General features: G+C 46.8%; 2 protein-coding genes across 4 annotated transcripts; one reads left to right on the forward strand and one right to left on the reverse strand.

The window, feature by feature from the left end:
- Positions 1-4731: 4731 nt before the first annotated feature.
- Positions 4732-20630, forward strand: LOC146186814 (uncharacterized). Of its 3 annotated transcripts, none has more exons than XM_084607447.1 (8): positions 4732-5064; positions 5131-5320; positions 5924-5998; positions 6087-6179; positions 6416-6505; positions 9126-9182; positions 9290-9361; positions 19245-20630. In XM_084607447.1, exons 1-8 carry the CDS (start codon positions 4994-4996, stop codon positions 19458-19460), a joined length of 864 nt encoding a protein of 287 aa, XP_084463573.1. In that variant the 5' UTR covers positions 4732-4993; the 3' UTR covers positions 19461-20630. The 3 variants fall into 3 exon arrangements, with proteins under 3 accessions (XP_084463573.1, XP_084463571.1, XP_084463572.1); XM_084607445.1 differs by lacking the exon at positions 19245-20630 and adding an exon at positions 9863-10120 and having other exon boundaries at positions 4745-5064; XM_084607446.1 differs by lacking the exon at positions 19245-20630 and adding an exon at positions 9863-10120 and having other exon boundaries at positions 4747-5064; positions 5131-5308.
- Positions 20631-20754: 124 nt separating this feature from the next.
- Positions 20755-33887, reverse strand: LOC146186815 (aurora kinase A-B-like). The gene is made up of 7 exons (XM_084607448.1): positions 33671-33887; positions 31436-31553; positions 30045-30124; positions 28425-28563; positions 26654-26802; positions 25320-25551; positions 20755-21006 (listed from the first exon to the last, which is right to left on the reverse strand). The coding sequence occupies exons 1-7, from the start codon at positions 33676-33678 to the stop codon at positions 20902-20904; spliced, it is 831 nt and encodes a 276-aa protein (XP_084463574.1). The 5' UTR covers positions 33679-33887; the 3' UTR covers positions 20755-20901.
- Positions 33888-71879: the final 37992 nt, after the last annotated feature.

Below are 71879 nucleotides of genomic sequence, written 5' to 3' on the forward strand. Positions count from 1 at the left end.
ACCAAAGCTGCACTTTTTGGAGTTTAGTTGCAGACCCGCGCGGCGAAAAAGCGCTAGGATTGTAGAAAGGCGACGGAGATGGCTTTCAAATGTAGACGAGAAAAATATCGTCAAGATAACACAAACAAGTGGTCCACTTGAAGCCTCGGAGCAAAGAGTCCATCATATGTTCGAAGGTTGCTGGGGCATTGCAAAGGCCAAAAGGCATGACTTTGAATTGATAAAGGTCGTCAGGGGTGATGAACGCTGTTTTTTCACGGTCTCTCTCGTCGACAGAGATCTGCCAGTAGCCGGAACGAAGGGCGATGGACGAAAAGTAGCTGGCTCCGTGCAAAGTATCAAGCGCGTGTCGTCTATACGCGGAAGAGGATACACATCTTTTCTGGTTATCTTATTTAAATGACGATAGTCAACGCAGAATCTCCAACTGTTATCTTTCTTTTTGACCAACACAATAGGGGATGCCCAGGAGGCTCAATTATGTCGTTCGCCAACATTTTGTCGACCTCTGTTTGGATGACGCGTCGCTCGGCAAGCGAAACACGATAGGGCCGCCTGTGAATAGGACTGGCGTCACCGGTGTCCGGTGACTGACAACTGTGGTTTGACCCAATGGGCGGGTACCGAAGTCAAAAAGGTGAGCAAAAGCTGTTTTAACTCTGCGGCGAATTCAGGCTGCAGATCAGCTGCAATCATGCTTTTAACAGGATCAGGGCGCGATGTAGAGGACGAGGGAGGTGTTGGACGGCATTTGGATTATCGGTAGTCAGAGCTGAAACGGTACAATCGGTCATCGGCGACAGCTCTGCTAGTGAAATTCCCTCGGGCAGAACTTGATAAGCTGAAGTTAAGGACCGGGAGAGTGGTACGGTTCTGGGAGATATGCACAATCAGATGAGGAAGGGTGACGTGCCGCTGCAAGATGACATCAGTAATGGGACACGCGAGTGAGTGAGTGAGTGAACTTTATTAACGGCTCTGGGATCTTTTTCTTCGCCTCTTCAACCGAGGCTGACGAGTGGTTGGCGCCCCCAGTCCAGGGCACCACTGGCTTTCGCCAGTTTGCGAGCTCTTGTGACCAGGTAGAGCTGAGCCTCCGGGTCAGAGCTGGCCAGCAAAGCCTCCCACTGTCTTTCATTTGGGTTTTCAATTTTTTGTAGTTGATGTGAGCTGCATTCCCATGTTATGTGGTACAGGGTAGGGGTCTTCCCGCACCACGGGCACTCGTCTCTGAATGTCGTGGGACGCATCATGTGTAATATGTGTAAATTAATGAAGGTGCCAGTCTGTAGCCGCCTCAAATCTGTGGCCTCCTCGTTGCTGAGCTTTTTATGCGGCTCCGGATATACTTTCCGCAAGCCTCTGTAGTGTTGTAGTATTGTGGTGTAGTCAGGGTCAAGCGGAATCAGGTCCTCTGTCGCGAGACTGTTGGGCGCACGGTAGGTTGCATGTCCTCGTGCTACCCTGTCTGCGTACGAATTCCCTGTGATCCCTGCATGCCCCAGAATCCACACTAGTGTTTGAGTGTATTGTTTTGTTGGCTCGCTTGTGGAAAAAAGGATTTGGTGCGCTACCTTAGATAATTTACCCCGCTGAAAATTTCTGCACGCGGATTGAGAGTCTGACAGTATCGTCAGACTCTCTCCCGTTTCTCTTCCTTGCCTAATGGCCAGTGCAATAGCCACTTCCTCTGCCTCCGTGACTGTACAGTTTTGGATCGAGGCGCTAACTACCTCCCGGCATTCGCAGTCTGTGACCGTGGCTATCGCCCTCTTTGCGTTGGTTTCGTATAAGGCTGCGTCGGTGAACCTTGACGTGTCTTGTTGACCGAAATTTTTTTCATAATACTCTGCCCTTGCCTGCCTCCTTCCCGGGTGTAGGCGGGGGTCCATGTTTCTTGGTATGGGCCGAACTCGGTACCAATTTCTGACTTCCCGCGATACCTCTCTTGTCTTGTTATAAGCCTGCAGGTGTGTGCTATATCCCAGTCTTTCCAACACCCGTCTTCCCGTCCTCGTTTGTAGAAGTCTGTTTAGCTGTGACTTGATTTGGGCTTCTGCTAATTCTTGTATTGTATTGTGCAGACCCAGAGGTGCTAGCTTGTGGTTCGGTGTGTTCTTGGGGAGCTTGAGTGCGGTCTTGACAGCCATTTTGATGATGGCGTCCGCTCTCTCTTCCTCTCTTTTGGTCATATTGAAGTAGGGTAGAGCATACGCTACTCTGCTAATAACGAGGCTCCGGACAAGTTTGAGTGTGTCGGGCTCTTTCATCCCCATCTTTTTGCTGGTCACCCGTGCTATCATTCGGGCGACCTGCTGGGTCGAGGTCTTGAGCAGATTAAGTGTGTGTTGACACCTTTGATTCGATTGGAGCCACATCCCCAGGATCCTCACGGTTGTCTTTTCGGGTACTGTCTCTCCTTGCAGCCGGATCTCGAGCTTGTGGCCTTGATCTGTGGGAGCAGAGCGGTTGTCCTTCCCTCGCCAGAATCTGATCAGTTCTGATTTTCTTGATGAGCACTCCAAGCCCCTCTGTTTTAGATATTCTTCGATGACAGATGCTGCTTCTTGCAATTTCGCTTCCTTCTCCCCGAGTGATCCTGTGGTCGTCCAGATGGTGACGTCATCAGCATACATAGCGTGCTGTATGCCCTCCACCTTCTCGAGGCGCCTGGCCAGGCCAATCATTGCCACGTTGAACAGTGTGGGCGAAATGACTGCTCCTTGAGGTGTCCCTTTGTTGGGCGGGGAGAAGGTCTCTGTTTCTATATTGCCAATCTTGATTTCGGCCGTCCGGTTACTTAGAAAGCTCCTAACGTACTCGTGAGATAGTCGCCGTCTGGGACGGGTGAGAATGGTGACATAGGGATGTAGACGGCAGCTTCAGGAGGAAGGCGGCAGAACTGTGCTGATCGAAGGCGGGGTGAGCAAGAGGGGTCTTCAGAGCAGAGCGGAAGGTCCAAGCGAAGTAGGCCGGTAGAGCAGTCAATGAGGGCAGAGTGGGCTGTTAAAAAGTCAATGCCAAGGATAACGTCGTGGGGGATTCTTGGAGGACGGTGAACAACACTGGAGCATGACGACCACCAATGGTAACTCGCGCTGTGCACATGCCAACCACGGCAGCAGGGCTTCCATTGGCGACGCGAACTGTGGGCGAGACGGCTGGAGTAAGGACTTTTTTGAGGTGACGGCGAAATGAGGAGCTGAGAACGGACAGTTGGGCGCCGGTATCAATGCATGAGAGCAGAAACGGGAACATGCATCCACAAGGACGTCGATGCGATTATTTTGTAGGGCAGGGGTCAGCAGGTCAGCAGAGGTTTTTCAGTCCGGCCGGGTCACAAATGCAGCGTCACCTCCGGGAGCTGCATTGGCTAGTTTTCCGGTATGTGGCTGGAATAGGACGGGAACAAACGGCGGCGAGGAAGAGGAGAACGCGAGCGTCGGGTCTGCGGGGATGGTGAACGGTTGGCAGCACGAGCAGAGACACCGGGGTCAACAGTGGTCTGGTCGGGGCGAGGTGAGGTATAGCGAGGGGCATAGTCGCCGCGGCGGTCGACGTAGGTGAATTGACGAGATGGCGTGTACCAACGGCTACGGCAGTGACTGGAAATGTGGCCAACGCGGGAACAGGTAAAGCAGATGGGACGATTGTCATGGGTACGCCACTCATTCGAATTGCGGTACCGATATCGGGGCGTGAAACCGGTGGTGGGTGAGGCAGCTGTTATCACTGGAGGGGCAGGTCCTGAATCCACGATGTCGGTGCGAAAGGTAGAAGGGAGACCCATATTCGCTACTTCTTGGCGAACAACAGCCTGAATGAGTGATATGTAGCCAAGGTGTTGTCGGGGGTATGCGAGAGTGAAGCTGCAGGAGTCATTGCCTCGAGCTCTTGGCGAACGATGCGGGTCAAAGTAGTGCAATTAGTTGGCGGTCGAGGAGTCGGAAGATCGACACAGGAGGAGCTGGCAGCCGTAAAGACGCAGCAAAGAGAACGAATGTGGTACTCGAATCGCGGGAACAGCTAGCAGCACGCATGAGCGGTACACGAGTTGCACGATGTCACGAAGGAAAACGGCTGATAGTGTAACCGGGGAAAGCAATGCTGCGGTGGTGTTCAAGGATGAGAGGCCGATAAAGGCAGCATAACGGAAGTCGACTGTTTTCTCTACCGCAAAGAAAACTTGCTGAGGCAATCAGTAGGGGAGCTGCTCCCTGAATTCCAAAGCAAGGAGGTATACCTCATGAATCGGACTGGGAGGCCACCTTTAGTTCAGCAAAACCAAGGCGCAAAGCAAGCAAGTTTTATGCCAGCAAGTGTTAACGGTCGGTTTCGCGTACACTCGTGCATCACGCAGATGCCGCATGGAGGTCGTAAGACGATGAGTACCAGCAAGCTACGGACGTATCAAAGGGGTGCGACAACGGTAGAAGGGTAGAAGTGGTCTTTGATGCGGACGGAGCGCACGGTGAGTTCATGGAGGAAGGAAGCAAGGAGAGGCCCTGACGTCACTTTTTTGAAGCCGGCGCGGCCGCGCCGCGACCGGACGCTGCAGACGCTGAAAAAAATAAAAATAAAAATAAAATAAAATACTTTTTTTTTCTTTGTCTTTACCCTCCGCATTTTCTATATTCGCGACGCTCACGTACCTCGGGCCCTTAGCAACGCTGTTGCTTGTGGCCCGAGTTCTCATAGCAACAGCATAGACTGCGTCATCTATGCCATGCCATGGAGGAAGGAAAATACTTGGGTGGCTATCGCAACGTCTCTCCTCGTCTTTTACCCTCCGCATTTTCTCTCTCCGCGACGCTCTTTTGTGCCACTTGTACTCCTCCGCGCCACGCTCGCGATCAGCGGGCTCTGTTTACAACGCGCCGGGTGAAGGCGAAACCAGTGAAATTTCTCGCGGTAGCATCGCGAACGTAGGGCCCGTGGTAGGGCCTTTGTTCGCCCGTCGAAAGCTGTTGCTAACTTTTTAGGGCTGGGTATCATGCCGAGCTGCTGCGTCCCGGGATGCAAGTCGCGTACGCGACTCAAGGAGTCGGGCATCACTTTCCACGAGTGAGTATTTCGTCTGCTTTCTAAATCCGAAGCAAAATTAAGTAGCGCTCTTTCTCTTTTTTAAAGGTTTCCCAAAACAAAACGTCGTTGGAAGGAGTGGGTTGATGCCGTAAAGTGTCATCGGATGAACTGGGTACCTCCAAAGCGAGCGTGCGTGTGCTCAAAGCATTTTCTGCCGGAGCACTTCAGTCAAACATCGCTGCGTCTCGTTCGGCTAACAGTCGATGCTGTTCCTACACTCTTGGTGAGAAACGAGGTGACAGAATTTGCGTTGACGTGCACGCATATTCATGCATGCACTGTCTGGAGTTATGAGCAAATAATTGCAAGATGCCAGCTCACAAGCTTCAGCATGCAGATGATCAAAGTCGACTATTTCGAGAGCTTTCAATTCCTTGCATGGTGTAACACAGAGAGACAGAGAGAGAGAGAGAGAGAGAGAGAGAGAGAGGGGGATTGTCACCTCCACCACTTGGTAGTAGAGCGCCTTGCACAGGGCGCTACGTCGTGGACAGTCAAGGGAACGTTCGGCGATCAGTCGTAGAGCTTATATCAGCACACGCTCGAGCGTCGGAGCGAGCGTTGTCGTCGTCTTTTATGACTGTCGGGCGGTGAACACGTTTGTCGTCCTCTTCAGCATCAGGTGCTGAACATTTCAGAGCCGAATAATTGTCTTACAATATATATATATATATATATATATACGAATGCCCCATAGAATATGAGGCAGACGAGAAAAAGCATTGAACTTAGAATAATGTGTTCAGTTACCATATATAAATTAATGATCCAATTAATACATATATTTTCTGCAACAATTTTCCGGTACTATGACCACATTTGATGTGTACCACCTTAGGTCCCCGAAATGTCACAGCAGTCAGCTGAAGCTAGTGGCTGGACAAGGAATGTGGACATGAGCTGCGATATAGAGGTGAGCAAATTGTACATCTGGCACTCAGATTTGATTTCTAAGCGTTGAAATGCCATTGCTTTTTATTTTATTTTCATGCCATTTTTAGGAACCTCTTCTTACGGAGGAATGCGTGCCACAGGTGGCAGCCTACTTGGTTCTTCCTGAATTGACAGTTCTTCAAGATCCTGAGCTTGCACAGGTACCTATATTTGCTTACTACTTGTGTGCAGCCTGTGGTAGATATTCAACAGTTGCTGTCTTTATGAGGCAAAAAGAAAAAAGCTAATTAAGTTTTAAGCAGATCCATCACTTCTAGGAGTCTATGGTTTTGGGGGGCGAGTCTGACCCAGGGATCATCTTGGCATGCCTTGTGCAGTGTGAATTATCCAAGGAGCTCTATAATTCGCTAATTATACAAGGATCTTGTTTTAACAGGCAATTAGACATCGAGATGACACCAGCCCGGAGACCTTGCCATCGACGTCTGGACTTCATAGTGATCCTGATCCTTTAGCACTTGCAGAGGTAACTGGCTATACAAGCAGAAACTCTTTAGTGAAATACATTTTTCTGAGGTGCTAATTGATAAATCCGTTCAAAGTACCTGACATTACTATGCATTGAAAATTTTTTCTTACAATTTATTGACTTTTTTTTTACTCTAAAATCATGCCCAGTTGTTGCCTTCATGCCTTGTTTGGAGAGTGCTAACTTCCATGTAGAATTTTACAAAGACTTAGAACTGGCAATGGGGAAAGTAAAGACGCAGTATACTATAATAATGGGTGACTTTACTACCAAGGTAGGGAAAAGGCAGGCTGGAGACCAGGCAGTGGGTGACTATGGTATTGGTTCTAGGAATATCAGGGGGGAGTTACTAGTTGAGTTTGCAGAGTGCAATAACTTAAGAATCATGAATACCTTCTTCAGCAAACGGAAGAACCGGAAGTGGACATGGAAAAGCCCTAACAGGGAGACTAAGAATGAAATTGATTTTATACTGTTTTCAAACCCTAGCATTATGAATGATGTAAAGGCAGTTGGAAAGGTGCAATGCGGTGACCACAGGATGGTAAGATCTCGAATTAGTCTAGATCTGAAGAGAGAATGAAATCGATTAGTAAGAAAGAAGTTCATCAATGAATTAGCGGTGAGGGGGAAGGCATAAGAATTTAGGATCTTGCTACAGAATAGATATTCAGCATTAACCGAGGATGACGACCTTAGCCTAGAAGCAATGAACAATAATTTCAGAGATGTCATTACTGAGTGCGCTGTAGAAGTAGGCGGTAGGATAGTTAGAGAGGGTACCGGTAAGCTGTCTAGGGAGACGAAGGACTTGATTAAGAAACGCCAAAGTATGAAAGTTTCTAATCCAACAGACCAAACAGAAATGGCAGATATGTCAAAGCTAATCAATAAGCGCAAAGTGGCCGATATAAGGAAGTACAACATGGAGAAAATTGAGCATGCTGTAAAGAACGGAGGAAGCCTTAAAGCGACGAAGAAGAAATTGGGCCAAGTCAAAAATCAGATGTATGCGCTAAAGGACAAGGCGGGCAATGTCATCACGAATATGGACAAAATAGTCAAAGTAGCCGAGGAGTTCTATACTGATCTCTACAGCAGCCAATGAAGTCACCGACAATAACGAGATTGTTGGTAGGGAAATGCAGTCAGACGTTCTACCAGTGATGAAACTATGAAAAGGGGGAAAGCAACTGAAGGGGATCAGGTAAGGATAGATTTGTTGAAGGACGGGGGTGATATCGTGCTAGAAAAACTGGCCACCCTGTATGCACAATGTCTGGTCTCATCGATGATTCCGGAACCATGGAAGAACTCAAACATCCTAATTCATGAGAAAGGGGACGCTAAGGACTTGAAAAATTACAGACCAATCAGCTTACTGTCTGTTACGTACAAGGCTTTTACCAAAGTAATCTCTAACGGTGATAGAAAAATGCTCGGAATATAACCAGCCCTTATACATAGCACTCATTGATTACGAAAAAGCATTTGACTCAGTAGAAACCTCAGCGGTGATGCAGGCATTGCAAAATCAGGGTGTAGACGAGCCGTATGTGAAAGTACTGGAAGATATCTACAGTGGTTGAATAGCAACCATAGTTTTGCATAAAGAAAGTAACAAAATTCCCATAAAGAATACTGTTAGGCAAGGAGACACAATCTCCCCAGAATTATTCACTTGCATAGAGGAAGTATTGAGAGTCTTGGAATGGGAACAGTTAGGGATAAGGGTTGATGGAAAATACCTCAGTAATCTGCAATTCACGGTCCAGGGAATGAACTGCAAAGAATGATTGATGACTTGTACAGGAATAGCAGAAAGGTAGGCTCGAAAATCAATATGCAGAAGACAAAGGTAATGTTCAACAGCCTTGGGAAGGAACAACAGTTCACAATAGGTAGCGAAGCGCTGGAAGTGGCAGATGAATATGTGTACTTAGGACAGGTAGTAATTGCAGATCTGGATCACGAAGGAGAAATAACTAGGAGAATAAGATTGGGATGGAGCACATTTGGCAATTACTCACAGATTATGACTACCAGCTTACCGGTATCGCTGAAGAGAAAAGTATATAACAGTTGCATCTTACCAGTGCTCACTTATGGAGGCTGAAACGTAGAGGCTAACGAAAAGGATTCTACTTAAGTGTAGGACAATGCGGAGGGCTATGGAATGAAAAATGGTAGGTGTAACGTTAAGGGATAGGAAGCATGCAGAATGGATCAGAGAAATAACTCGAGTTAATGGCATTCTAGTGAAAATCAAGAAGAAGAAATGGGCATGGGTAGGGCATGTGGTGCAAAGAGGGGATTACCGATGGTCGCTTAGGGCAACAAATTGGATTCCAAGTGAAGAAAAGCATAGCAGGGGGCAGCAGAAAGTTAGGTGGGCAGATGAGGTTAAGAAGTTGGCAAAGGTCATGTGGATACAGCTAGCACAGGACCAGGCTAATTGGAGCAATATGGGAGAGGCCTTGGCCCTGCAGTGGATATAGTCCGGTTGATGATGAACTTCCATTCTCAAAATCGCATGCAAGCTCAGTACATAGCATGAATTGCAAAGCCTTGGCCTGCCGAGTATGGTTTACATGCTGTGACAATATCTGTTTTCTAGGTCAGCTTTAGTGCCTCATCGTCGGAGGAAAGCGAGTTTTCAGATAATGGATGTCATGTGAGTAAAATAGCATGCTGATGAAGTTATCATTGCAGATTGCATCTATTTAAGCAGTATTCTCCTCACAATATGGTAAAATGTTCTGCAAACAACAATTTTTGCAGGTAACGGCACCTCCACAACTCCCTCAAACCTCAAGCGCTGTTACAACGCCAAGAAAGAGAAAGCTAGTAGCGGTAAGTTAGCCAGACAGAAAACACCCAGAAAGAATGAGATAGTTACCTAGGTAGTAAAAGTTAATCTAGAAATACTATTCAATAGCAAAGTCTGCATGTGTGTGCATGTGTGTTTGAGTGGCCTATTTTTGGCATGCGCTTATTACTTATAATCCAATGACACTGCGTAATAAGGGATTGTGAGTGACTGTTTCTAGCTTGGTTTTGCACCCATGATTCTGCCTAACACATCTAACGTGTATGTATGCTGCTTTTTGATCAACAAACCAATGAATTTTTGAGTTTGTGAGTGTCCTCCACATCGAGCTGAGGTAGCTGCTGTAAGATCACCTGGTTTGGAACTATGATGCAAGAAACAGAAGAGCCGATGAATGCAGAAAATTTTGATTTTACGTAAACCACAGTCCAAATGTGCATATTGCTATTGATGAAATTACATGTGGCTGCACTCCAGCTGCCTGCAGTTGTCAAAGGAGGCTAAATTTCAGTTCCACTTTATAGGTTGACACTTCAGAAAAAGCCTTCTTGAGAGCACGGGCCAAGAAGTTTGCTGAAGACCACGCAAAGGCTAAAAAAAAAATCAAGATGCTGCAGCAGTGTAAGAGAAGACTGCAGAAGCAGAATGCCGAGCTGAAGGCAGTTCTGCAAACACATGCGGCAAAACATCCTACTGAAGGAGCAGGTGGCCATTGTCGACACTCTTGGTGCTGCCAATCAACATCTCCTTAAAAGGCAGTTATTAAAGCGATCTGGAAAAGACGTACCTAGGCAGTTCTCACCTGAGCTCAGGGCATTTGCCCTTACTCTAAATTTCTATTTGCCACGAGCATATAATTATGTACGGCAAGTCTTCGACACTTGCTTGCCTTACCCTAGGACACTAAGGAAGTGGTATCGAACAGTAGACGGTAATGCTGGGTTTTCCACCGAGGCATTTAAAGCACTAAAAATGAATTGTGATGCCAAGAGCCAAGGCCACCAAACTGTGTGCAGTTTGATGGTTGATGAGATGGCAATCAGGCAGCAGGTCCAGTGGAACAGGGGTCATTTTTAAGGATTTTCTGACATCGGCACAGGAGTTGATAGTGATTGCCTGACACAGGCAAAAATCAGCTTTTGTTCTCATGGCAGTGACCATCAATGGACAATGGAAGTTGCCTCTAGGATACTTTTTTGTCGATAGTCTCGATGGGCTCGAAGTTCATCTATTTACTGCTGGAAACAGACGGCTCAGAAGAGTCTCCGGCATACACAACCATATCGCAGTGGTCTGATTTACATTCCCAAGCAATATAAAGTTCGTTCGTGAAAGCACTTTAAAAAAAAAAAAAAACATTATGCACCGCCAACTAGGCCGCCCACCTGATTGACGGCCGTGCTAAATGCCATCCGCGGGGCCGGACTCTCACTAAAACCAGAAAATGCCACTTTACATTCCAACAGCTCAAGTTCCTGGGTCACGTCGTGAGTGCTGAGGGAATTAGCCCTGATCCAGAGAAGACGGCTGCCGTAGCTGCTTTCCCGACCCACACTGATAAAAGTTCCGTGCGTCGGTGTTTGTACTGGCAGATCGAAGTCGATGAACGTGATCGAGAGAAAACCGCATTCATTACTCCTGATGGACTGTACGAATTTAAGGTGCTTCCCTTCGGTTTGTGTTCCGCTGCCGCAACCTTTCAAAGAATGATGGACACTGTCCTAGCCGGCCTGAAATGGCAGACGTGCCTCATCTACCTTGACGACGTTGTCATTTTCTCTGCGACCTACGAAGAGCACCTCAAACGATTGACGGCCGTGCTAAATGCCATCCGCGGGGCCGGACTCTCACTAAAACCAGAAAAATGCCACTTTGCATTCCAACAGCTCAAGTTCCTGGGTCACGTCGTGAGTGCTGAGGGAATTAGCCCTGATCCAGAGAAGACGGCTGCCGTAGCTGCTTTCCCGACCCACACAGGAGTTGATAGTGATTGCCTGACACAGGCAAAAATCAGCTTTTGTTCTCATGGCAATGGCCATCAATGGACAATGGAAGTTGCCTCTAGGATACTTTTTTGTCGATAGTCTCGTTGGAGAGCAGCGTACAAATTTAGTCACACAAAGCCTATTGCTTGCTCATGATGCCGGGGCAATGATTGTAGCACTTACATGTGATGGCACTCCAGCTTATTTGGCCATGCTGCAAGAGCTCGGGTGCAGCTTCAGGAATGTGGATTACTTAAAAACAACATTCCCTCATCCTGCCACCCAGGAACCTGTGGCTGCATTCCTCGACCCTTGCCACATGCTATAACTTGTGCGCAATGCTTTAGCACATAAAAGAACTTTAATTGACAATAATGGGAGAACAGTAGCTTGGCAGCATGTAGAATGGTTGCACAATTCGCAGCAAAAAGAAGGGCTCCACTTGGCAAACAAATTGTGCAGAGTTCATATTGAATGGCACAGACAGCCAATGAAAGTTAAACTGGCAGTGCAGGTAATAAGCACCTCTGTTGCAACAGCGCTTGCTGAATGCCAAGAGCTGAAACTAGAAGGTTTTGTCAACTCTGAACCTACCGAAAAGTTTTTTAATGTGTATAAACAGCACATTTGATGCACTAAATTCAAAGAGCATGCACAAAAAGGGTTCAGAAAACCATTAAATGAGAGAAATCTGAACAGCACTGAAGCCATGTTTAAAACCTCAATCATTTACCTTTCATCTCTGAAAGAATCCATAAATGGTCGAAGACTGGCAGAGACAGCTCGGAAAACAGGATTTCTTGGTTTCATTATGTGCATGAAAAGCCTAACTGCTCTTTACAATTTCACTGTTGTGGAAAAGAAAGCCTTGAAATAACTTCCAGCCCACAAAATTTGTCTAGACCATCTGGTACTTTTTCTTGGCCTCATTAGGTCACAATGACAACCCCAACTACACAGCAGTTTCGTGCTGCATTAAAGAAAGTAATTGTTAAAAATGATTTGAGTGATGCTGCCACTGGGAGGCAGTCGCAATCTTATCTTGCAGCAGTGTGCCCAGTGCTTCCACAAGCGAGAGGTTAAATGCATGACAGAAAGAAGACTGATTTTGGACAATTACACAGCTGCGCAACACCAACAAGTAGCCAGTGACCATGGTTACATCTCTCATCCAGGACACATCACTGAATAAGGAGCAAGGATAGTTACCTACATGGCTGGCTATGTAGCACACAAGTTGAATACAAAGCTGCTGTGTGAACGTTGCACGGCAGCACTGTTCACAACTCAGCCTGATGCACATAGCTACTCTTTCATCCAGAGGAAAAGCAGGGGAGGACTACGCTACCCCTCACAAAGTGTAATTGAAATTTGCAAAAAATGTGAGTCACTTGTGCAATGGGCAATACATATTAGGAGCATAACATCGAAAAATTTGCTCAGGGATCTTTGCATGTGGTTTTAGACTCCATTCAGCAACAAGAGCTTTTTCCAGAGCTTCATGAGCACATGTTTGACACTGCTCCACTTGAAAATCACTACATTTTACTTGTACAAAGCATCACAGAGTACTTCTTGAATATGAGGCTAAAATGGTCACAGAAGGCTTCCAATTTACTCATATGCGACAAGTGTGCGGGAAGCTTACTCAGTTTAAGGGGCAGTAGTATGTAAATAGGCACTGTTTGTTTTCTGAAATCCAGAAACAGATTTAGATGAAGCTAGCTCAGTTTGATGCTCAGTGACACATATCGAGTATTTTTTTCTTTTCTGAATCCTTAGTCAGGTTGCACCCCTCACCCCTAGAAGTTCATTTTCGCTTTCTGGAACTTGGGCTATGTATTGTGTACAGTAGTCATAACTTGTGGCCACAAGATCATTTCTTGAGTACAAAGAAAAGAACTACCTTGGCGTCACAACAGCAGTCTGAACTTGTACTATTACAAATCTCCAAGGTAACACTAACTACATACACATTCTCTGTTAGAAGAGCAGAAGATTGTATTAAAAGTTGTTTAAACACTGCCCTTTTTTTCAGTCAGTGGGGTACAATTAACATTACGTGAAATAAAAATGAAAGGAAATAGCTACGAGCAACACACAAGTAAGCTTATGCCATTGTGAAGTTTTTTTCCCCTGAACTACACTGCAGCTCTAAGAGAAGCCACAATGTAAGGCCTCCACATATATTTCATCCATGGTGATGGATTTTGAATTTTTTGTAGCTTTGAAAAACCCCTACAGTTCTTAAAAGGTCCTGATGCGGGTGCTTTCACTTCCATCTCCTGCTGCCTCACATCGATGTAGAGAAGAGCGCACGAGTGGATGTTTTAACAAATGACCAAATTCAGTTCGTACTGACTGGCTGTGTATGGAAAAGAGTCTGCTAAAGACAGCTGCAACATGATTATCACGAAATAGAGCAGGCACATGAAGAATCTCCCATCTCCCAGTCTGAGAACTTCTTGATCTACGTTTTTAACGTGCACTGGCATCGTACGGCACATTGTTGTTTTTGCATTTTATAGCAACAGAATTGCACTCAGTGTAACAGAGGACATGCGCAGCATAGCCTCTGTGCTATATTTAGCCAGTTAATGAACATCAAGCTTTATTCAACCTGTCCTTAAGGTACCAGGTGACTATGCAAAGCCTCTGGAAAGGGGTTCACAGAACATCAACCTCCAAAAGTCTTTGGCAAGCATTGAAATTGTTACTGAAACATTGTTGCAGTGCCTACAAGCTACCCTGCAACCACCGGCTGTACATATGTAAACAGTTTTATAACAGAACTGTCATTGTTTCAACAGCATGTCTCGCACATTTTCATGTTTTATAACAGTGCTCATCTGTGAACTAGCTATGCCATATGCTTAACCATGGTTTTCATGTTACAGCAAAATAGGACATACATTAATTCCAGATGTTAGAAAGCTTTTCTGCATATTCATAAATTATGCAGACCTACTTTATACTCTCTTTCATTACAGTTGTCTAAATGTCCTCTGTAAATATGCCATGAAAATTAAGCATTTGCTACTGAATAAAAATACTACTGAATATTGTCTTCTGTGCATATATCTCATTCAACACATGCAGAAATTGTTTAAATGTGTGCATTAATTGCTAATACTCCATGTGTCTGTTCACTCGTATGCAATGGTCAAGCGACCCCGAATAAATGTTTTGGTTATGAAGCATAGTATTCCACTGTATATTTTCATTGTTCAAGCGTTAAAACGCTATAACAGGACAAAATTTATACAAGGTTTCTCAATAGAGAATGCAAAACCGGTCAGGATACACATGATTTTGTTTATGAAGACCTTGCTGGCCTTTAGGAGAAAATATATGTTTGCATAACTAAGGAGATAAAAAGTAGGTCACCTTGCATGTACGACTGGTGCAAGAGCCACTTAACTGCAGTATATAAAACAGCTATTACAAATGGTATATATAATTAGGCTGAGAAAAGTAAAGTGTACTGCTAAAAGTGCATGCGCACAGAATTGGTTTCATGTTTGCCCAAAAAAATACTCGTAGGCGATGAGCCCAAGTTTAAATTACCCAGTGAAACTATTTTGAAGTTTTGTTCTAAAAAAACTCGTATGGATGAAAAATTTTGACACTATATAGCAGCTTAGTTAGCTAATTCTAATTTGCATAGGTGCACATTAATCTTTTAATTGGTTTCCCGGGCAGACAGTTTTAACCTTTTCGTACATGCATTGATAGTGTTTGTCAATCAAACCAAAACATTAAGCCTACATTATTAGTTTTTTTTTTTCGTTACGAATACGGCGAGCTCTATATGACTGAAGCAGCCGATGCTCATGCGCCCGTTTCGCTCGGGTACAGAGTTCCAGCTCAGGCCCTTAGCAACGCTGTTGCTAGTGGCCAGAGTTTTCATAGCAACAGCGATGCCGTTGCGAATGGCCAGACTTGGCTCCCTAAATTTTGATGTCACTTCCGCCACACTTTCTCCAATGCATTGGGAATAGCAAGGGCCTCTCCCAAATTGTTTCTTTCCTCCATGATCTATATGCCAAAGTGGCAGCGCCGCTGACGGGACAGACAGGGAAAAATGTCCCTAACAAAACCCCCTGGCCAGCCGAAAGCATGTTTCAGCGACTCAAAGCGGCACCCCGTGTCATGTGCTGAGGATGGCTTCGAGCGACTGACCACGTAAAAACAAACATATGCAGCTATCTGGGGGGATGAGGAAGAGCCCCTGGCTGGTTGGCGAGGATATATCCCCCTCTCCTGTCTTACCCTGACCGCACCTGAGAGCATGCGCGGTGGGCGCTTGCCCTGTAGGTGTGCAATGTGGTGTTAAATTACCAGAAGGGTACGCTCGACGTGAACGCTGACGTGCTGACCGGGTTACCGAACCACAGCTGGCAGATAGCAGTGGTTGTGCTGGCGGGTAGAGAAGAGAGGACCTGCTCACCATAGGACCAATGCAGTGAAGTGTGTTGTGCCAGTGACGCGAACTGCGGTGAACACTGCACGAACATGCTGCGCGTCTGATTGTGCGGGTGTGTAATTGTCTGCAAGAATACAAAGCTTCAGTGATCATGTGTCGTGTTTCCATGTCATGTATGCTAGCTGGTGTGTGTAATGTTGTAATGTTCGCTCACTAGAAGTTTCCAATACTAGATTGCACTCAGGATGCAAGGTTTAGTGGCTGATGTCATTACTCTAAACCGCTAAAAAATCAATGGGTACAATTGGGAATTTCCCAACTGGAATGAATTGGTGAAAAACCAATTGTTTTTGCCACCCATTGGGCCTGACCATTTGATATGAATTGGTGCTTCCAATTGTAAATAACTGGTCACCCATTAAGACCAAGTGGTTCACCAATTGAACTCAAATGGCATACCCATTGAGCCCAAATGGTTTGAATTCACATAGGTGAAAAAAAAAAAAGGAATGGATGCAATTTCAATGTTTTCTGTCAAGAAGTTAGAGGGGAGCCGGTGCTACAAGTGGAATGAAATTGCAAGTTTTTACAGAAATCATGAGACAAGCATGCATCACCCGCACGTCGGAACACAGATTCAATGTATATATCCATAGGATACTTTGCAGACATATATACTCCATTCATTGAACTGTGCTGCTGGGACCAGTGACACATCTGTTATGCACAGCTAACTTATTTAATTATGCCTGCACTTACAGCGGACATGATAAAGTCAATAAGATTAAGTGGCATATACTTTTTATAAAAACTTAAAATTTTCACTGTTGTCTATTTATAGAGGTATGTATATATATGTACACATCTGAGTCAAGGATATCACTGACTTTACTTTCCCAATTGGGAATGTTTCCTTTGGACCAATTAGAACCAATGGGAAGCCCAGTTGGAAGTCCAATTGGTTTCGTGACTCCCAATTGGGAGTGAAGGCATCCCAATTAGCCCAATGGGTTCATTTAATTCCAAATGGGATGCCCCTGCCGTTGGTTTCTTCACTTCCAATTGGGAGTCACGAAACCAACTGGGCGTCCCAATTGGTAATGGAGAAACCCATTAGGCATCCCAATTGGGAGTGAAGCAGTTTGGTTGGGCAGGACCCATTGGACAAACCATTTGGGATTGGCAGAACCAATTCAATCCGACTGGTCGTCCCAATTGGACCCATTGATTTGTTTTTACTGGGAAGGTGCCATTTGGGCCCCTTGTAGAGTTTTTGGAAGGGGATCGGTGGATATGTTAGGCGCCATTAAGACCTTCCGCTCTTTTTTGGTCACTTGTTCAACGCCCAGCTGCACAGTCTTCCCCACTTGCCCTCATGCAGGAGTCTGGAAGAAGCGAACAGGTGGTGGTGGAAAGCATTTATTGCAAAAGGAGAGGTTGCTTGGAGAGCCACCCATAGAGAGGCCGCTGGGTCCAGCTCAACGGAAGCGTAGGCAGAGGGAAAGCAGTCCTGAGGACTTTGCGGTCGCGCTCGAAGACACGGGGACATGCAGTTTGTTCTCTCCGCTGCCTCGCGCTCTTTTTTTTTCTTAAAAAGAGCGTTACGAACTGTAAACACCGCCAACCCCGTAGTACGCCGATGGCACCCATCGCCCAGAGGCAGCGCAGCTTTGAAACGAGCATCTCTTTTGGAAGGGCGGCACATTGTTCAAAGAACAAACGCTGCCAGGCTGAACAGTGCAAGGCCCTCGTCCTTGACAGGGAGCCCATAAAAATGACAATTGGTGCTGGCGTGCTCAGTGGGTTTCTAACGATTCCAACCCTGGATGCCAACAAGTGACGGGTAAGATGCAGAGCGGGAAGACGCGGTTTGGTTCTTCTGATGTGGTCTGCAATGGTACGGACCCTGACACCAATAATTGCCCTGTGAAAGGAGCCGCCAAGGGCACAACCTTTGGGTGACTGTTGCACACGTGGGACTACGTTTTGATGTGCTTTACTGTGTTTTCTTTCCTAGGGGAGAGAGCGTTTGTGCAACAACGTGAAAGCACGAGGCGTGGCATGTAACCTAGTGAACCAATCATGCATGTGTGAGATCGGTGTGATTGGGTGATGAAAAATGTGGGCCGGGCTCCGAGGTTGGTAAAACTGGGCCTGTGGCATGGAGGACTTTTTCTGAATTAGATTTTGATCCCTTAATTGCCTCTTCGGCTATACCGAAGAGTTTAGCCATTTCCATGTTATCATGCTCGTTGTTTCACCTGTTGTAAATATGTATACTAGTGCCCTCAAAATAAAACAGAGCACGGACTTGTGCTAAAACCGGGCCTGTGGCCTGGAGAACTTGTTCTGCGCTATATTTTCATCACTTGCCTCTTCGGCATAGCCGAAGAGTTTAGCCAGTTCCATGTTATGCTTGTTGTTTCACCTGTTGTAAATATGTACATTCCTGTATAAAGTTTTCAGATCATCTCTCAGAGCGCAAGTTGTTGCCAGATGCAGTAAATTCACTGCTACAGTTGAGTTATTTCCCTGAAAGTGTAGGCCGGTGTGAATTTCTCTTCTTCTGAGGAGGGGACGAGGCATGCCCGGCGGCATCTGCTGTTACGACCATCATCATTGAGATGTTCACTACCGGCCTGGCTCCCTCGTTCTCCTCTGGCTCTCGGATCGCCTTGTGAGCCTGTGCAAGAAACTCGTGCCTCGTTACATTGGCCCTTACCGCTTCTTGCAGCAAAAGAGTAGTGTGACCTATGTCTCTCATGCCAGATTCCCTTGCACCGCCCATGCAAATTTTCCGAGTCAGTCGTTTTAAACCCTTTTAAATTTTAGGTTTAGCAAGCACTGGTAGCGTGCTTGTCCCGGGGGGGGGGGGGGGGGGGGGGGGGGGAGGGGGGGCGGCAATGTTACGGTGTTTAGCCGAGATGTCGCTAGACGACGAGGATGTTTGGGCGCTCAGTGGCATGACGACGATGAATTGGAGATGGTGTGTGGGTGTGTGCACTGGTCTTCCGGAGACTGCCGCTCAGGAACGCCCCGTAACGATATGCGTAAGACATTTCATGTACCATTACATGCTATTTGCCAGCTGCGACCGCTAAATTATTTGTACCTGAATTTTTTCAACATTTTTGGTTTTAACAGCTGTGCAATGATTGTGATGTCAATTTACATCTGTGTCACGCGAGATAATTCTTGCGGGTACTTTGGGCCACTAAAGTGTAGGGTGCCTCGATGTCAGCGCCGCGAACGGCGGCGCTGCATCGAGGTACCCTACTAAAGTGCGATGAGGTGAAAGCCTCTATTGCGCGGTGGTCCGAAGCCCTCCACTACGGCACCTAGCTCTCTCTTTTTCACTCCCATCTTCCCCCTTTTCCTTAGGACTCTGTGAAGGTGTTCGCGGAGAATTGTGACAGATACAGTGCCTTTTCTTTTCTGTAATCCACTTTGAATGCCTGCTGTACTGCGTCTGCTTCTGTATGTTGTGTGGTGCAGCGTTCGAGGTATGGGACCGACCGCCGCTTCACTAGGACCTTATCATTGACCCACTACGAAGCAACCGAGCTAAGCCTAATGCTCGGCGTCACACCGCTTCATCCGCAGCGCATAGCTGCGTCTCATGCCGCCCCTGCAGCCACAGCCATCGTCTTGAAGCCGTCGACATATAGAGCACCAAGTCGACAGTACGCTTATCACGAAAGAAGAATTTGACAACTATCCCCGCTGGACCAGTCATTAAGGCTCACCGTGCGCGTACCGACGGAAGACGTTATTTCTCAAAGCGTCCCCCTCGAGTCCGCCATGGCACCCCGGCCATCGCCGAAGACTCCCCGATTACGTCGCCACGTTCCCCTACCTCAACTCCCACCAGAAGACTACAAGACTGTGTTCCGCCCTGGTGGCGGCCTCGACCTCCGCACCACTACCAATGCGGCCTTCCTGACCTCACTTTGTGCCCCGCCAAAGTTGACTATGCCACCGCCCGTGTCACACCGCGTACGTATAAACCCATACAACTCATTCACTGTCAGTTCACCCTCGGACCAAAGCAGTCAATTATATGTACGAACCACTGAGTTGCATCTCGGAACCAATTCGTACACCATGCGCACTTATGTTGCTGCTCCTGATAATGCCCTCCATTGCTGCTACATCCACCGTGGCAGTTTCTTTTAAGATCATTATGCAGCCACAATGTTTAACTGATTAATGATGACATTGACAAGTGCAAAATTGCCAGTTAATGTGCCACTTAAGAGTTCTCACATGCTGAAATGCTTTTGTACTTTTTCGCTTTCTCAAAAAGCACATTTTCCTGTCATCTGTTTGTAACCTCATGTTTACTAGCTTCATTCACCAACTGCCAGGTATGGCCAGACATACCTGCAAATACCCCACTGGGTATTTGCTCTCTTTTATTACTAATGCGATGAAACCTCGTTACGAGAGCCGCTCAAGGAACCCTAAAAAGGTGTCTTTTGTAACCGAAAATTCTTATCAACTTGTATGTGTGGCAGTTTAGATTTCCTTGTCTAAATTCTGTTCCATATCGATGTCCTGTTTTGTTGCAATATGTCAGGAACCAAGGAGGAGTGCCTCTTTTTGACTGGGAAGTCAAAATGTCCTTATTGTTTCAGCCACTGTCATCACATTCCTGTGTGTCTGAAACAGAGACATTTTGACTTCTCAGTAAAGAGGAGGCGCTCCTTCTCTGTTCCTGACATATTGCAACAAAACAGGACACTGATATGAAACAGAATTTAATTAAGGGTATCTAAACTGCCACACTCAAGAGTTTCTATGAGTCAGCTGCGTTGCATGAGAGTACCCAGGTTGTCTCTTATAGTGAAGAAATTGCTTTAGGGACCTGCAAAAGTTGCCCTTAGTAACAGAGTCTCTTGTAACCATGTCTCTTGTATGCAATGTTGTTAACATAGCAAACGTAGGAAAACCAACCAAACCATTTTCAAGTGTCTCTTATAACCGAGTCTCTTGTAACCATGTCTCTTGCAACTAGATTTTATTGTATTACAGAAAGAAAAAAAAAGGATTACTTAAAAAAATTTGCACCTCTGCAGTGGTTGTCATGAAATAAAAATGTACGCTGCAGGCTGCCTGTACAATTGTCCCATTCACTCACACACCATACTCTTCACAGAGTCTTGCACTGCACAGTCGTGTCTGCATTGTTGACTATCCAGGGGTGAAGCAGGACCTCATCAAGGGAGATGCGGTCAGCAGGCCGCCTCCTCACCAGCTGTCGCAAGAAAGAGGAAGAAACCGCTCAGTACAGCCACTCTCATATGCTCAAATAAATGTGATCCAGTATTTACAAGAAAAAAAAAAAAAAAAAAAAAAAAAAGCTCACAGATGATGAAACTTTCGAAAGCATGCAACTTCCTGTCAACACGGCCATGCAGCTGAGAATTCACCTTTTCTCACATGTGGCGACCTCTAGGAGGTGGGAAAAATTTCCTATTGTGGGAACTGGCTCAAAACGTGTGTAAGCACTACTGTGCATGCTGCTGCTGGCATAACCCATTTAAGCAAGGCGGCAACTGTATGCCCAAAGTGGCTGACGTGCACCTATGGCCACCGCTTGAGTCAGTCATCAAAATTCGTGCTGCAAGGTCACGGTTTGTTTCCAGCCAGACTGTACAGGAGAAAATTTGGGGGCATTCAGGCTCTGCTTTTAAAATTACCACACAGCAGTTTTAATGACTCCAGTCAGCGGCTCCTTGTTCATGTACACTCAACCCCTCTCTGGCATGCACTCACGCCTCGCTTTCCCCGAAGTGCCAGCGATAATTTCTCTGCAGCACCCAAGCAATACATAATGTTCTTGGTTCAAAATTGCCTCAATTTAGTGTTGCGAGAGATGAAGTTTAATCTCTCGATTGTTGCCTCTTCAATTTCACACACAATTAGTATAATTTAAAGCAAAATGAATATACCAATTATGGTAGCACCTGCCACCATTTAGCTTCAAAAAGAAGATTCTTAATATCCGTCGATCTATTCAGCCATCAATCAATGCCAACTGCACTGGCAGTATGATTCATTAACAATGTCATGACTTATGTCAGTGGGCCATTAAAATCAAACTGCCAAATTATGTGAAAGACCACTTAACGAAGGGAAAAAGCCTATAAATTTCTTTTTCAGTGCAGCTACTTTACATTTCTATCTGCTCCACATGAGACATTAACCCTTTTTATCATTCTAGATTTTTTTGGCACGCTGCTGCCGCCAGGTTTCCAGCTGAAAGAGCTTTAATGTTGGCTCATCAAAAAGGGTATTTGTTTAATGGCCATGTGAAATAGCACAATTCCCTTTACGATCGCAGCTTCCACTGCCGCCCAACAAAAAGTAAGGTACATTTCTATCTGGGTGGCTAAACCAGTCACTATTACAGTAGAATCTCAATTACGCCAACACAGATACCAATTCATAATAAACTGGCCAGTCACTGTGCGCGGTGCGCAGAATTTCGAATGCTCCAAGCATTGTCCCGTACCACAAGGCTGATACCAACGCACATGCCACAACCGCATACTTGATCACCGCGCTACCTGTACATCACTGCTGCAGGGATCACTAGCCACACTGTACACACAAGGAGCAGGGAGCAAAGATGCACGGCTCGCTCATTGCAGTCCACGATCACTAGTAGTGGTGCCCCCCCACATGGGATCAATGAACGGCAGCAAGTGTTCCGCACATTGCCAAAGTTGCGATGACTAGTCGTGCTGTTTATTTATTTATTTATTTCAGAAATACTACCAGCCTTCACAGAAGGCCTTAGGCAGGAGTGGGATTACATGCATTGTTAAAACACACAGCAGAAAAGAAAAACCAGCTTAACAAGAGGAAAAACCTAAGAAATAAAAAATCATCCCGGTGTCGACCTGCCATCAAAAAATGAATTAAAATACTCGCACATCAACACGCTGTTCCTACAGTGAAATTGACCAACGCCAACAGTAACAAAGAAGCACTACATGTGAATATATCAAGAACAATTTTTCAATTTTGTACACAACTCCACAACTGTACACAAGAATCCTTTCATTTTGGACGATGTGGAGTTGCGGATGACAATGATTTTTCTGCGAAGATGTTCATCGGAGAGATTCTAGTACTGTATTTTGCCAACAATGCACATAACTACACTCGTTCCTTTGCAGGGCTCAACTTAATACTTGAGAGAGGGCACAAGGACTGCAATTTGGCTACAAGAATTAAGTGGAAATCTTTGCGTTGCTTTGGGCATTTCTGAGTGCGGGTCTACTTTTTGTTTCTGTAAACTGCTCATTCTCGCCTGCTTTTTCAAACCCAAGGCATTGTGGTGCCATTATTTGTGGCTTGTCACAGAAAACAAAGCTAGTGTCACCCAAATGATTAGACCAGAAGTTTGAAAGCCACTTTTCTAGCACTGTATTTCTTTAGGCAGAGTTTCCATTGCCTCTTTGCCATTCTAAGTGCTGGGGAAGAAGGTGCATGGGAAAAAAAATATTCGGTTATTGTAGCAAAAGCTACATTGGCTACGAACTTGAGATTTCACTGTAGCGGAGCTCCGACAAGGCACAGAAAGACCTTGAGCCGTTGCCTAACAGCCGGCGTAGCTGGCAGACACCGCGCTCGCCGTGGAGCCACCGCCGCTGCTTGGTATTACGCCACACCGCTTGACTCATCTTTGTACTCTCCTTCGCTCGTTTTGCCAGCTGCGTCGCATGCCTGACAGCATGTCTGAGCATTGAATAGGAAAGCTCGCATGCGCCGTAACCACAGGTGCGGCAGCAGTATGGACGGCGACAAGTCTGCTAAGCAGAAGGAGGCCTGGAATCGACATTGGAATGAGATGAAGAGGAAATGAATCACCCAGGAAACAAAGGAACAGCGCGCTGAACGACTGGCTAAACGTCGTGAATATGCTGCCACAAGACTGGCACATTTAATGTCCGCTGTCTCGACCGCTAGGAGCAGAAACAACAGCTGAAGGAGAGACTCGAGTCCTGCTTCACTGAAGACTGCCAGTGATGAACGATGAAATGCGACCAAGACACTTCAGCAGGCTCAAGAAATCCAAGAACAACAAGCCTTTCGCCTAGATAGGCGTAAGAGTGATGCGGCCCGAGAGGCACGTCAGACCGCCAGTGCATTGGACGAGGAAGAAGTTGCTCGATGTAGAACAGACAATGCGATTAGACTAGCCTTAGCCTTCGCAACATATATCCTGGCATAGCCGAACTAAGCCACTGCCAATTTCTTCAGTAGGCTAAACCATGGTCCACTGGGGTTATTTGCAACACTTTCAAGCATTTTGTATCAACATGAAAGGTACGTGGACTGCCCCGAGAGTGTGCTTTCGAGCGCTCTTAACAGGACAGCACCTCCAGATTTTCTGCAGCTTTAATCTGCAGAACTACTGGCTGTGCGGGCAATCAGCTTCAGACACTGACAAAGTCAAATTCATTGCAGCCATGCCTCTGCCATCAAACAAGGACTGCAAAGATCGTTAGGAATAATACCTTATTTGATGAACTATCTCTTTTTGGCAACTATGAGCGCTGTGTGTCAGCACCTCAACATAGATGTAGAGTGGCAATGTACAAGCCAGCATACAAAGACTTTCAAACTCACCAAACCAAAGCTCACAACAGCATCTGCACTGCGTTACTTTGACCACTCTATGCTGATCGCAACTTGGACAGATGCCAGCTTGTAAAGCTGACCAATCCTCTGACCACAGTGCCACCCCACAACCAACGAGTTGTTGATGAGCTTCCTAGGAAATTATCACAAAGCTCAAAACTATACTACTCCAATGAAGCACCAGAAACTTCTTTGACAGCACAGCACAAGTATGCAGATAGCTGCATTCACGCATTGTAGAGTCTTGAGAAGCATCAACCTATTTGGGCTAAACATAGGAATACCTGGCAAAAGGCAGGTGTCATTCAGGTTGGTCCTCAACCGAGGCATTACACAATGTTCATCTTAAGCCACATGCTCAGCAGATGACTACATAGTGGATGGACTTGGGCCAATCACATGTGCTGATATGCTACAGATCACAGCAATCCGGAAGAATCAAGACACGCTTTGGCAAATACGACATGTGATGGAAGAATCATCCATCCACATGCCAGGCACCAGCAATGTACTACATCAGAAGGGGTTTTGTGCTTGCCATGACTACATTCATTACTTAAAATGGTGGCGTGTCACATATTGTTATTAGTGTTCTCTACACATCCTCTCAAAAATAAAGGCTAAGCCAGTCGAGGCTGGCAGAGCCTTTCTTTGCACAGTGTGCATCTCGTGAATTAGGCAGCACATAATGGCCACAAATAACACAAACACTGCGACACCTGTCACTCTGGGCCTTGCTTTGACCTACATATTTTACTACTAGGCACGTTCCCACTGGCATGCCATTGGGATATTCTGCCCGGTTAGATGTGGTTATGTGCTAGCTTGGTTTTACCAAAAGGCCCTGTCATCATGTCTGTGCACTACCAATTTTTTGCATAACTAGCCATCTGGCAGAGTGGAATTGTTCCTCACCTTTCCAATAATGTCGCGGGCATCGGCGCTGACATATGGTGGAAATTGGACATTGCAGTCACGAATACGCCGGTATGTCTCCTGGGTGGTGGGTGACTCAAAGGGTGGCTTGCCTACCAGGAACTCGTAGATGAGGATGCCCAAGGCCCAGTGGTCGACCTTCTCATCGTACACTGTGCCCTCGATCATTTCTGGTGGCAGGTAGTCCAGTGTGCCACACATGGTCGCCCGCCTGCAGCCGCAGGAACCCACACTTGAGCACTGGCTTACCACACAAGGTTACACTGGGGCAGACTGCTTGCTATCAGATTCAGAAGACGCACTTTTTGACAGGAAGCAGGTTTAGGCATGAAGGAAAATGTAGCTGAAAGAATGAAAAGAAACTGACAGCCTATATTGCCAACTTTCAGCAAGCATGATAAAAATACTAGAAAAAAAGTACTGGGCATCTAGATGGCTGACACAGACTGACAGAAAGTTTTCAAGTGGGTGCACCATACATACAACATCTTGTGGGAAAAAAAAAAAAAAAGCCTTGCAGGAGGAGCCTTTTGTAAATGCTGTTTACAACAGTTCAAAGTGTCATTCTTCGATTCCAAATCAAACAATGCACACCAAAAGCCATTAGAAATATTTTAAAGATGCAATAAAATTCGTTCCGAGCTTGTCCTTTTATCTCAAAAAGTCTGTCTACGTGCTCGGAGCATTCTTGTTAGCTTCAAATAGAATGTCTTGAGTGACCGATTTCCTTATTCAAACTGAATTTGCATTTGCAGTCCGAGCAGTCCTCGACAATTTTTCAGGATCATATAATTTGAACTTTCATGTACAAATTCAAACGGTCTGCTGAAGTTTGAATTGACAAGCTTTTACTGCAATGACTCAATCTTTAGGCACCTCATGCCATTAGGGGATGTGTGCAAATGAGCTACCACAGTACATTGAAAATTAAAGCAATGACGTGTGCACCTCACCAATCGGGCAAGGCTTGATTCACGACTTAAAGCTCTGACGTGCAAAACAAATGTTATAGGCTATGACAAAGGCCGCACGGAAGACCTCCAGGCTTATTTCAACCCCCTCGATTTCTATTAGGAACTGTGGGGGTAAGCAATCTTCCACTTTGCATAACTCAAAATGCAGCAGCCACGAGTGTGGATGAACCCACGAGTTAGTGTGCTCACAACAGCTTGACCACTGAGCTGCTGTGCCAGGTGCTCAACAGAGAAAGCAAATATTTACACAAAACAAGGCTGGAATGCATTTCCTTCTGCATTCACTGCTCCTGTAGGTATAAAGAGACTGGCAGAACAAAAAGCAGTTGGCCCACTTGCCTGGACGAAGGTGCATGCACAGACCAGCCAAAGTCTGCAATCTTGACATCACCATTGATTCCCAGGAGCAAGTTCTCAGGCTTGATGTCCCTATGGATGACCTTCTGGGCATGGCAGACCTTCAGGGCATTGCACAGCTGGTACACATACTGCAAAGGAGGGCAACAGGTCCACAGGCACAGAGTTATAAACAAGAGCAAGGCAAGCACCGTAGAAGTTGGAGTCAAAGAAAAATGCGCAAGCACTAATGATAACAATCCGGATTACTAGAATGCATTTTGTAATGACTAAGTAAAAAAGAAATTTATTGACAGTCCCTAAATCCATTTCATATCCTGGTCATGTGAGCTTGGTCAGCGTAAACTCTGGAACTAAACTTTCTCACCCTTACTTATCTTCTTGCATTGAACATTTCCCCAGCTCTAATTTTAAACAAAAGTGTTTGCACTCAACTACACATGGCTTATGAACCACAAACAAGAAGAAGAAGCAAGTGTATTGACCCGACTTCAGATATAACCACATTTATGACTCCGACGCCTCGGTGGACCTATGGTGCGCACCAAGGGCGCTTTCACGCAAGAATGGGATCACTGGCATCAAAAGGCTCTGCAATGTTGCCATATACTTAAAAGTCTCATTATGGAGAAACAAAATTGATTGCGACAGCAGTCACAGCTGCACAAACACTTCGTATTGTTAGTGCACAATTAACACAGCTGCACAATTAAGCCCAGTGCCTGTTGATGTGACTGACTTCTCACACAGATTCCATCACTATATTCACCCAAATAACTTCTTTACAAATGTTGCTATGATCCTACTGTGAGAAACCAAAGCAGTTCTTTGGGAACTGAAATTTAATTTCATCCTCACACTAGCACTAAATTTCACAATACTTATTGTACGAAAACCAGTACACACAGCTACATTTCCACACCACATCCCAACTACTGCAAAAGCATTAATTTCTGTTCCCGGCCCGAACACAACACACGGCAATACACAGCATTGCATGTGGATAGTATGGAGTGCTGCCATTCACTGCGCGTGCAGTCATCACCATCCAGACTGTCAATTAAAGCAGAAGAGCATCGCTGAATATCTCTCCAATCATATCTGTCCAGAGTGCCAGCTGCGACCTACTTACCCACACTTCTTCATTGCATCTGCACCCCCTCCCCCCCCCCCCGCTCAGTTAATTCTCTGCCACCCCTGCTACGCTTGCCTTCCTTTTGAAAACAGTCCATTACCCTCACTCAAAGTCCCCTTGGGGAGGGCTTGTAATGCCCTCCCCAAGCCCACTTATTTTAGATTTCGACCAGTTTATTAACTTCCCGACCCCATGATACTCTCCTCCTGCTTCTTCATGAGATCCCCATCTTTTCCATAGCGTAGCTCACAGAGTCGGTCTCAATTTATCAAGTTTAATCCTTTTAGTTGGCTTCGCATTTCCGCCCTATAAGCAAGTACTGGTAACATACAGTTGTTATGCACTAGTGCAGTTGTAAGCATAGTTACACAGTTCCACAATAGAGAGGGCATTGCACACCCAGCTGAGTTAGGCTGTGATCCAGCAAATAAGAACCCCCCTCCGCAAGTCTAGAACGAGGCGGCTGGACAGACAGACAGTGCCGAGAATGCATCTGGGCAAAAATTGTTGATTGTTATTTTAAATAAACCAGCTTCGTTTATAATAGAATGGTGCCTCAGTGGGACCGCCTCGAAGACATCACAATGGGAAGGAGTGCAGAGTAGGCAGGACGCTCACCGTGGCAGCCCTCCGGTCAGTGAACCTTCTTGCTTTTGTAAGGTGGCGGTACAGCTCCCCCTGGGGCGCATACTCCAGGATGAGGTAAACCCGAGTTTCATCGTGGAACCAGTTATACAAGCACAAGATGTTGGGATGCCTGCATCAAGGACACAATGGGTATTAAGGAAATGCACTACTTTGCAAAAAATCATCAGCCTGACTATACCCACTGCAGGGAGAAGGCCTCTCCCATATTCCTCCAACTAACCCGGTCCTGTGCTAGCTGCATCCACTTGACCCTTGCAAACTTCTTAACCTCATCCATCCATCTTTCTGCTGCCCCCTGCTACGCTTTCCTTCCCTTGGAATCCAGTTTGTTACCCTAAGTGACCATCGGTTATCCTCTCTTCGCACTACATGTCCTGCCCATGCCCATTTCTTTTTCTTGATTTCCACTAGGATGTTAGTAACTCAAGTTATTTCTCTGACAAACGCTGCACGCTTTCTATCTCTTAATCTCTTAAAAATCTTTTTTAAAAACAATCACACGCATAATGCCTACAGCTAGAAAACCTTACTATGGGCCCAGCCTTGGCACTGGAACTGTGTTCAGCTGCAGCAGCAATGCTATTCCTCAGAAAAACTAGTAATTGATAGCACCATGTGGCAGGCTTAATGCAACTGGCATGGGAAAAACAGCGCACCCTTAAGACAGAGAAAGGTAGAACGACGGCGCTCTGCTGTCCTATCTTTCTCTGTCCATGTCTTAAGGGTATGCAGTCTTTTCCAAATATGAATTACCAGCTAGCCCATTCTACCACCCTTGCAAGTTAATAGAACTGTAGAGTTAAGCATAAACAGCACTACCATCACTGGAGAAGGCAACAAGGAACTTTTGGGCGCTGTTCACGCACCATTATGTTAGACTCAAACTTCAACAACCAAACATTTTCCCCGTGATAAATATTGATAATTTCCAGCTTGTAAAAAAAGTGACAACACCTGGGCCAAAGTTGCGAAATAAGTGAATCAGTAGTGTCATATGGTGACTGTATCGATAAGCAAAGCACTTTTAAAAGGATTTGTGGAACTAAATGAAACAAAAGCACCAGGCATGTCTGCTCTGAACCCTGCCAAAATGACATAAAATTCGTGGTATCTGCTGCTGTGACTTAAGAGAGATTTGAAAATGCGTTTTTTTTTTCAACAGTGTTAATTAATAAAGAAGCTAACAACAGTTTTTCACCTTGCTTTCCTTTGTGCCAATTTTATTTAAACACGGTGCACGATATGGCTTGAAGCAGACACAAAATAAATGAATGAAAAATCGGCACATGTATGTTGCAGTGAAAACAGGAAGGTTGAACAAGTGGGAGCTAGGAGAGCGAGGAAGAAGCCTGTCAGCAGGTATAAAAAAAAAAAAAAAAAAGGCAGAAAAGGAGGGGGGGTTTAACTAGAGCTTTCAGCCCTTATAAAAGCTGCTGCAAAGTTGAACAAAATGGCTATCAGACTAAGAAAAGCAAGTGGTGCAGGGACCTTCATGCATTATGTGCCATGCAGTACGGTATGAAATTCTGATATCCACCCTTATTCAACTCCTTTTGCAGATGATGCACATAGGAAGTGCAGCAGCCTCACCTGAGGTGAGACTGAATCTCTATCTCCCTCCGCAGCTGGTGCTCCACACTGTTCTTCTGCAGCTGAGACTTAAACATCACCTGCACAGACATTTTAACGAGTCAGCACTGAAACCCCCATGTGGCAAAAATCGCTCCGAAGCCTTGGTTGGCAGGTGAGCAAAGAGGGTAAATCTCTTCACCACTTTAAGGAGAGGAAAGAGGGAAAAATGGATGAAAAAGAGGGTGAGAAGTAAAAAGTAGCAGGTAGCAAAGTGGAGATTGTGCACAACTTGTCACACTGCGATTGACCAACTGGATCATGTTACCTGGTCACATGGTCTGAACCTTTCAGCGGTAGTGGCCTGGCTACCCCATCCCGTGAGAACACTAATACCAACACATGCTCTGCCAACCAATAACATTCACCATCTGCACTTTTTTTCACACAGTATATTTGTTTCACGGGGACTCTCCTCTGTGGGCAAAAGGCATCGACAAAGTGCGCCATAAACAAGAGGCTTAAGTCACTAGTGGCTGCCAGCAATGTTAACGCTGCATTGATATATGTTCTACTGGAAAAGCTCATGCAGTCTCTCCCGCTGGAAAAAGCAGATAGTGACCATCAGACTTCAGGCACAAAAAAAAACAGAGGCCAGAGGGTGCTCATAACACCATCAGAGTTGATAACTTACACAATTTTAAGCTACTGCAAAGAATTTACTTTTCATCGGCTTCAGTCGACGAGTGTTATTCCACTTTCATATCTCTGGACACATGTCATACATACTAACATAAACACAAGATGTTCTAATACATGGGATATACCACGGTTTCCGCACTAATCATAAACTACAGATGCTTTCCTACAACCCACCCAATAGTTTAAACATGCATAAAAACACAGTAGAATACAAGAAAGCTGAGCTTTGGAAATATCTTGAAATGTGATTGTGTTTTTACTGTAATCCTCATCTGGTTTTCTGTAATATTTCTGCTAAGCATATATATCACACTATTTTTGTTCATTTCCACACCCTATGTAGAATGTTATAGTTTTTTTGTCGCATTGTATGTATTTTTGCAAGTGTGATTGACTAGCACATTTCCTTTTCAATTTATATGAGTCTATTGTGCATGTGATTGACGTTTACATTTCCTTACTCGTATACTACTTCATGCAAGGGTGCCAGGGCCCCGTCAAGCAGTTTTCCACAGCTTTTAGTTCTGGCTTCTCGTTTTCTTATGGGAAAGAAATAAAACCTGACTTGAGCTTATGCAATGAATAGGTGAAGTGCTAGTATCCCCTCGCTACTTGAATTTGATGTGTCCTTGCACCAACATCCACTGGATGTTCTGAAGTTGCATACACACATAACACATGTAAAGTCTCTTGATACTTGTGCAGCTCACCTTAAGAGCCACGATGAACTTAGTCCGCTTCTCTCGGGCAAGGTACACATTGCCAAACTTGCCCTTGCCCAGCGGCCGGCCAATCTCAAAGTCTTTGAGAGACCACTCCTTGACATCCCTGCAAGTTGGAAATGAATACAGACAATATGAAACAGTGTGGAGCCGAAAACAAAGACAAAAGGAATATACTAACACACAGCACTAACTTTCAACAAAGTTTTATTAGTGAAAAAATCCAGTTCTTATACCAGCCATTTCATCAACAAATGCCATCACATTCAACACTGGATATCATTTAACAACTCACAGGCATCTCTGTTCCTGGCCTAACTATCCCCCAAGTCCCAGTTCCTATATGTTGTGTCAAAGCACCCGAGTATCTACTCGATTACACTGGGCTAGACGTACAGCAATATGATTATCTTGTCATTAGACCGTACAGGCAAAAAACGATGCAATCTCACGATTTCAAAGGCAGTGCTGGACTGAATTTGCAAAAGACACAGTCGAGCTCACTTCACTGTGACGCAGACTCTGTAGATTGTATCCAAAGTTCGTAGCAAGTGGACTTTTCCTATTTCAGCCAAAAAATGCGAAGTTCTACAAAAATAGCATTTATTTCTTTAAAATGTCACTTGTGAACATCTTTCTTTAAAGCACACTATCACGCCACTTTCCAAGCTCTGTAGCATGATTAGATGCACCCAGCCAAAATATTTCCCTGGGACCAGCCGCTTCATGAACACAGGTAGTCATCCACATCTTCAATTTTTAATGAGGAAGCAGTGGCAAATTACCACAGCACACGCATGCACAGAATGTAATACATGTCTGCTGCATCCGGGTGACAGCAGCTCGGAAGGTGGAAATCTGATGAAGGCATGCCTTATTACTAGTATTATGCCCTAATATCAGTGGTGGCGTTTGATAATTGGCTGTGTGCAGCAATTTCCCTTTTCAATGCTGCTTCTTTCTTGTGCTTATTATTTTCATACCATAAGAGATAATTCACCCAACTGGGTACATGCATGCACCGGTTAACCTTGTGGCCTGTTTATCGAAGGGTCGACAGACACTTTCTTTGGGGGAACAGGAGGGGTCTGAAAGATGCTGTTTCGTCTTCGCATTGGCTGGAAACGTGTTTTTTGACTGTGGTGGTGAGACTCTGCGTGTCTCAGGTGGTCATAAATGAGGCACTGCTACGGTTGTTCAATTTCATCAGAGATGGAGTGCTATAGCCCTAATACATATTGTGATTGTAGCTGCACTGATAAGCAAGTGTTTGTTATAACTGTTGCCAATATAAATGGGCTCAACTGTATGTCTATTACATGACCACCTTACACGTTTATTGAGTAGTCTGTTACAGCTCTGAAAAGGAATGGCTGGTTACACAGCACTGAAATATGGGTAGCCCACTGTAGCACATCCCGGCGCGCAAAGAGCTTGCCCTGGAGCCATATCATGCTGCTACAACCCTGAATGCTGCACAAGCACCCCAGCATACTGAATGTGGGGACACAAATTTCAGGAAGGCTTATTTGTCACTTTCATAAAGAAAGCAGCACAACTACAACACATTGCACGCATATTTCTTTGCCCATTACATTTTGCAGATCCATTTTGTATTTTTTTTAAACAGAGTAGCAGCTCAGCTGCATGAGTGTACCGTCAAATAAATTTGGTCGCGAGCACAGCGCTTGCAGCGCATTCTTGATTCTGTCCTCGTCTGTGTGCATTGGCTGCCATCTTTCCAAAGAATGGAACTGAAACAAGTGGTTCTTATTCCACCAACAGCCAGAATTTAGGCTGAAATTCTTGCACTAATGTCTGACTGGTTCCTTGGGCTGGAAGGAGAAAGATTCGCTTTTTGAGATACCCTCGTCTGTTGCCACTGCTTATTTTGGTTGAAGCCAAAATACTAGTCAAAATTTAGAAGATATCAATCCACGCAGGTTGACAAGATCAAAAATTGGAACGAAGGAATGATAGTTCGCGCTAGGTGCGTCAAAATGTTCACTTAAGCAGTGGCCCACAGGCCGAGCGTGAGCGCTTCAGATGAAACCGCTTGTTTAGACACGCCCCTTGCGTCGCTAATTTTACCAAGTTCGCGAGCAGGAGCGCCGAAACCTCCGCAGAAAAGGCATGTTACAGACACGTACAGACGTACAGGCCAAGTAAAGACACCGTTTTCTTGAACGCGGGCTCGAGCTAATTCAGTGGAACAATACTCACATGACCATGTTTAGGGACACCGAAAACCGTTAAGAGCCGTGAATCGGGCCAGCGCCTCCTCTAATCGGGCCTCAAGAGCAACACGTTGGCTGAGGTATCCTAGAAGGCTTTGCAGTCTTTTGTCACTGAATGCCCACCCGGTCACCCGGTGCTGCGAACGAATGACACTGACGGACTGATCGCAAAGCCAAAGCGTTGCTCACCTATTTGAATTCGTGGACGCGCGGCTGCGGAAATGCGCCGCTTGGGAACGCGCTCATCGGACCATCAGACCAATCGAACTTGCTTTTGTCTTAACGATAAAACAAAAATGAATGCCCATAAATTCACCTGCTTTTTAAATTTTAAACAATAAAAAAAAATAATAATTTTGCCCATGTTGAGTTGTTCTTGAAAAATAAATATTTCTTTTTTATTTACCGAGTAAAGCAATTTCGGTTCCAGTTTTCTGCTTCGCGCTAGCGTACAATGCTTCGTTATTCGGCCAGCAACCGATTTGAAAGTCGGCGTTTCGAGCCTTCTCGATTAAAAAAAAAAAAAAAAAAAATGATTTTAACGAAAGCAGACATGCAGCGAGCTGTGAGTATATGGATGAAGGAGAGAGTGGAATCCCTTCTACCAAAGTGTTGTCGTGGGCTTTGCGTTGCGCGCCTCCAAGCGATGTGCAGTCGCTGCGGCCGCGATTGTACTAGAGCGGGTATACAGCGGGTTGAAAAATCAGATGCGTGTTGTAGAATGCTTCTCCCAGCTAAACCTCTGAATTCTTGTAGCTAAAATTTCACACAGAAATAACACTTGGTCGCCATTATTTTTTTCTTTTATATCAAACTTGTTTGAGTACGTACTGCTTCATTCGATCAGAAAAAAACAGGTAAAAGGTTTTAAAAGTGGGATTAAATGTAGGGTTTTAAAAGTGAAGCGACTGTGGTGGCGGCGAGTCTAAACAAGCATCAACTAAAGTCATGAGTCATGATTATAACTATGACTCATAATTACGGGTAATACTTTTACAAACACTGTAAAATGCTGAGTTATGCAATGTTGCACTACGAGTAATGAGTCACTTTGACTTTAAGTCATGACTGATGTTCGTACATGTAAAACACCTTAAGTAGGCTACATTGTGTAGTGGGAGACATATCAAGGCAGAAAGCTTGGCTAGTTGATGGGTTATCATTAATTAAAGACTAGCGCGTCTAGGACGTTGTCGACAGCGCTCGTCCTGTCTTCTATGCCTGTGTGACTGTGTCCTAGTTACATATTCGCTAGTCCTTTTAATTATTGAGGAATATGCCACGTTGCATTGCGACCACTGGTTATAAGTCATGATTATGACTGAATCATGTCTGGCTGGTATGTTTGTAGAGGTCTCGCATCGTACAGTACGCTGCATCGTCAAGAGTTGAATCATGCTACTTGTGACTGCGAGTCATTCCACATTTTACAATAAATGTCATTTGGTAAAGTTTTGAGTCATGCTTCTGCGTTATGACTACAAGTCTTGATATGGCTATGAGTGATCTCTTGCATGATCATAGCCCGTTACCTTTCATTATATTCATGGCAATACACACTCTTACATGCGCTATGATTTCGTACACCAGCGTAGTGACGTCATCCGAGTTTCAAGGCATAGACGGTCAAGAAATGCGGGCAGATTTTCTGCCAACGTGATATATGCTGTTTCGTTTAAAAATTAGGGGTCTCTTAAGAACAATGAAATCATAATTTTTCACCGCATAATTTGTCTCATGGTCACCGAAAGCATAATTTCGTAGTCATGATGGATTGTGCCTAGTCATTGTAAAAGCATTTTACCCATTTTCAATCAGTTTCGGTCATTTCAAGTCGTCGTTTGACATATTGGTCGTTTCGCAGTCATGAGGAGTCATGTGTACTCACTGTTGTCATTACCACTCATAGCTAAGCATTTTTACTTATTTCCGATCAGTTGCGGCCATTTGCAAACTGTATATTGACATATTGGTCATAGCAAGTCAATTTAGTCATTGTTAATCATCAGTATTAGTAATTATGATTAGTCATTAACTTTATCAATGCCTAGTTAAAAATAACTTTTATTCATTACCTATCCCCATAAATCGTTTTCACTTTTAACCCCCCTCCTCTTACACGCCCGCATTTTGCGAGTGACACATCAGCGCACAAATGCGACGCACAGATCAAGCGCACAGCTCCCGCGCACAGATTATCGCCCCCCGGGAATTGATGGCTTTCGCTTAAAAGAGATGTTTTAAGCAGAGTCGGAACATTTAGCTAATTAGCGTATCCCCAGAAATACAGATACTAATACCAGACACAGAGGTATACATAAGGATACAATTCTTAGCGCTCTCTTCAACTTCTTTCTAGCTCCAAGAAGCAAACACGAGCAAAAAAAAAAAAAATTAAAACGAAAAAAAGAAAAACGCTACCACAACAAATTACAGAAACAAAAAAATGATGACAAAAGAATAAAGTAAGTAAAGGAATATACGTCAAGGCAAAAAATAGAGAACAAAAACACCCGGCATAGACGCTGCAAACATCCACGTACCCAAGGCAACAACACTCGTGTGTCCACAACACTGCACAATGAACACGCATTGAGTTCATATCTTCAATCTATTGATCAACATAAGCAGTCCTTAAAATGTCCAATTACATCTGCGACACCACAATAGACGGGCGACTGATGCAGGTATCACCGTGATATTATACGAAAAAAAAAAAAAAGAAAAGCTCCAATCATCAAATCAAAGCGGCCCCACTCCAGCGGTGAAGAGACGACATTTTTGGTGATATGCGTACGTCTGTGCCCTACTAGCTTAGTATAAATCAACGTTTTGTATAAATTTGTTTTTAATATCTTTTTAAAGCTTATTTTCTCTGCTTTTGAGTGGTGCTTTTGGTTTATAAATAGCTGCAAAGATGTTTAAGCTGTAAAGGAAAACACAAAGGTAAGAAACGGCTTTCAGCTCCACTTGTCTCAGAAAATGCAAAATTGTGCAAAACCCTTTGCACCTAGAGAAAAACCGTTCGAGATGTTTTGAGATAAGATGTTAATGAACGAAGTTAAGCCTTTTTATTAGTGTGTATAGCTTAGTTTATTAGCCACGCGCCTTTGAAAAGTGTAAGAAGCAGGAAACTATATATGCAATAACTTTCAAGATGTGTATTGTGCTGCGGATATTTTTTGCACAGTTGGAGGTTGTGCAGGGTTTGCTTTTTCCTGAAAATATCAACTGTCTGCTTCATGTGACTGTACAGTTATTTGTGATCAAAGTTAGCATTTTTTGTAAAATGGCTAAAAGAAAATGCTAAACCGTTCAAGTCACAAGGTTTTTAGGGTACTGAGGTTTCGCGTGGAAAAACTTTACACTTCGCTGTCAGAGGATAAGCATCGGTTTTGCTACGGCTCTCGAGTAATGTGCACGGTCAGGGTGATTTCAGGTAATTTTTTTCGTGGTTCTCTTGAAGCGCGATTTAAATGCTTCATGGCTTTCTTTTTTCTTTCGAATACAACTTAAAGTTTCGGGCTTTCGTTCCTTTATTTAACTGGTAACAATTATCAACTACAAAGTGTACAATAACAAATAATAGTGAAATAGCAGAGACACGTACGACGATGATGAGGATTATGATGATGTGGTTGTCCCCTTTGCATCAGATGGGAGCAAAAATGCACCCTAGCCGTTGTTTGGAAGAAAGAGGAGGAGAAAAAATTTGAGGCGGAGGGGGGTGGGGGGGGGGGGGGGGGACGGAGGATACGAATGGGAGACTGAGAGGAACAAGGGGGAGGTGGATAGGACTGGCGGCACAGGTCACAGCGTGCTCTCCAGGACGAGAGGATATTTTTGAGGTCCTGAGTGCTCAATCACGTGACCTAAAAGTGACGTATAGGTCTACGTCACTCCTGCGTGCCCTATGGGTGCTCATTATTAATATTTTTTTCGTTTTACTAGGCCTCTAGTTTTACTGGATGGAATAAGAGGGTGGCTGCAAGGATGCAAGGAGGCGCTTGGTCGTCGCAGCGGGGCTTCGAGCTGGATGATGGGGAATGTCTAACCGTCCTGCAAGCAAAGCACACAGCAACACGCACGCACGCTTTCTGAAAGGATGAAAGGAGAAGCGGGCAGGCTAGCCAACGTAGACAGCGCGGTTTCAAACCAGTGACAAGGCTTGGAGCTGCCCTCGGCAAAACACAGAGCAGTCATATCGTTTATTTTTTCCTAGCAGTTAGGTATGAGCTAATTTGACCTGAGCGGCAGCTTAGGTAGCGCTAAAATTTGACTGCTTCTTTTCAATGTTATTCAACATTTAAGCGCCCTTGGAAGATGTTCTCAGTCTGGACAGTTATTTCTTTTCTGCCATTGCAAAGCTGCATGTATGTGGGTGCGCGTGTGTGCAGATAACCCATGCTCAGGTACTCAATATATGTGCGGCCCCGCATACTGTCAGTACTCTTCAAGTTTTCATTACAATGAGGAAACCAAACACACAATCCGTGCAGCGCGCTGCGAAGACGCGGACTCGCAGGACGGCTAGGCGTCCCCCTCCTCCAGCTCGAAGCCCCGCTCCGACGGTCAAACACCTCCTTTCATCCAGCCACCCTCTTGTATCGGGCATGCGCTGTCTGCCTTATCGTGTCAGCGCATTGTATTATCAGTGCTACCGCAAACTGTACGCTTGGCACTGCTTCTGCCCGCCCCCCTCCATCGCCTATAAAAGAGCGTGCTAATAAACCCTTCTTGTTCTTCTTGTTCCTGCCACCATGGTTCACACTGGCGATTCGCGGAGGTCGCGCGACACGATTCGTCACGGAGGGGGCGATTAGTCACGGAGAGGGCGACCCGAACGAGTCGCCAGCGACCCGTTTGAGGGAGTCGCCATGGAGTCGCTCGCTGACCGATTTATTGCGACGCGACTTGAAGTCGCAAAGCAACTGAGCCAATGCGCAGCGCTTCTGCCTCCTTCAAAGGCGGGAAAATTCAAGAGTGCATGCGCGCGTGTGCACGATCGACTTACTGCGCCCGCAGTTGTTGGACACACATGTTAAGGAGCACTGCGAGAGTGAAGCGTACTAATTCGCGTTTGTACTCGTATCCTTGGTCATGTGCTTGACGCTCGGGCATGAGGCGATTTCGTGATCTGCTATTTCGCGAGAACGCTAACAGCGCACACACCACCGCCGCTTCCGTCTTCGTCGAACTATAGCGCGTTGGCGGTCGAAACAGTCCTAAACATAGGAATGACCATAAGATCCGGTTCTTGGCTGATAATTTCACATATTCATAACCGAAATGAGTCCGAATCGATCTACCCCGAGCGCGGTAGCAGAAGCCGTAAAGGCGCGAAAGCCGGGCCTTCGTTCAAATCTCGTTCGGAGAGGGGCTTGTCGTGAAGCGAGTCGCATTCCGATGTGAACACTCCCTGTTGATCGACGATTGTCGCCGGTCTCCCCCTCCGTGACGAATCGAGCCGCGCGATCTCCGCGAGTCGCCAGTGTGGCGACGCACATCGCGATACGGTGTCAGAAGTGGGATCCTGCGACAGCTATGGAACTTCTAAAGGCCCCGCCACCTTTGCAACTGACCGGCAACCTCTCTGAGAATTGGAAACGCTTCAAGCAGAAATTCGACCTGTTCCTGCAGGCGACCGCAACGAAGGAGCAACCTCGCAGCGATTCTGCAAAAGCCGCTCTCCTGCTGAGCATAGCCGGCGATGAAGCGCTCGACGTGTTCAACACGTTCAAGTTCGAGGCAGCCGAAAGCAAGGATGATTACGCAACGCTGGTTGGAAAATTTGAGACCTACTGTGCCGAGGTGAGCAACAAAGTTCACGAACGTTATGTGTTTCGCTCAAGGAAGCAGACAGATGGAGAACCTTTTGAGAAGTTTGTCCGGGACCTCAAAAAGCAAGCCGCGCAATGCAATTTCGGAGATCAGCGTGATTCGCTGATCAGGGATCAGATCGTGTTTGGCACGAATAACTCAAAGCTGCGCGGGAAAATGCTCCGAGAGAAGTCTTTAACGTTGCTGAAAGCTGAAGAATTCTGCAAGGTAGCAGAGTCTCTCGCACAACGAAACGAGGTCTGGAAAGCCGCGGACGACCTGGTCGATGCTGTGTCGCGAAGCAAAAGTGATGATGACTGCAGGAAGCAGTACCGTTGCAAAAAGTGCAACCGACGGCACAGACCCAGACAGTGCCCAGCCTACGGGAAAAAGTGCCATGAATGTCGAAAACTTCACCACTTCGCGGTTTGCTGTGAAGGAATGTCTAAAGTTGAACAAGTTAGCAAAGACAGCAGCGATGACGACTTTGACATTCTAGAAGTTGGAACTGAAAAAGGAAGCAGCAAAGACTGGGTAGTGGAAGCACAAGTTGCCGGAAGAAATATTTGCTTCAAAGTAGACACCGGGTCTCAGGCCAGTCTGTTACCATTCTATATGTACCGCAAGACTCGGGAGTCGCAGCAGTTAACGCCCACAAGTTCGGTGCTGAGAGCTTACACCGGGGGTGTCATAACTCACTTCGGAACAACGACACAGGAAGTAACTATCGGTAACGCTTCCGCCACCGTGAAGTTCTTTGTTGTAAAGAATGGCCGTCAAGCCATTCTGGGACTAGATGCAAGCGAAGCTCTGGGACTTGTCCATCGCACGGTGGCTACTGTAAACGCTTCGGAGTACCAAGCGCTCAAGGATTTCAAAAATGTCTTTCAGGGGCTAGGCTGCGTGAAGCAACCGTACAGCATGGTCATGCAACCATCTGCGATTCCAGTTCAACCAGCCCGACGGGTTCCCCTGTCCCTGCGACAACCACTTCGGGAGGAGCTGCGTAGAATGGAGCGTGCAGGCGTCATCGTCAAACAGGATGGCCCGACAGACTGGGTAAGCCCATTGGTTTTGGTTAAGAAAAAGGATGGCAAACTTAGGGTTTGCATGGACCCAAGGAAAATAAACGAGCACGTAAAAAGGCAGCACTACCAGCTCCCAAAGCGTGAGGACATGGAAGGGGAATTGGCCGGCGCAGCCTATTTCAGCTGTTTGGACGCAAATTCGGGTTTTCACCAGATACCACTTGACGAAAAGACGCCCAAAATATGCACGTTTTCTACACCCTTTGGAAGATACCGTTATCTCCGGCTGCCTTTCGGTATCTCATCTGCTCCCGAAGTTTTTCAAAAGCAGATGAGTGAAGTCTTCGATGTACACGTTTACATCGATGATATTTTGGTGTGGGGCAAAACCAAACAAGAGCATGACCAGAGACTAGTTGCAGTAATGAAAGCAGCTGAAAAAGCCGGCCTAACGTTCAACGTAGAAAAATGCAAGTTTTGCGTCACCGAAGTGCAGTTCCTAGGCGATATCATCACACGCAAAGGCATCTCGCCAAACCCAAAGCTTGTGCAAAGTTTGCTGCAAACGCCAGTGCCCAAGAACAAATTCGATGTTCAGCGCATGCTTGGTGTGTTGAACTATTCTGGCAAATACGTTCCGCGCCTGTCTGAGCGAACCGCGCTGCTGCGAGCACTTATCAAGTCGCATTCAGAGTTCGAGTGGACTGAAAACCACATGAGGTAGTGGAAAAGTGTCGTACAGATTTTAAGCACGACTCCCGTGTTAGCCATCTTTGACCCCCGAAAAGAATCTAAGATAACTTGCGACGCATCGAAAGACTGCGTTGGCTCAGCCCAAATTTTGCAGCGCCACAACGGCCAATGGCGGCCAGTGGCTTATGCATCTCGTGTGCTCACGCAAGCTGAGCAGCGTTATGCTCAGATTGAAAAAGAGGCGCTTAGTATTTCTTTTGGTTGCGACAAGTTTTACCAGTTCATTTATGGACAGAAGATTTTCATTGAGACAGATCATAAACCTCTACAGTTGAGATAGAAGCAACTGCTCACGCGGCCATGCCGGAGGGCGGCAAGGGCGTCATATACGACGTTCCGCTGGACGTCACGGAGGAGGAAATTCGGCAGGGACTCAGAGATAATCCTGGCTACGTTGGAGCGAGGAGGCTCGGGAAAAAATCCAAAACCGTGCTCATCATTTTCGAAGACCAAGAAGTCCCGCGAGAGGTGTGGTTCAACGGATTGCTATACCGGTGCAACCTCTACAAAAAGAAATTCTATGTGTGCTACGCATGCGGCAACCTAGGACATCGGTCGGACGTCTGCCCGGACCCCACCAGCCCTCGATGCCGAGGGTGCAGAATGCTTAATCCACCGGAGGGGCAGGAACAAGATTGCGAGCCGCAATGCCTACTGTGCGGCGGCTGCCACCCCCTGGGGCACAACCGCTGCAGAAGCATGTACCGGACCCCGCACATTCTCAAAGTCCGACAAGCAGAGAAAGAAGCCATCCAGGCTCAAAACAAGCAGCAAGCGCCAACGCAAACCCGGGGCAGATCGAGAGGAAGAGGCGACGCCGCGGGCACAACGGGCCGTGCGAGAGACTCCAGCGCATCCGTCACCAGAGATGAGCCCAGAACCAAGAGCAAGAACAGGGGGCCGCCACAACCACCGCCACCCAAGGACGACAAGAACCACTGGCCGAAGCCCAGGGAGACGCCGGCCGGACAAGCAAAGACGAATGAAGAAGTTAACGCAGGCGGTAAGTCGGTCAGCTTCGCTAGCGGGGTCTCCAAAGAAAAAAACTTGGAACTTTCGGAATTACAACAGACTCAAGCCGAGCATAGCAAAGAAATCATAATCATTAAAGAAGACATCAAAGAGATTAAAGAAACCCTCAAATCCCTAGTCGAGGTAATTAAAGAGTGAAAAGAGGCAAAAGCTATACCTGCAGCGGCACCTCCGATGCTCAGGCCGCCCGTCATACGGGGTGTTATGACCGTGCATCATCCGCACTTGCGCGCTCTATTGTTCGCCTGTGGGCACGGATAAGTGCTGTGGATATGTGCTGTTGGTACAAGGGCTAAGTGAGCCTGTTTCCATGAATCCTTTTGTGTAAGCCTGTGGAGACCCCGCAAATGCCAAATTGGCCCTGTCAAGGGAACGTCTAGAAAAACACCAAGAAATGTCCCCCTGCGGGAAATAGCCGGAAGTGCTTTCGTTCAATTGTTCACCCTTCCCGTCGAGAAGCGCTATTGTCCAGTGAGGAATGCCTACTGTCCAAAGGAGACGACAGAGTGACACGTCCGCTGAGGTACAGGACAAGAAAGGAGCAAGGTGATTACGGCCATTAGAGGATTTCCCGGGAATGCAGGAAAGATTTGCAATTGCTGGAAAGGGACAATGCTGGGAGCAGTATGTGGCGCGCACGTGCACTTGGGTTTCTGAGAAGGAAATCCACTTACCGGAACCAGCATACCGGATCTTTGCTGATGAATAGAAATTTACATCCTCGCCGTTCCCAAGCTCTTCCCGCCAACAAGTGACCACGCCCAACGAAACAATGCCGGACCAGTCAGTGCATCAGACCATCAGTGCAGTGATGTGTTCGATTGGATGCCGATATCTGAGGGGCGTGCCCTGGAACTGGTTGGTCAGCATCTTCAGAGAGGGGCTGGACATAGGGGGTTTTAAGGACATTGCAGATCACGAAAAGACGCTCTGAGCCTTGGGTAAACGGCTCATCCAGACGCTTCTCGCTATGAACTATTAACGCTTGCCATTTTGCTGATGTACCCTTCTTTATCATGTAAATAATCATGTAAATAATTTTCTCAAAGTGCCATTAAACCTGCCTGTATATATTTTACCAACTTCGAAGATTCAATCCTTCATGAACCCGGAGTCTCTGCACGCTACCAAGTGAAGGCCGGGTCAACTTAGTCCCAGCGTCACGACAACTGGTGACCAGCGTTGGGATCTGAATCTACAAGCTACAACATCTGGTGATTGGAGGTGGATCAGAATCTACAAGCCACAACATCTGGTGATCGGAGGTGGCATCAGAAGCTACAAGCCACAACATCTTGTGATCGGAGGTGGCATCTCAAGCAACAAGCAGGAGCAACAATCGGCCAACAAGAAAGCAGCTCGGAACATCGATCGCATGTGTGGGTGAGTGCTTGGCTTTTCTTCTGATGTGGACCAGGTTCTAGAACAGGGTTAGATTTTAGAACTGGTAAAGAGTGTGGAAACGCCTTTAGGTTTGGTAGTTTGCACAGTTGTTTTGGAAGTAGCCGACACTCGGAGCGATCATGGACCTACAAAAGCTGCAGAAACCGGAACTGTTGCAATTGTGTGAGGAATTGGGAATTGATACAAGTGGTTTGGCACGAAAACCCTTGATTATAAAGGCAATCACAGATTTGGGAGCCGATGATGAGGAGCTCAGTGAAGCATGGAACCTCATCGGACAAAACAAGGAGGGGCAGCTCAGGCAGCAGAAGAGCGGGAAAAAGAGGAAAAGAGGCGTGAGCATGAAATTGAGAGAGAAGCAAAAAGGCTGGAGCAAGAACTTGAGCTCCGGAAATTAGAATTAGAGTTGAGCAAGAGGTCGGGAAATTGTCCCCAGCTAGCGGTACCTCTTCTCAACAAGGAGGCAGATTTCAAGATGTCAAAGTACATGCAGCCATATGTGATATCAGGGGATATCGGTCTGTATCTGGCTAACTTTGAGCGAACCTGCGAAAAACTGTCCTTCCAGCGAGACACTTGGTCTCAGAGATTATTGACGGTTCTGCCCTGCGAGGCAGCGGAGGTTGTCGCGCGGCTAAGCAAGGAGGACGCGGACAACTACGAGAAGGTCAAAGCTTGCCTACTGAGAAAGTATAGGCTTAGCGCCGAGGCGTTCAGACAACGTTTTCGGAACGCTACTAAGTCCAGGGACGAGAGTTACCCTGAATTCCTGTACAATTTAAGAGTCAATTTGGGCGAGTGGCTAAAGAGCACGGATTCCTACAGTGATAGGGACGCTGTATTCGAGCGAATTCTTTTGGGGCAGTTTTATAACTGTCTCCCAGAAAAAGAAAGAAATTGGTTACAGGACCGAGGCGACATTAAGTCGGCAACTGAAGCTGCCGAACTCATTGAGGAGTATGCTTCGCGCCGACAATTCAGCAACCCAGCAGTGGATAGGCTCCGCAATCCCAAGTTGAGTGTGAATAACCGTCAGGAAAGGCACTTTGCTAGAGTTGGAAACGAAGAAAGGAAGGTTTCTTCAGGCAAACTCCCTAGAAAGGACGGCAGTGAGAAAAGTGGGGAAGTGACCAACGCGCAGAACACAAAGAATAAGCTTGAGGCTATAGGAAGCCGCTCACATGCTTTAGGCGTAATGAGCAGGGTCACATTGCCGTCAACTGCCGGAAAGAAAAGATTGCTTTCTTGTATGTCAGTGACTGCGATGAAAATATGCAGCTTTTGGAACCCTACCTGCATGACCTAGTAGTCAACGGGAAGCCTTGCAAGGTACTGCGCGATTCGGCCGCAACGATGGATGTTGTCCATCCGGCCTATGTGTCGCCTTCCGACTATACAGGACAGTGTGCATGGATCCGCCAGGTAGCGGAGGAACATAGTGTGTGCTTGCCAATCGTGAACGTGGTCATCGAGGGCCCTTTCGGCGAGTTAACAACCGAGGCTGCCGTTTCAGGAAAGCTTCCTAAATGCTATCCGTATTTGTTTTCCAACAAATCGGACATGCTACTGCGAAAGAGTGGCATCCTTTTCGGAGACAGAGTTGTGCAAGCCTTAACACGTTCAAAGGCGCGAGAACTAGCTACATTGCTCATACCAGAAAATTCCACAGCGGAGGAAACGGCAGTTAAAGCAGTGGTCGATGTGGAAGATAGCGACTCAGAAAACTTTGAGAGCGAGGCATCTCAGATAAATCAACATGAAAGTGAGCTTGATATGACACGGAATGAGGACGTTCTTGAGAGTAACCTCTTGCCGCCAGTGTCTAGTAATCTCACGAGACTTCTAAGTGGAACCCGAGAGGACTTAGCTATGGTGCAAGCCAATGCTCCCAAGATACAGGAGCTTCTCAAAAAGACGGAGCAGAAAGGAGAACTAAAGAAATCTCAGCTGTCCGATCTGGGCGAGCTAATAACAGAGTTTGAGGCCTGCTTCGTGGACAGGCCAGGCAGAACTGATTTGACTGAGCACGATATTGAGATGACTTCTGACGTGCCAGTGCGATCAAGGTGCTACCGATTCTCTCCAAGGCAAAGAGAAATTCTGGATAGGGAAGTAACTCGCATGCTGGAATTGGGAGTAATAAAAACCTCGGAAAGCGATTATGCCTCGCCTATGATCTTAGTAGAAGCTCCAGGTAAAGACCCTAGGCCTGTGGTAGACTACCGGAAGCTAAATTTTCTCACCAGGGATAAAGTGTATCCTATTCCGAATATTGAGGAGAGAGTAGAACAGGTCAGTAGAGCGGCATATGTGACTACGCTGGACCTTACTCGAGGATACTGGCAAGTACCGCTCACTGAAAGCGCCAGCAGATACGCGGCTTTCGTCACTCCGACGGGCAGCTACCAGCCAACAATGATGAGTTTCGGGCTCAAAAATGCTCCATTTTGTTTTTCCCGACTCATGGATAGGGTTTTAAAGGGGAGTGAAACATTCGCGGTACCTTATTTAGATGACATTGCGGTTTTTTCCGACTCATGGGCGGACCATATGGTACATCTAAGAGCTGTACTGAGCCTTTTGCGTCAAGCTGGACTAACCGTAAAGGCCGAGAAATGTTGCCTGGCAAGGGCGACCGTGGACTACTTGGGTCACAATGTAGGTCAAGGTTTCAGGAAACCCAGCGAGATTAAGATTTCTGCGGTAGCAGACTACCCGCGGCCGAGCACGAAGACGGAAATTCGAGCATTCCTGGGTCTGACGGGATACTACAATCACTACATTCCTAACTATTCAGCTTTGGCCAGCCTCTGACCGACGCTCTCCGCAAGACAGAACCGACAAATGTAGTCTGGGACGAACAAAAGGAAGCCTCCTTCGTAAACCTGAAGGCTGTGCTGATTAGCCGTCCGGTATTGCGAGCTCCAGACTATGACCGAGAATTCACGGTCCAGTGTGATGCCAGTGATCGAGGGCTAGATGCTGTTCTCTGCCAGAGAGATGACGACGGTAATGAGCACCCCGTGCTCTACCTGAGCAGAAAACTGAGTTCTAGAGAGAGAGCTTATTGCGCGTCAGAGAAAGAGTGCGCTTGCATTGTATGGGCCATTCAAAAATTGCAGTGCTATCTTGGAGGGGCCAAATTCACCGTAGAGACGGACCATTGTCCCCTGGCTTGGCTGCAAACTGCGACATCGAAGAACAGTCGCCTTCTGAGGTGGAGCTTGATTTTACAGCAGTACAATTTTGAAATAAGATACAAAAAGGGGAAGTTAAATGGGAATGCGGACGCGCTTAGCCGCTGTTTCTAAGCGGTCCGAGGTGTTCCTCACCATGCATCCAAATTGATACTCAGGTTTTTTTTTGTTTTTTTTTTCGTGCGCTTGTACATGTGTGACTATGTAAAGCAGCACGTTTGGTTTTCTAGGCATACGTAGGTCCTGAACGTCTTGAGTGTGGGCTTTTCTCGAACAACGATGGCAGTTTTCTTTTAACCTGGTCTCTTCAGACGGGAACCGAGTGCTTGCTTAGACATGTGGTTGAGTTTCAGAGACAGCTCAAGCAATTTGGCCTATGACAATCAAGACAACGCGACAAGCAACAGCGAGCTTCAAGCGTTCATGTGCAGGCCATTAAGTCGTGTCTTCATGCAGCAGTTGCGACTGCTGCCCTCCGAGACTCTTCTGGCGGGGGAGGAGGCTGTTATGACCGTGCATCATCCGCACTTGCTCGCTCTATTGTTCGCCTGTGGGCATGGATAAGTGCTGTGGATATGTGCTGTTGGTACAAGGGCTAAGTGAGCCTGTTTCCATGAATCCTTTTGTGTAAGCCTGTGGAGGCCCTGCAAATGCCAAATTGGCCCTGTCAAGGGAACGTCTAGAAAAATACCAAGAAATGTCCCCCTGCGGGAAATAGCCGGAAGTGCTTTCGTTCAATTGTTCACCCTTCCCGTCGAGAAGCGCTATTGTCCAGTGAGGAATGCCTACTGTCCAAAGGAGACGACAGAGTGACACGTCCACTGACGTACAGGACAAGAAAGGAGCAAGGTGATTACGGCCATTAGAGGATTTCCCGGGAATGCAGGAAAGATTTGCAATTGCTGGAAAGGGACAATGCTGGGAGCAGTATGTGGCGCGCACGTGCACTTGGGTTTCTGAGAAGGAAATCCACTTACCGGAACCAGCATACCGGATCTTTGCTGATGAATAGAAATGTACCTCCTCGCCGTTCCCGAGCTCTTCCCGCCAACAAGTGACCACGCCCAACGAAACAATGCCGGACCAGTCAGTGCATCAGACCATCAGTGCAGTGATGTGTTCGATTGGATGCCGATATCTGAGGGGCGTGCCCTGGAACTGGTTGGTCAGCATCTTCAGAGAGGGGCTGGACATAGGGGGTTTTAAGGACATTGCAGAGCACGAAAAGACGCTCTGAGCCCTGGGTAAACGGCTCATCCAGACGCTTCTCGCTATGAACTCTTAACGCTTGCCATTTTGCGGATGTACCCTTCTTTTTCATGTAAATAATCATGTAAATAAGTTTCTCAAAGTGCCATTAAACCTGCTTGTATATATTTTACCAACTTCGAAGATTCAATCCTTCATGAACCCGGAGTCTCTGCACGCTACCAAGTGAAGGCCGGGTCGGCTTAGCCCCAGCGTCACGACAGGGGCCTCGGTGGGGCAAGCGAGAGCAATTGTGGCAGGGACAGTGACGACTCAGATGAAATGAATATCGATCAGGCTAGACCCGCGAAACGTAAATCAGACGACACTAGTGTAATTGGACAAGCCAGAAAGCACGTGGCATTCAGAAAATTAGTCAAGGATGAAATCATAGACTTCGAATTGAACCTGAACAAGAAACTCGAGGCGAGATTTGGAGTGCTAGAAACGATGCTTCAAGCCCTTTGCAACGCATCGGGTATACAATATCAAAATCATAATGGATCCCAAAACGTCTAAAATTTGGCAATGGAATTGCCGGTCGTTGTCAATGAAGCGATGGCTCTTGCAACAGTACGTAGCAAGCCAGAACACACAGCCTTTGGCAATGGCTCTGCAGGAAACGCGAGGTGTATGGAAGCTTTCGGGGTACAAAAGCTACGATAGCGGGAAGGGAAGTAAAACACAGGTCGTGACGTACGTCAAAAACAACGTCGCCGTCGTCCAGCACGAAGTAGGCAACAGGGAGACCGAAACGGTCTTTGTGGAAATCCTGACCGGTAAAAAGAACAGAGGGAGCATATTTCTACTCAATGTGCACAGCTCCCCGAAGTGCACGAAGGCGAGGTTTGGCCCGATATTTAAGGGAGCGATTAGCCTGGCAGGTAAGAACCCACTAATAATAGCCGGCGATTTTAATGCCAGACATCGAGAATGGGGTTACACGACCAGCAGCCCGGAGGGTCAAACGCTGTTGGAAGATATCACTGAGTCAAATCTCTACATCGCTAACGACATTAGATGCCCGACGAGGGTGGGCAACAGTGTGTCAGCGGACACAAACCCGGACTTGACTCTCTGCCATAGAACTGGCATAGTCAAGTGGACGAACAAGCATCAGGATCTAGGTAGCGACCACTACGTGCTAGAGGTAGAACTAAGTAGGAAAGTGAGCGTTAAGCCCGCTGTGTATCGGACGGAAACCCAAGTGGATTGGGATAAATTCAGACAGATCAGAGAACGGGAAGAAATTGGAGATATAGAGTGCATTCAAAATTGGGCCGCCCAATTAATTACCCATGTAAACGAGGCCACCGAAGAAATTAAAGGCGAAGCTCTGCCTGAGGCGATGGATAGCAGGCTATTCGGCATGTTCAAAAAGAAAGAAGAGCTAACGAAGAAGCTCAAAAAGCAAAAGTGGAACCGCAATCTCAGGAGAGAGATAGCAAAATACGCCCGGAAACTCGAGTCGCAACGTTGGGATAACAAATGCGACGAGATGGAGGGCACCATGAATGGGGCCAAGACCTGGCAACTGCTCAGGTTCCTGATAGACCCTAGTAAGTCCAAAACGGCCGCCAACATAGAACAGGTCAAGGCGAGGTATAACTTTAAGGGTACGGACAAACAGCTTATTGACAAGCTCAAGTCCACGTACGTAGCTCCCCCCGCCACAGCGCATTACAGAGATTACAACGGACCGGCAAACAGCGAGCTTGACGCGTCCATAACAGTGGCAGAAGTCAGAGCGGAGCTGCACGGCCTAAAAAGACGCTCGGCCCCCGGGCCGGACCTCGTTAATAACAAGATGCTCGCAAATCTGGACGACGAATCGATCAATGCCCTAACCAAATATTTAAATCAGGTGTGGGAGAGTGGTCAAGTACCCCAAGAGTGGAAGAGGGCTAAGATCACCCTAATCCACAAGCAGGGAAAACCACCGGGCTTGGAGAATCTCCGCCCAATATCACTAACATCCTGCGTAGGCAAACTACTTGAGAAAGTTATTCAGAGGAGGCTAACCAAATACACTGAAGAGAATGATGTGTGGCCGGCTGAATTGGTCGGATTCAGGCCCGGCCTTTGTACGCAAGATACCATGCTCTGACTACATAACGATGTTGTCAGAGACTTCAGGAAAAAAAAATACGAAAGCTATTCTAGGCTTAGACCTTAAAAAAGCTTTTGACAACGTCAGCCACGATGCCATTCTCGACGGGCTCGCTGAGCTTAGAGTAGGCGAAAGAACCTACAACTGCATTAGATTATTCCTGCGAGACAGGACGGCGATCATCAGCTTTCAGGGCTTATGTTCGGAGGAGTTCCCGCTGGGTAACAGAGGCACTCCGCAGGGGGCTGTGCTCTCACCTTTCCTTTTTAACATCGTAATGAGGAAGCTCCCCAGTAAGCTTGGCCATCTCGATGACTTAAAACTAAGCATCTACGTGGACGATGTGACCGTCTGGATGTGCGAAGGGAACGATTTGTGCATTACATCCAGGCTCCAAGAGGCAGCAGATATAATCAGCAATCACGCAGAGGACGTAGGTCTATGCTGTTCGCCAGAAAAATCGGAGCTCCTGGTAATGACCAGCAGTAGTGGGAAGATAACTCCAGATATCAAAATTAAAGTCAACGGAAACGAAGTCCCGAAAGTAGATGAAATTAGAATATTAGGTATGATTATCAACCTCAGGGGTAGTAACAAAAGCCTGATTTAGAAATTAAAAGATCAGGCGGAGCTCGTAGTCAGAGTATTTAAGAAGACGTCCAACAGAAGGAGTGGTCTCACGGAGGCTAGTAGACTCAGACTCGTACAAGCTTTTGTCACGAGCAGAATGTGCTACGCGACTCCATTCCTAAATATCAACAAGACCGAAGAACACAAATTAAACACCATAATTAAGAGATGCACGAAGTGCGCTCTAGGACTCCCCATAACTACTTCTAACGACATTCTAGAGAAAATGGGGTTGCATAATGAGTGGAAAGAGCTGGCTGCGGCGGTCAGGCTGTCCCAGAGAGAGCGACTCGCAGGAACGGCGGCGGGTAGGCAAATCCTCGACTGGGTAAACCTACTAGCGCCCGGGGAAGGCGAAAGTGTCAGAGAAAGCATAGATCGAGAAATCAGAAAGCATCTATACGTCTCGCCCATACCGAAGAACATGCACCCCACGACGAGGGGAGGAGGAAAAGCAGAGCTAAGCACCTCGCTAACAAACTGGACAAACTCCCGCCGGGATCGGTCGCCTACACCGATGCAGCGATCGGGAAAGAAGGCGACGTAACCTCGGCCGCCCTATTAGACACTGGGATCGCCATAGGAATAGAAAGAAACCGAGAACTACCGCCGGTAGAGGCGGAGGAGATTGCAATAGCCATTGCCATTGCACGACCAGGCGTGAAACACGTCATCAGCAATAGCAAAGCGGCGGTTAGAAATTTTAGCAAGGGTAGAGTCAGCAATCGTGCTGCAAAACTTCTGAACGAGTCGTCTCTCGCCGAAAGCGTGACCGTAATCTGGACCCCAGCACACGCCGGTCTCGCCGGCAACGAGGCTGCCCACATGCTCGCCCGCTCCTCGCTACCTCGGGGTGCTGCGGACGCCTCCACAACATCTAAAACCAAAGAATTTATTGGTACCTTTAGGGATGCAACCGACAACCTGAAGAAAGACCGGAGGATATATCCTCCACCGGTTAGATCCCTGAGTAAAAAGGAATCGTACGACTGGAGAAGACTCCAAGCTTGAAATTTCTTTTCGCCCCTGTGGAAGAGTTGGACGGGTGCCAGAGGGCGGAAGAGGGACGGTGCAGAAACCGAAATTTGTAAATTTTGCGGCCATGTGGCAACATTAGATCATATAATATGGAGATGCGTTCGTGCCCCAGGGCGCAACGCGATTAAAACTAGCGATGAATGGGAGACCACGCTAAGAAGCTCCGACGAAAAAATGCAGCGATTCGCCGTCCGCCTGGCGGCCGAGACCTCTTCTCCTAGACGAGGCCGGGTGTCCTATGGCCGCGGTGCGACAGACTGCCTCCCCGGACGCCTGCGTGCGGACCCGTAAGTGGCTGCTGCACCATATTCGGCGGAAATAAATGTTCTTCCTCCTCCTCCTCCTCCTCCTCCTCCTCCTCTATTATCTATAGCTGCAAAAGGAATTTGTGACATGCCCCCCCCCCCCCCCCGCCTCCAAAGGTTTTCTTTTTTAAACTTCTGAAATACGACTTTGTATTCCAGTATGTCCCAGGAAAGCATCTCATCTTGGCAGACATGCTGTCACGATCATCTCCGGCTGCTCAAGACGACACCACTGGCGCCACTGACGACGTGGAGGTACATGCAGTTGCCGCCTTAGGCTACATGGTCACGGATGCAACACGTGAACAGCTGGTAAATGAAACTGCCCGCGATAACTACCTCCAGGCAGTCATTTCTTGCCTGGCAACTGGCAAGAATGTCTACGGGGAACTTAAACCATTTTTGTCTGAGCTTTCCGTCGTAAATGATATATTGCTAAAAAGGCAAGAAAGTTGTGATACCAAAATGCATGCGGCGAGGCATTTTAGCAAGAATTCATGCCGGGCATTTGGGACTATAGAAATGCAAAGAAAGAGCCCGTCGTCTTGTTTTTTGGCCCGGTCTCAGCAGTGACATCAGTGTATTGATCAAGGGCTGCCGGACTTGTCGCGAATTTGCTTACAAGCAAGCGCAAGAACCACTGCTGATGCGCCCTGTCCCTCGATGTGCGTGGTATCGCGTTGGCGTTGATATTTTTTTCTTTTGGGGGAAGCTCGTACATCCTGGCGTTTGACGCGTTTTCTAACTTTCTAGAAGTCGAGAAACTTGTGGACACTACTGCGAGGACGGCAATCGCTGCACTCAGTGCCATGTTCGCGAGGTACGGCGTTCCGCTTGAAGTGTGCACCGATAACGGGCCACAATTTGCCAGTCACGAGTTCGCAGCTTTTGCAAGAACATACGATTTCGCTCACGTCACATCCAGCCCCCGCTACCCGCAATCCAACGGACTTGCAGAGAAAGGTGATGGTAAAGCGGATCATGAAGAAATGTGAACATTCACAGGAAGACTTCTGGCTAGGTCTGCTGGCCTACCGCTGTACGCCACTGGAGGACGGCCGATCACCTGGGGAACTTCTTCAAGGCAGGTGCTTGAGAGCTAATCTTCCAGATTATTGCGCTGTGCAGACAACTGTGGTCAAGAAGCACCATCAGAAGAGTGGCGGAAAGCCTCTGCCACCTTTAGCTGAAGGTTCTGTCGTGAGGATCCGGGACAAAACATGGTCAAAAAAAGGTACTGTCGTTGGCATTGCGGCTCCCAGGTCCTACAAAGTGCAAACAGATGATCATCGGGTGTTTAGGCGCAACAGGCGGCATCTTCTGCAAACCCGTGAGAAGTGTGCAGCAGACACTAGTGACGACGACAGCGGTTCGTCCGAGCGTGAACCAGATAACTCCGGACAATCTGCTCGAAATATCTCGCCTGGTGCCACAGTACGAACATCTGCTGACTCTCCTCGGCAACAGTCCGCCACCGACAGCTCGGCGCTCGGAGGTTCTGGAAACCATATGCCACTAACTTTGCCTGGGCCGACACCGGTTCCAAGGAGGTCGGTACGTACAGTGAAGCCACCGCAACGTATTCAGTATGACGCTGCTTTTAATCAAATAGTTTGAACATTTGTCGTTTTTATTACCTCTCGGAGGATGTATCGGGCATGCGCTGTCTGCCTTATCGTGTCAGCGCATTGTATTATCAGTGCTACCGCGAACTGTACGCTTGGCACTGCTTCTGCCCCGCCCCCCTCCATCGCCTATAAAAGGGCGTGCTAATAAACCCTTCTTGTTCCTGCCACCATGTAGTTGCCTCTACCCTTAGTGCGACACACATCGCGATACACCTCTGACTCACTCCAGTAAAACGAAAAAAAAAAACACCCATAGGGCGCGCAGGGGTGACGTAGATCCTACGTCATTTTTATGTCACGTGATTGCGCACTCAGGACCTTCAAAAGCATCCTCCCTGCTGCCGAGGGGGGAGAGATTTTCTGCAGTACGTGCCACATGGGTCTGCTCTGCGATATGCCTGGCCGTTGCCTACTAACGGAGATGCGGAGCGCGGGAACAAGCGTGTGGCTGTCTGAGCCGCAGCGAGTTGTTTCGCGTCACTTTCTCTGTGGCACGGAGCACCATGGAGATTGTCGTGCCGACGGCCCTTTGAGGGTTTTTGCCGTAAATGTACGGCGGCGGTTTTCTGTCCCGCAAGGTTTTTGCCGTACCGGTACGGTTTCAATCCTGCGTTGAAATATTGCGCCCTAATGACGATGCATGCTCACTGAGAGGTGCTGCCACCTCCTAGGGCTTACAAGAAGCGCTCGAAATTTATTGCGCTGCCTTCTTGCGAAAATAAATAGAAGTAATTCCTAGCTGCAGCGTGTAGCCCGGTCTGCGAAAACACCGCCGTCCTATCGCTGTTTCGGTTTCGCTACGTGATCGCAACGGAGGCGCGAAACTTGATTTCTACCTTGACGGGCGCTTCCGTGCAGGGAATAAACAGAACTGATTCCTAGTTGCATTGCATGGTTTCGGTTATCCCCCCCCCCCCCCTTCGGGGTCACAATGGAGGCGCGCAAAACTTGATTTTTATCTTTATGGCCACTCCCGGTGTAGGGGCCACAAAAACCCATTTCCATCTTTATTGGGGCTGCTATTAGCTTGTTTATCATCGATGCTCATAAGGTATTTCTGCTCTCCTTATGGTTTCCTGGGGCTCCTGAGTTTGCAGTGTGGAGCAACGTTGGTTCCAAAATATGCTTCCTAATATTTTTCTACCACTTTTCCTTGACTTTAATCGTATTGAACTTTTAAATACCACAATAAAGTAATTCAACCACCTGGGAAAGTTTTTTTGAAAACAATTCGACCCTCAAAGGGTTAAGGAGGCACCTGCAGGACTTGAGAAAGTGCGGCTGCTGGTGCTGACTTAATGTTAATTTTCTTTTGTTCGAGTTGTTTTGCGTGCATGCTGACGCGCAGAACGTGTCTTGGGTGAATTGGAGCCGTACCCACGCTATACATATGCGCCTGCGGGCGCTACTTTGAGGAGACGCAATGCCTGCCTTATTTGGCCATATGCCAATCAATGATCAATTACTAATTAATGACTAATGAAGTCATTGATAATATTAGTTACTATTAATCACTAATTTAGGACGGCTTAATGAATCACTAAATAATTACTAATTAATATTTGATTAATGCATAATTACTAATTAGTGACGGTTGCTTAATTAAATAATTACTATTTAATGTCGCGCACCCAGTAAAATCAACCACACATCAAGTAAACGTAGAACTGCGAAGATACAAGGAGCTCGACCTTGTCGCTGCCAATCAGAATTCACCATGTCCTCGAATATGAGACCTTCTGTGCGCAGTGATGTGTTAGCAAGAGATTATACTCTGTATCCTTATACTCAATGGTCAGCAGCCTGCCCTCATTCTATTGCACACCCGTTATACCGCTATAAAGGAATAAAGCGCGAAACAGCCGAAGTGCAAGTAGATTTCGCAAGGAAGCAGGCCAATTTGCCTTAGGTCTGCCAGTGTTGATAAAGTGGTCAGCGCGGCTGCTGGTGCTGTCTTAATTTTTTTCTTTTGTTCGAGTTGTTTGGCGTGGTCAAGCAGAACGCGTCTTGGGTGAATTGGAGCCGTACCCGCGCTATACATATGCGCCTGCGGGCGCTACTTTGAGGAGATGCAGCCGCTCTTGTCTCCCTTCATTCTAGAACACTACACCTCCACAGCCGGACTCAAGCGCTCAAGTGGCGCCGCCCCGTGCGCATCGCCGCCGCCGGACGGCAATGCTCTCCTGTACTTACGTTGCGCCAGGGGAAAAGATGAGAACGAGAGAGAGCATGAACAGGGCGCGTCTCCGTTGCTAGGCAGCGACCAGGCATGCGCAGACCAGACCTATGTGGCACGTACTACACGTACTGCAGATAACCTCTCCCGCTGCCGCCGCCGACGCGCGCGCGCTCCGCCCACCGACACCTGACGTCACGGTTGCTATGCACAGTGGCGCCCCCACTGTCGCATGTGGTTGCTAGGGAGAGAGGAGGAGTGAGCCAATGTGGGGGGAGAGGTCACAGCTGGCAACGTCCTAAGACGCGCACGGACGGACGCCGCTAGTATGAGCCATTAAAGGCTTTCGCCTTAATAACTAATTGCTGGAGAAGAAAGGCATGGTAACTCTAACTGAGGCTCACACCCGAGCCAAATTTTGAGGAAGGTTGAGGGAAAGAACGCAAGACCACATACAGAACTAAATAAGCACCAGAGAAAGACGCTACAGACTTCGTCCACATCATTGGACGAAGGTGACGAACTTTATTTTGCCGAACGCTGCATTTTAAACAGTTTAGGCTGGCCACTCCGGCCGGTGCTTTGAATTGCGCAGCTCACGAAAAGGCTCGGTGGCTCTGACTTCATGTTGCCAGCCGACTGTTCTGGACCAGTTGGTGACAAGTTCTGGCAGCTTCCAGGAAAGGCAAGGTGAGAAATGTTCTCTTCTTGCAAAACTATGCTACATTTCAAGCAGTTTGGCTTAGCATGTCCGCAGGTGCGGTTAAGAACGGAAGGCATATATGCTCAGTCATGGCGCGAACACGTAGTACTCGCCGGCTAGTGTTGTGGTTTCTACGTGGACATCGTCCACCAACTACCGCGGGTTCGAGTGTCGCGCGAGCCGAAGCCCCGGTCAACCGTCACCACGTGCACACTGAAACCCAGCGGTACGCGCGCACGCACGCACGCACGCACGCACGCACGCACGCACACACACACACACACACACACACACACACACACACACACACACACACACACACACACACACACACACACACACACACACACACACACACACACACACACACACACACACACACACACACACACACACACACACACACACACACACACACACTTGAGAGAGAGTGGGCAACCACCGCAAGCTACGCCTGTCGCGGATCGTTGGATTACGATCGACAGGCTCAAGCTGCGCTCTCAGGTACGACCCGGAGCGGGCGAACTCGAGTACACACTGGTCTGAGCGGATGAAGGTCGGCAGACAGTAACAGCAGCGTACGCATCTCGCGATGTCTCGCTCTCTGGCAAGGTTGCCACTGAGTTTTGAGTCAATGTCGCCAGATGACGGGCAAAATGTCGCCAAAATAGCCATTTTTCACTGAATTTCGCCAGAAATGTCGCCACACCAGCCACACTATAAACGTAAGGTTAGAGCAGTTGCTAACCATGGAAAATTGTATGCGGCGTGTGCATTACTCCACTGAGCAGTAAAAGAAATCAGATTTTTATATTTGACTATACCAAACAAGCCAGATGCATCAAAAATCCCTCGCTTATAACATTTTTGCAATATTTGTTTAAGCACACGTACAAATTAATAGGTAGATATCCATATTCAATCCACTGTATGATCTAGCTGCCTCACCATGAATGATTGCTGTAAGGCACGCATACTGATAACTGACCATGATTGCTCGAGTCTTTTATTTGGGCACGAACTAGTATAGATAGGCCGATCTCTAGTCGCAGTCGGCGCACGGGGCAGGGGGGAAGGGGGGGGATACGTCAATGTATATATAACCACACGCATCACACCGTTAAATGGTGCCAGCTACAATTTTAATGCTGTGCAAGGAGTAAAGCATAGCAACTTTGTTGTTTCATGTTCGCGTATTTCTTTTTTTTTTTTTTTTGTATCCATCACCGATACTAATCCCATCCTTCGATGCAATTCATTCATGGCTCTTAAGATAGAAAGCGTGGGTCTAGACTAAGGAGATTTAAGGTATGGCAACTCTCCCCCACGATCTCACATTGTAGGGCACCGATAATTTCGGCCCAATTACATTTATGAACAGGACAATTGCGGCCGCTTAACTTTTTACCTTGAACAGTGTGAGTCTTTTAGATGCATGCTTCATAGCGGATCTCAGTGTTATTCGCTTCGAAGAATAAACAAGACAATTAAACCCATCAGTTGCTTGTCGTTCACTGTTGTAAATAGGCAATGCTGAAACGCGACTGCAGGCTTTTGTTTTCCCTACAGATGCGTTTAACGGCATCACCCTAAAAACGGTGCATTATATTTCGCGACACGTACATGAGGCACCATTTTCGTCGACAATTTTTCTTATCATGAAGCTGGTTGAATCATTACTGTTCCAGGGCTCAAATGGGCAGTCCTAATTAATGTTAATATAGCAGCGAGGTCGTGTGATATATTTATCATCCAATATAGCGACGCTTCATCGCAGAAGAATCTTATTTGCTAGAAAGTGTGCCCGTAATTTACCGTGCATAGGCACTGTAATTTGCAAGCGCCCCATTGCAAGAAAATAAAAAAGACTGAATTCACGACAACCGTTTCAAACCTACGTGCAGAGACGTTATAACTTCATAATGGAGCAGAGGCGCGGTTCGTAGTCAATTTGTAATGCAACTGATTAAGCAATCACAAAGGAAACTCTAAGGTCTTCAGAAAAGTACAACTTCGATAAAAGCATTATGCACGAAATAGAAATCTCGCAATCCGCCGATGGGCGTAGCCACGGTAAGACGAGCGGCGTGCTCCGTCCTACTATAAGCTTGCTCATTTTGAAACCAGGCGGCGCTGGGTGTCTGATTTTAAGCGCGCCCCCTGGGGCAGCGCAGGTTCCCTATACCAGTCAGACGAACTTGAGAAACACTCGTGCCGTTAATATTTCGGCTTTCTTTCTCCGGGGCCTTGGAGTATCGGCAGGCCTCGGAGGCTATCTTCTCTTCAAACAAATGGTGGGTAACGATGATTTGTACAGCCCCACACCAGCACAAATAAATTGGTACTGCGATTGATATCACATTCAACATTTAATTCTTTCGAATGTGTCAATTAACATGTTTCGTCTCTCTTTTGGTTTCTCATTCTTCGTCGCAGTTTGCTTTCAGTCATTAAGGATGAAATGCCACTGCATTGAGAAGTGCGTCTGTCAGCATTCGCTGCACGCTCCACCGCGAGGAAGCCACGATTGCACTCCTGTCGAACACGTCCCAGCCGAGCGTACGGCACTGCAAGTGTGGCTGCCAGCCGAACGCGTGGCAGCGCATGAGTGTGCAGAAACTGCACAAGTGCCGCTGAGTCGGCTGGGTGCATGCATGGTGTCGAAGCATTCATGATACATACCTGAGCCCACAAGCAACGCACAAGCGCATTCTACTGGCCTAAAAATGCGAAGAGAACATTGTTGCTCGTTAGTTGGGAAGACATTGGGCTTAGAACCCACATCGCGAGACCTTATTGAAAATCTCCAAATATTCGCCATGTCGCCAATAATAATATTCGGTCGCCACGGGCCTCTGACATTCGCCAATTTGGCTAAAAGTAGCCACCAGTGGCAACCCTCTGGGCCGCCCCGCTCGGACGGTCGCGCGCGCGCTGCCGTCGAAGCGGTGCCGTGTTCCCGCCAAAAGGCGCCAATGAGATAAGCCATCGGGACGCAGGGGCGGAGCTGTGGCCGAGCGACAGTGACAAGTCGTCCGGACACCCCTCTTGATACGGAAGGAAGGGAAAGAGGAAAACAACAGAGGAACGGGAGGCGGCTGCTCAAGGGCAGCTGCGGAAAGCAAGCTCAGCGCGCCCACACCTGACACTCTTTCCTTGCTTTGCCTAGCTGTTATGTTTTGTGTGGTTTCGCTTTGGGTTTTACGGGTTGTAACTTTTTTTTTTTTTTCGTGGTCTTTGCCAGAGATACCCAATTATATCTGTTGACCGGGTACAATGTGAATATCGAAAGAATACACTAATAAGTGGTAGACGAGCGTTCTCGCGTAGTACGTACGGGACAGTAATTGTTAAGATGGAAAAAAAAAAAATGAGGTGGCGCACAAAAAACTAAAGAACCAGAAACTCTACGCCGAAGACTCAGTGATCTGCGCCAGGAAAAATACGTATTGCACGCAACTAGTGACAAACGGGAATGCGCTTTAAAAATGGCCAGAAAAAAAAAAAGCGTGAGACTGAAGAAGCGGCGCACCGATAATTCCGTCCTCTCCGTTTATGAAAACATGCATTCCTCCAGTGCACTTTTTTTAGTGGTACTATTTTTATCGAATGAAACTTGTAGCCGGCTGTGAACGTAGCTTTAGAAAACCGAAGAAGAACGTCGGGGAATGCCACAATGCTTGGAAATTACTGGTGGGGGTCGTCGCCGTGTAGTATATGACTATTGTATGGGGGGCAAGAATAATAATGTTCAGCACGCGAGATTCGGAAAAGCATATTGACTCTGTTCGTATTTTCATTACTGTACAAATTGCTTACGTTTCGCCTGTTCACACAGTTTCGGTACAAGGTGCATCACAATGACAAATACTTCTAATGTAAATTTTTCATTTTCCAGTTGATGCCAGGAACCGGCAACTGTTGCTGTGCGACGTGGTGAAACAATAGCAGCATACTTGCAATAGGCCTGCAGCATCTTCCGAATCCCACGAGACAATAGGTTTGTAGAGCTTTCACTTTCGGCTTCTCATTTCTCCTGGCTTAATTTACACATCACGTATTTGAACCGAGATGTAACTTAATCAACCTGAACAATTTGTTCGTAGTTGTGGAATAAATATTTCTGATGTTTTCGTAAAGATATGAATATCAGTGCATATTCTCCCGTTTCAACAGATTGACCATGTGATAACATATGTATAGCATCCCGAAGACACCCAGGCTATAGACCTTTTCGTCGACCCTGGGAGAAATCGGTTTGACTGGGCTGTGAAGCAGTTGTGTGTGTGTGTGTAAGGGGGGGGGGGGGGAAGAGAATCCGCAGCTTTTTCCTGTGCTATGAGCACAGCCCAGTCTCCAATATGGCAGCGCCCTTTGGCCAATTTTGAAAAGGAATTCATAATAAAGGAACCATTTGTATATTGAAGTTATTGCGGCTATTGATGCTTTAACGAATGTTATACCCTTGTCATACGTGCAATTTCAATGCCCATTGAGAAGATGGAGATCGAACTCGATGGGGATTGGCCACTGACACACGGCGCTTTTCAATGACAATTGAACTCGATCGATATTGACTCAATGAGGTCCGTGAATAACCCTTTTTATGAATCAAGATATTGTTAGCGTTCTTCCATGATTCCGGTACCGTCGATGACACCAGGCATTGCGTATACAGGGTGGCCACTTTTTCTAGCACGATATCTCCCCCGTCCTTCAGCAAATCTGCAGTTACCTGATCCTTCCCAGCTGCTTTACCCATTTTCATGGTCTTCACTACTGCTCTTCACTACTGTCTATCTCATTATGGTCCTTACAACTTCGGCTACCGAATAGATCAATATAGAACTCCTCGGCTACTTTGACTATCTCGTCCGTATTCGTGATGGCATTGCCCGTCTTGTTCTTTGGCGCAGACATCTCACTTTTGCCTATATCTAATTTCTTTTTCACCGCTTTAAGGCCGCAACCGTTCTTTAGAGCACGCTCGACTTTCTCCATATTATACTTCCCTATGTCGGACACTTTGCACCTATTGATTAGCTTTGATAGCTCGGCCAGTTCTATTAAGGCGAAAGCCTTCAATGGCTCATGCTTTCGTGGACGAAACGTGTCCCGCTTTTGCGGCGGCTCTGATTGGCCGAGGCGGGATGACCTCATAGAGGTCACGACTAATCACAGAGCACCACCACAATATGCGCGAATACATGCCTTATATGACCATATGTCAATCACCGACCAATTACTAATTAATGCCTGATTAATTATTTCTTCAATGACTGATTATAACTTATTATTGACCAATTAATATAATTGCTAATTATTGCCAGTTGCGTAGCAGAATGCGGCACTGAGGCTTTTGCCTTTCACTACTTTAGTCCCTGAAGTCTCTCGCAATTTTCTTGTCTGGTGGAAGTTTTCATGTTGTCGTTTCTTAATCAAATATTTTATGTGCTTAGATAATTTGCCGCTATCCTCTCTAACTATCCTACCGCCTATTTCCACTGCGCACTCCGTAATGATATCTCTGCAGGTATCGTTCATCGCTTCTACACTAAGGTCTTCATCCCCGGTTAAAGTTGAATATCTATTCCGTAGCGAGATCCTGAATTATTCTACCTTCACCCTCGCTGCTAATTCCTTAACGAACTTCTTCCTTACTAATCTGTTTTGTTTTCTTTTCAAATCTAGAATAATGCGAGATTTCACCAGCCTGTGGATACTGCATCGCACCTTTCCGATTACTCTACATCCTGCGTAATGCCAGGGTCAGAGCACATTATAAGTCTATTTCATTTTGAGTCTCCCCGTTATGGCTCTTCCGTGTTCACTTCAGGTTGTTCCGTTTGCCGAAAAAGAAATTCATAAACATTTGCGCTATGCAAATTCAACTAGTAATTCGCCACTGCTATTTCTAGAACCTATCCCATAGCCATTCACTTTTTCCCTACACTGGCATGAAGTGGCCAATTAGTACCACGTACTTCGTCTTTACCTTCCCCATTGCAATTTCTACATCTTCGTTGAATATCTCGACAGCCTGGTCATTGACTATATATGGGTGCGTAAGCCTTTACAACATTCTATCTTCAAATTTAAGTCAGTCAATAGGAGCAAAAAGTTAAATCCCACCTCTTTTCTGGCATAATGCTCGGCAGCGCTGCTGGCAGAGCCCAGCCTCTTTTGTCGACCAATCATCTGCAGAAGATAATTCTGGCTTCATGCATTCTGCTGATCTTATTCAATTGCTCCGACATACTTTGAGACCACGAACTTTCTATGATGTTGCTGTAAATATAACCCAAGTACTAGCACAGACACAAACCAACTCATTTTCGGTGCCTTGACACTCTACAAAAACAAACATGCGGCAGTCCGCAGACAAAGGACAAAGAAAAGAAACAAGCCAGTCCTCTGTTCTGGCTTGTTTTGTTCAACAGCACTGAACAGCATTCCTACAAAGTCCAGCAGGTTTTAATCAGGGATCCTCCAGTTCCGCCTTCAGGGAAACCTCAGTATTCGTAGTCTGAATCCTACTCGCTAACGTCCACGTCGTAAGGAGTCCCTTCTTCCACTTCTGCGTAGGGACCTATGTACGCATGAAAGTCCACCTCTGGATCAGTTTCCGTGTCAGAGTTGTCACTTTCGATCATGATCACGACGTCTACGGGGGAGAAGTTTGGCCACTTTTCCTTCTCGTCGCCAGATTCGTAGAGTTGTTCCACGACGACGTCGAAGACAGGCTGTTGGCAACATCCTTCCTCGAAATCTGCGAAGCAATTACACTCCTGTCATATCGGGAACATTGGTAATCAAGCTCAAACCAGCCCTCCTTCCGTTTAGATCACTTCTGTTTTGCGCGCCGCCATGGAGACCTGCAAGAAGCAGCTATAACTCGAACTATTCCTTTAAGTGTAGGGCGAATGTGGCATGCAACTCACAATTATTAATGGCGAGAGGTTTACACATGTAACGGCGCGTAATAAAATATAGGTCAACCTCACAATGAAGCACTGCGCACTCAGGTCAAATGTCAGCGGTAGCGACAACCGTTTTCACGTCGACAGTATCGATCCACTGTCCATCGATAACTGTACGGTCCTGATAGGGGCACACGTCCTCACAGCCTACTGTCACTTTCCCGGCTGAGGTGGCGGAAGACAGAGAGAGCGTGTGTGTGTGTGTGTGTGTGTGTGTGGGGGGGGGGGGGGGGGGGGGGGGGGGGGGCTGCTCGCGCGCTAGCAGGCGGTCCAGACAATTTGGCCCTTTTGGGTTGCTTAAAGTAAATTGGCATCACATAGTACACGGGTGCCTGGCGTTCACTTCCATAGAAACGATACCGCCCCCGCGGCCATGACCGAACCCGGGTCGCTCCGTCAGTATTCGTACGCCTCACCTATTGAACCATCAGTGCTACGCAAAACAGTCAGACGTTCCACCAGTGACGAAGGACGAGGTTAAGAAAGCAATAGAAACTATGAAAAGGGGGAAAGCAGCTGGAGAGCATCAGATAACTATAGATTTGTTGAAGGACGGGGGGATATTGTGCTAGAAAAAATGGCCACCCTGTATACGCAGTGCTTGGTGTCATCGACGGTACCGGAACAACGGAATAACGCAAACATTATCCTCATTCAAAAAAAAAAAAAAAAAAAAAAAACTGGGCGCTAAGGACCTTAAAAATTACAGACAAATCAGCTTACTGTCTGTTACGTATAAGGTACTTACTAAGGTAGTCGCTAATAGAATCAGGACAACCTTAGACTGCAATCAAGCAAAGGATCAAGCAGGTTTTCGGAAACGGTACTTATCTATACCATCAACCAGGTGATATAAAAATGCTTGGAGTATAACCAGCCCTTATACATAGCATTCATTGATTACGAAAAAGCATTTGACTCAGTTGAAACCTCGGCGGTGATGCAGGCATTGCGAAATCAGGGGGTAGACGAGCCGTACGTGAAAGTGCTGGAAGATATATATAGTGGCTGCACAGCAACCATAGTTCTGCATAAAGAAAGTAACAAAATTCCCATAAAGAAAGGTGTTAGGCAAGGAGACACAATCTCCCCAGTACTATTCACAGCTTGTTTAGAGGAAGTATTCAGAGACTTGGAATGGAAGCAGTTAGGGATAAGGGTAGATGGAGAATACCTCAGTGATCTGCGATTTGCTGATGACATTGCCTTGCTAAGCAACTCGGGGGATGAACTGCAAATAATGATTGATGACCTAGACAGGAAAAGTAGAAAGGTAGGCTTGAAAATCAATATGCAGAAGACTAAGGTAATGTTCAACAGCCTCGGGAAGGAACAGCAGTTTACATTAGGTAGCGAAATACTGGAAGTAGTAGGCGAATATGTCTACTTAGGACAGGTAGTAACCGCAGATCCGGACCACGAAAAGGAAATAACAAGAAGAATACGATTGGGATGGAGCGCATTTGGCTAGCACTCGCAGATTATGACTAGCAGCTTATCGGTATCATACAAGAGGAAAGTATACAACAGTTGCATCTTACCTGTACTCACTTATGGGGCTGAAACGTGGAGGCTAACCAAGCGGGTTCTTGTTAAGTTGAGGACAACGCAGATGGTTATGGAACGAAAAATGGTAGGGGTAACATTAAGAGATAGGAAGCGTGCAGTGTGGGTCAGAGAAAACACTCAAGTTACTGACATTCTAGTGGAAATCAAGAAAAAGAAATGGGCATGGGCACGACATGTAGTGCGAAGAGAGGATAACCGATGGTCGCATAGGGTAACAAACTGGATTCCAAGGGAATGAAAGCGTAGCAGGGGGCTGCAGAAAGATAGGTGGGCGGATGAGGTTAAGAAGTTCGCAGGGGTCAAGTGGATACAGCTAGCCCAGAACCGGGTTAATTGGAGAAATATGGGAGAGGCCTTCGCGCTGATGATGATGATGATGCTACGCATACACATACGTACCACAAACATCGCGCGCGCGCGCGCGCGTGTGTGTGTGTGTGTGTGTGTGTGTGTGTGTGTGTGTGTGTGTGTGTGTGTGTGTGTGTGTGTGTGTGTGTGTGTGTGTGCGCGTGCGTGCGTGCGTGTGTGTTGTAGTCAACAGCATAGCTCAAGTTGCCTCTGCTACTATGCCTCAGTACATTAAATATTTGGCTAAGTTAACTGGTACATCCACAAGATAACGACAGCGAAGGCTATACCAGGTCCCATCTAAATGAAACAAAGCTTTTAAAATACCGTACACGTAGGATCCAGCATAATGAAACAAATGAGAGCTGTTGTTATTATTCCAGCCAATGCCGCTTTTTCGCTCTGTATGCTTGATTAGTTGACAAGAAATAATTAGCTACTTTCTTAAGAATTGGCTTCGGGAACAAGTATTGCCTTATGAAACAGCCAAGGAAATCAAAATTGCGCCAATCTACCATTAACGTAAAATATTTTTAACGGCCTGAAACCATTCACCACGCTGATTATACCACTGTAAAAGGCTCTTAATCCACACTTCTCGATTAATAAACTTGTGGATATGAAGGCCTATACAAGCGCACCAAACAATACCTTGTTTTAGCGCATACGACAGACCAGCAAGGAAGCCTCACCTTGATCTGGACCCATTATCACGGTATAAGGCATTTGTCCATCGTCAACCATGCCGGCGGTCTCGTGCTGGCTCTGGTCGAAGGCTTTAGGAGGTGGTTCCGCGTCCGAAGACACGGGCAAGCTTTCTTGTATCTTCTTCTCGCTCTTTTCGCCTGCGTATATGCAAGGCTCAGTCAATAAATGCATAGCTTTTGCTTGTGGAGAAGCACTTTTCACAAACGCGTAGTTGTAGAAATGATATTTTACTAACTGTAAGCGCGCTGAAAGAATGAAGGTCTGTGGCGTATGCGGTCCTTACGCGATAAATATTGTTTCCGCTGATACGATTCGCCTCTTTCATCTGAGAAAGCCGACGTGGCCGCAGCGTAATGCAGCGAGCGCAGGAGCATCAGTCAAAGGAGCCACCATTTCGGCCATTTCAGCGCCGCGCAATTGGCCACCCAACGCTTCCTCCCGCAGACATGCTCCGACGTGTTGAAACTACACGTGCCGTCATGTGTGTGCGTGTCAGTGCATATACGTTGGCCAAGTCCGGTGCTCGATGGAGAGAGCGTCGCCCTCGCTCGTTAACAGGAGGTGGAGGAGGTTCTGCGGCGCCACCGTGAATGAGTCAGCAGAGCTTGCTCTGACATGAATTCTCCCTCTCCATCTGAACTGCCGAGCGTATAAAAAGCAGCGGCTGTTTCAGAGAGAACCTGGCCCTATGGGGCGGGGACTGGTACTCCTCTGATGGGGCTGGGACAGGTGGGTCACCGCCGCTTGCGGCGGGGGCTAGCCTGCCACAGAATTTATCTGTTGTAGGCCGTCATTGCACCCGCCACCGCTTCGGGGGTGCACGACGGCTGTTGTTGCGGCGCGCGTTTTTCTCTTTTCTTTCTTCTCTGTTTTCTTTTCTGTCTGCACGAGGCAGCGGAGGTGGCTCAGCTACAGAGCCAGTAGCAGGCCCGTGCATTTTCTTTTCCTTCTTCCTACAGCCACAACAACCGCTGCAAGAGACATCAGAGAGGCTTCACAGAGACGACGCCAGACACCTGCTTTTGCGAGAGCGTCAGTTTTCTCTCCAAGCCTGCTTCTCTGCCCGTTCCTGCGTGATGCTGTATTAAACGTTGTTTTTTTTTTAGTCGGCGTCTCGTCTTTGCCGGGACCGCTGATGCCTTCCGCCAGGCCAACGGTACCGATGGGGCCGCAAGCCACAACTAACAGCTGTGGCAGCGGTGGGATGACCCAGGCGTGACCGTGGTCCAACAACGGGTGTCAGCGGAAGGATGAACCAGGCGAGACCTCGCTGTAACACCGCATAGTTAATATTTTTCATCTAGCTACTTCATCATTAGATTCATTCAACAGCGATTTTCGACGGACAGGGGATCACTACCATGGGGAACACGAACAAGCTTGTCAAAGCCTCTTATCGGCTTCGCAGGAAAGTTTTTTTTGGGAGAGCTTGGGAACCTTTTGTTTTTTTCGAAGCAGAGAAGGAATGCAGGGAGGAAATAGGATGGCTACCTCCAAGTGTGGCCAAATAAATTGGCCTCCCACGTGTTCTGAACACACTTGAAGCAAGCTTTTGGAAGCGAGAGGAGACTTCGTAAGGTACTCTCAAGTGGAGTGGGTGGGAGTGCTCCACAAAATCACTTACATCGCATAGGGGATATCATGAGGTCGGTGCAATGCAGTGAACCTGTTACCTTCTCACCTTATCTTTTATGCACGAACAAAAACTACGCAATCGGGAACGAAGGTGGGTCAACGTCCTCAATATTTTAAGGTAGACAATTCCCGTAATAAAGCAACAGAATTATCTTTTGATCCCTGGACTTCGGCAATCGATGGTGCCAGAGAAAGCCATCACAACGACAGCTTTGTATCGGCATCTTTCATTTCCGTTGTTAATAAATGCGGAACTTTCGCTTGTGTTTGTTAGTCTCAGTTATCTCGTTCTCCGTTACGACGAGGTTGCATACGCGGTTGCTCAATAAAAAGCGCCATGAGATGATTTATGAATGATAATTTCTTCTTCTGATTTGCTTTTAAATATGGAATATATGGTGCGGTATGGCGCACGGCATGACATGCTATAATATGGTATGGTAGGCTGTTCTATGGCCTCTGTTATGATATGGTCCATACGTGGGGTTTATTATCCAGAAGTTGAACATAACATTTTCAACACCTGGGCTCCGGTAATTTCGAATATTTGAATAGTTTTATCATGCAGTGTCATAGCATAACATACAGGCGTTTTTGCAGCTCACTCCCGTCGAAATGTGGCTGCCATCGAGTGTCTCCAACTCGTCAGTTCCACTGAACTCAGCAGCAGCAGCCAATATAGGCTACCGCGGCGGGTGAAATTTCCCTAGCATTATGTCGAGATAGAGCGCTACTTGAATTTACTTTTCTTTCAGGCGGCAGAGCAGAATAAAAAGTAACATGGGCTACGGACAAGGCTTGCTGGCGCCAGTGTTCTTATGCTAGTGTCTCAGAGGCGTCGACTCTAGGTTTGTGCCTACATTGTAATGTTCCCGCAATGTTTTCCGGGCTGGCTGGAAAATAGTACGTGGACAACATGCAAATATCCCCTTTTAGTTCTCGAAAACTACTCCCAGATGTGTTTTTAATCGTGGTAAGAGCTGTACATATACCACTAAAGCCGCTAGCAAATATACTTGGAGCTCTTACATTTAGCCGCACAAGCCTGCCCCCGTTTCATTAGCAAGCAGGTAATGCTTGCCCGACAACTCTCGCCATTCGTGGGGCGCAATGGTCAGTGCTTCAAGGCAGAAAGGAACGAAAATGGGGCTCACTTTTTTCCTCAGCCTTCTCCCATTGGCTGTCGATGCTAGCCGATTCGCCTTCCTGCATTTGACGCTGAACTTCCTCTGGCTCCGTGGACAGCACCTGGGAAAAGGTTCAGAGCTTGACACAGGTTCACCGGAAATATGCGCTCACCATGCAACCGACTTCACCGATTGCAAACGTCCAATATGCCTCCTTGGAAGCTACGGTGCATTCTCAGAGCGCACCGTGTCCTGTAGCAACTGTCGACTTTGCGAACTCGATGGACGGCCTTACGGACAAGAAAGTCTTTTCAAATAGCTGCCACGCGCTGTAACTACGAATAGTTCAGGTGCGTAACTTTAAAAAGAATTCAAAATTTTCGAAGTTCTGTTTAAAAGCACTCATGTTCAATTTACCGTATTTCTTTAACTTATCAAGATTACCGACTGATGTTTCAGATCATTTTTTTAGGGTTCTCGATCTTTGGCTCCCTTGCACGCACACATATACTGTGGGAACATGAACGTTAAAGCTGTGCCACTGTTCATTACTTAGTCTTGTGGGCCTCGTGCGAGATGGATAAAACTATAGACACCAATGCGTGCACTAAAACAGACGTAACCCTGGAAGCTGAAACTGAAATCGGTTCCATCAGTACGCATAAGGGGATCAATTAGGGATAAGTTTTGCATACGGGGACAGGAAGAAAATGACAGTAATTTTTTTCTTTTTTTTTTCGACTACTGTCACCGTAGCCGGAGAAAACCATTCAATGAACATTGAATAAATAATTTATCTAAAGCTCAAATCGAGCCGATAGCACAAACTCAACTGGTGTATTAGGCTTATTCCTCTCAAGCAACCGTCCAGAGCATGTTCCCTTTGTTTTACTCATTTGATCGACAAAATGTGTGGAAGCTTTTCGTGCGCAAGTACATTTTTTATCCGCCCACCGGGGTGGCGCAGTGGTTACGGCGCACGACGACTGTCCCAAGAATGCGGGATCGAATCCCGGCCTCGGCGGCCGCTTTTCGATGCAAGCGAAAAGCAAGGCGCCCGTGTGCTGGTGCGCTGTGCGATGTCAGCGCACGTTGAAGAACCCCAGGCGGTCGAAATTTCCGGAGCCTTTCACTACGGCGTCTCTCATAGTCTGAGTCGCTCTGGGACGTTAAACCCCACAAACCAACCATCCAACCATTTTTCGTCCTTAATGCAGGCTTCGAGGATTTCCTATCGCGATATATATCGATGTGGGTACTAAAACGACTGTTTTAAATTTGCCTATGCGAGGCCCGAAATTTGCCTCAAGCGCTCTGCAGCGTACTCGCCCTGAACGTGCCTTACAAACTTAAGGAGTTTTTCCGTGCTCCCTTAGTGAAGCGGCCGTTCATGGCACTGTAACGTAACATGACAGAGTGAAATGATAAGACTAATACTACTCCCAACAAGACGGTTCTTGCTCTAGGCATTTGCCGTCCATTTACACCCAGGCAAGGCCTGTTTAGCAAAACAAGAAAAAAAAAATACTCAAAAATATACTCGCTAAGGCGTTACCTTCGAGCATACAGAGTAACCCGCAATGTCTAAAGCTGATTTTTCAACGCATGCACACTTCGCGAACACAGGATAAAAACCATCAAAGAGGATTCCGTAATCTTCTGTGGCCAGCTGGTTTAACATACTGTATAGTGCAGAGTTCATATATTTCCGGAGCCCTCCACTGCAACGTCTCTCATAGCCTGAGTCGCTTTGGGACGTAAGACCCCATAAGCCAAACCATGCCGTTCTAAGTCATATTTTCTTCTCCATCAACGTAGCGCGAACTACACACGTCACTACTTGAAAGGCACTCTAACGTTTCTAGGCGTCATGAAAGCAATATCATACGCTATATATATAACAATAAAGCACATATGACACCGTCTTGAATACATGTTGACAGAACGGTGACAAATAAGTATAAGTAGCTAAGAAATTGATGAAAATGGCACAGATAGCAGGCGGCAAAATTCATATTAAATTTAATTCGCAGGTGGGGTGCCGAGATCTGCCTTATTTCGCTTCTCAGTTTGTTTCTACTTGAGAGGCAAGGTAAATAAACGGCTACTGACGACGTATTCCGAATGGAAAAGAAAACTTTTTTTTTTGCTTAAAAGCACCGGCACATTTGGCCAAGATTAACATCTGCACCAAAACCCGTAACTTGCTTTCGTGCAGACATCAGAGAACGCCTTGCGTCAAGACATCCGTCTCGGGTGAGGCGGTGCAGGGCTCTAAATGTGTTCTGGCGGCAACACACAACTGTATGGGTGGACATCCTATGACACCAGTCGGGCCACGTTTGTGGCCTTAGCAAACTTATTGGCTCACGGCTCAACGATAAACAGCGCGCTCAAAACTGGTGCGTTAACACGGGTAAAATAATCACAGCTCTCTGGAAAAAATTCGGAAGCTAAAATCAAGGCCTGAATGCTCCTAGCCGTTCGCGCGTGAGAGAAGTGCGTCATTGAGGGAAAACTGTGCTATCTCATGGTGGGCTGGCCCGAACGGCTTATCGATCGGCACAAAATAGTCAGCATATCCATTGTTGCGTACAAACAACCATGAATATTTGTTAACAATCGGTCTCAGCTCCAGGGTCAGTGCAGGCCTAATCGAGTGAAGAGGTGCATTTTGGCACCGATAGGACTGCAGACATGTCCTAATGTAAGCTCATTTTGCAGTTCCCACCGTACTGAAGTAACCTGCGTCGATT

The sequence above is a fragment of the Amblyomma maculatum genome, chromosome 6 (assembly GCF_055883805.1).
Source record: "Amblyomma maculatum isolate TAMU_Amacu chromosome 6, ASM5588380v1, whole genome shotgun sequence".
Taxonomy (NCBI): domain Eukaryota; kingdom Metazoa; phylum Arthropoda; class Arachnida; order Ixodida; family Ixodidae; genus Amblyomma; species Amblyomma maculatum.

Excerpts from the sequence above, each read along its gene's own strand:
- LOC146186815 (XM_084607448.1), bottom strand. Across the intron at positions 30,125-31,435 it reads AGTTCATCGTGGCTCTTAAG|GTGATGTTTAAGTCTCAGCT; the intron begins GTGAGCTGCACA and ends ATGTCTGTGCAG. Across the intron at positions 25,552-26,653 it reads GTGCATGCACCTTCGTCCAG|GCGGGCGACCATGTGTGGCA; the intron begins GCAAGTGGGCCA and ends CTGCGGCTGCAG.
- LOC146186814 (XM_084607445.1), top strand. The coding sequence starts at position 4,994 with ATGCCGAGCTGCTGCGTCCCGGGATGCAAGTCGCGTACGCGACTCAAG. Across the intron at positions 5,999-6,086 it reads ACATGAGCTGCGATATAGAG|GAACCTCTTCTTACGGAGGA; the intron begins GTGAGCAAATTG and ends TGCCATTTTTAG. Across the intron at positions 6,180-6,415 it reads AAGATCCTGAGCTTGCACAG|GCAATTAGACATCGAGATGA; the intron begins GTACCTATATTT and ends TTGTTTTAACAG.